This window comes from Citrus sinensis, chromosome 8, assembly GCF_022201045.2.
Source record: "Citrus sinensis cultivar Valencia sweet orange chromosome 8, DVS_A1.0, whole genome shotgun sequence".
NCBI lineage: Eukaryota > Viridiplantae > Streptophyta > Magnoliopsida > Sapindales > Rutaceae > Citrus > Citrus sinensis.
The window spans coordinates 24,514,586-24,577,752 of record NC_068563.1 but is presented as its reverse complement, the minus strand read 5'-3'; the positions used below and the strand labels follow the sequence as shown (position 1 = coordinate 24,577,752).

The following is a 63,167-nucleotide window of genomic DNA, read 5'->3' as shown; positions in this document are numbered from 1 at the left end:
CTTTAAGCATTCAGAATTCTTAGGGGCTAAGCTGGGATATCGGCCTTTATTTATTTGGAGAAGTATTTAATGGGGAAGATAGGTAATTCAAAAAGGTCTCAGGTGGAGAATTGGAAACGGAAAGAATGTGCCAATTTATAATACAAGATGGATTCCTAGACTTGTAACCTTTACGATAATATCTCAACTTACATTGCCTACAGAAGCTACAATATCCTTCTTAATCAATGAGGAGAAAAAATGGGACAAGAACATAATTAGATAACATTTTATGCCTGAGGATGTTGAAAGAATAATGCAGATCCCCCCCCCCCCCTTTGAGGTCCAGAACCTAATCAACTTGTGTGGGCTTATGACAAGCAAGGTTTATACTCTGTAAAGAGTGGCTATTAGGTGGCACTCAGTCTCAAAATTCCAAACTGTCTAAGCACCTCAAGAACCAGTCTAATAGAGTGGAACGTGATTTGGAAGCTTGAAATTCCAGTAAAGATAAAAATTTTCATGTGGAGAGTAACTCAAAATCTGTTGGCAACTACAGAGAATTTGTGGAACAAGAAAGTTGTTCAAGATCCATGGTGTAAAAACTGCGGCAGCAAAGGGGAAAATGTCTTTCATGCTCTAATAGAGTGCAAAGCTTCACAAAAAATGTGGAAGCTCAGCAAATTTAAGAAGGACTTTAACCACCTGGTCAATTAGGACATGTTGAGAGTGCTACATGGACTAACAGTTAGAAGAAATATAAGAGACATGGAGATGATTGTGGCTTTATGCTGGGCAAACTGACACTCCAAGAATCTTTTTGTCATGGAAAAGAAGGAAGTTGATGTTCAAATAGCAATAATGAAGTCTTATAGAAGAGTCAAAGCTCCCCAAAGGCAAGATGATCCACAGCAGGTGTCTTCTCTTTAGCCAAGTTGGAAACCTCCGCTTGAAGGATGGTTTAAAATGAATGTAGATGCAGCAATCAAGTCAAATGATCAATTCGTTGGGTTGTAAATTGTTTTAAGAAATCATAAAGTAGAATTTGTAGTTGTTGCTATTAAAAAATCAAGATTTTTTAGTTGTGTAGCTATTGCAGAAGCTAAAGCAACAAATTAGGGTATAGAAATTGCAGAAAATGCAGCTTGCAATCCACTAGTTGTTGAATCAGATTGTCAAGAAGTGGTGAATCTAATCACAAGTAAGAAGAGCAGCAAACTGGAGATTGGTTGGATCATTTTTTAGGCTCAACAAAGGATAAAAGGGCTAAAAAATGTTATAGTTTAGCACACACTTAGAAACTGTAACAACACTGCCCATAATTTAGCCTTAAATTTTGATAAATCAGAAATTTGGATTGGGATCTGCCCACCGAACTTTTGTATTTATTCTCTTAGTTTTTCAATGAAAGTTATACTTTCCTATAAAATAAAAAAAAGCATATGGTAAAACAAGACTGTCCACACAAATAACTGCACTACGAAAAAAGTGTGGCGCATCATGAATATGGACCAATCTAACCTCCATTCTAACCTCCATCATTTTCTCAACATGGTACCAATAAAGGGGCATCCCACTTTTATACACGAAAACTCGATCCGCATTATTTGAATAAGCCAACGGTCGACGCACTCCCTTCACAAAACAAGAAAAAAGTTTAGTCCAAGACTCCATCACCCCATATTCCTTCATTACCCAAATACTACCAGGTTGCTGATGATTGTAAATGATACAAGTTAGAGATAGAGATCCACTAAGAACATGAAAGTCAAAACATGTTTTATCTTTTATATCAGGCAAAAGCACTCGAAAAAATTTCTCGGTCTTTAGATCAAATGCAAGAATCAAACCGTAACCTTTTGCTGTGCTGGTGGTTTTGAACGTTACCCAATGCAAAGCCCCGGCGGCAAGAGCTCTAGTTCTTAGGGGGAAGAAAAACGAAAACGACAACTCTTTAATCTGTCGCCAAAAATTAGTTTTCAGGCTGTAAACAGTAACCTCGGTGTAATCAACTTTATTTTTACTGAATTGTATAATTCTGACCAACTTTTAGTCGTCGCTAACTGTGTCGTAACCAAATCCATCAGCAATGCAATCATAATATCTGAAATCATTCTAGAATTTTGGCAATGTCTTGTGTTTCTTGGTCGAGGGGTTCCACAAAGCTATACCTCTATGTTACGGGGTCTTAAATTTATTTATTTTTGAAAGTCTTATTATATTTTAAAATTATAACTTGAATTTGAGTTTAGTGAGTCAATGGTTGTTAAGTTAGACCTAGTCTTGTGGGAAGAATTAATTTTCCCTGTTTCTTTGGGATTTGGTCAATAAGTTAGTTTTGGTTGTACTTGATGGCTATTTAAGCCATGAAAGACATGAATAAAGAGGCAGTCAGTTATTCCAAGTTAAACAAACTTGTGTTGTTGAGGCCAAGGTTCCTCTATTAACCTTAAACTCTAGTTTTAAAATTTATTCATCATAGGTTCCAACAAAAATAAAAGAACCAATCCCTAGTACGTGCCACAGTGGTATCAGAGCAAGGGCATAGATTCACGAGTGGATAAGTTGGAGAATGATGTGAACTCTCTCACTGCAGGTCAGAAACAAATCTTAGAGAAACTTAATGAACTCTCCTTGCAACTTGCTACACGAACCAACACACAACATGATAAGGAATGAGAAAATTCCATGGCACAATTTCAGAATCCAGTAAGACGATCCAGCAATGCTAATGACACACACCAAAATGGCTCACAATATGCTCCCAGGCTTGTCAAAATTGACTTCCCTTACTTTAGTGGATAACAAGACACGACGAGTTAGTTTTGCAGAGTAGAGTAATTTTTCGACTTTAACCATATAACATAAGAAGATCGTGGGGCACTAGCATCATTTCATCTCGAATGTGACGCTCAATAATGGTATCAACTACTTAAGCAAGAAAAAAGAGTGATGACTTGGTAGGAATTTCGAGATGGCTTGAATATGGAGCTACAAATTTTCAAGATTTCTTTGGGGAGTTAATAAAGCTAAGACAAGTTGGGTCAGTCAAAGAATATCAAACTTAATTTGAGAGATTATTAGCAAAGGTTGAACACCTTCCTCAAAACCATCAAGTCAGTTGTTTTATTAGTGGGTTACATGATTCAATCAAGGCGGATGTATTAGCATGTTGTCTGACAACATTATCTTCAACCATCGGGTTAGCTCGCCTATATGAAGCTTGTAATCACTCTCAAGGGCTATTCAAATTTCTTGAAGTTCGAAACAGCTCCATTCCAATGCCCATAAGAAGGCTTAGCACAGAAGAGATAGATGAGAGAAGGAAGAAATGACTATGCTTCAAGTGTAATGAACAATTTAGTCTTGGACATCGTTGCAAAAAATTATTCATGATTCAAGCTTGTTTCAATGATAGCAATACTGATGAAGACATGGAAGTTATAAACCCTTCATAGTTCGCACTAGTATTTGAGTTATTGAAAATGAATTCCCTAGTTATACCCTTGAGGACAAGGCTATTTCTTAAGAGGGGAGAAATTGTTACAGGTCTTAAATTTATTTATTTTTCAAAGTCTTATTAAATTTTAAAATTATGACTTGAATTTGAGTTTAGTGAGTCAATGGTTGTTAAGTTGGACCTAGTCTTGTGGGAATAATTAATTTTCCATGTTTCTTTGGGATTTGGTCAATAAGTTAGTTTTGGTTGTACTTAATGGCTATTTAAGCCATGAAAGACATGAATAAAAAGGCAGTCAGTTATTCCAAGTCAAACAAACTTGTGTTGGAATAGCATTTAACGAATTGCCATGTCATTGGTTTGGTAGAGTGCAATTCAAAGACCCAAGACTTTTTCACCAATTCTCGAAGATAGTTGAAACAGTTTTATGAACAAATTACCAAATGCATAGGATACAAAAAAAATCCGTAAATGCTAAGATTTTAATTTAAAGCATAACATTCAACGAAACCGGCCGTTATATATTTTTAAATTCAGCATTATAAGTTTGTTGTTTACGAATTGCCATGTCAACTTGTTAATAACAAGAAGGCAGCACAACTTGAATTCTAATGATCTTGAGTATCGATTTTGACACTTTGTTAAAGCGGAGATTTCGAAGAGTTGAGAAGTAAAGAGCAATTCTATTATTAAGGGTAATTCATTGCAACAGCCAATAACTGAAGCATGATGTCCACTATATATGGGTGATCGATTTCTACAAAGTTATCAAGGGAATCCAAGCTTGTACAGACGAACTTTTTAGACAATTCTTGTTAAAAAAATGCGGCTGAGATTGGAATTGGTTCGAATGGAACGCTTGAGATATGGAGCTTTGTGAATTCTTAGCTGCCAACTAATGAATCAACTGCTTTCGGAAAACGGACCTGAAGCGCCAGAGAGACTTCACCGGTAGTCCACTCGGTATGTCTTTGATCAAATCTTGAAGAAATTGTAAAACTAAATAAAATGCTGCTGTTTGGCAGCTGAGAAAATGCAGAGGAAAAATTCTTTATTTCATTAATGAATTGATATTTTGTACATTAAACCAATCACGAAACGTGCAGCTATTTATACATGCTACACTTACTAACTAATTGCTTACTAACTGATTATTAATCACAAGCTCACTTAGCTAATCAATAACAGAATACAGAGTATGCATTGTGAAGTTAGTTAGGCTGGTAACTGCTGCTGACGTGGACCTTCTGACGTGGCACTAATGACAGCTGGTGACTTGACACGTTGACTCTTCTTCTTCACTTCTGCACAATGAGCTATCTTCATAGCCCCCCTCAAACTCAAAGGACATGAAAAGACATTGAGTTTGTCCCTTAAATAATTGAACTGAGGGGAAGATAAATGTTTGGTTAAGATATCTGCAATCTGATCTTCACTTGGCATATAACAGATTTTGAGATCACTAGATAACACTTTGTCTCGAATAAAATGAACATAAATCTCAATGTGTTTGGTTCTTGAATGGAACACATGATTCTTTGCTAGTTCTGTTGCACTTATATTATCACACCATATTGTTGGTCTCTCTACACAGCATACTTCCATTTCCAGAAACAATGACTTTAACCAAGCTATCTCTGAAGCAGCTGAAGCAAGTGCTCTATATTCACTCTCAACTGAAGACTTAGTGACTACTGTTTGCTTCTTTGAAGACCATGAAATCAGATTGTTTCCAAGATACACACAGTAGGCTCCAATCGACTTCTTATCATCCAAGTCACTTCCCCAATCTGCATCAGTGAATGCAGTAATTTTTAAATCACCATCCTTTACAAACTTTAAGCCATAATCTTGTGTCTCCTTCAGGTATTTAAGAACCCTTTTGCAAGCCATGAAATGTTGCATAGTTGGTGCAGAAACATATTGGCTCAACTTATGAACAGAATAAGCAATTTTTGGTCTTGTCAATATCAGATACTGGAGACCACCTACAATGCTTCTATAATGAGTTGCATCTTCAACATAGTAACCCAATTCTCCTTTAACTATCTTCTGCAACTTTGAGTCTTTGCCACTGCACATTGGCGTTGTCACTCCTTTACACTTAAGCATGTCTACTTTAGCAAGCAAATCTCTGATATACTTCTTTTGAGACAAATAAATGCAATCCTGACCATACAACACTTCTATACCAAGGAAATAGGACAATCTTCCTAGATCTTTCAATGCAAAAATAGTATTAATATGTCATCAACATATATCAATACCATAATGAGTGACACTTTAGTTTTTCTTAAGAATAAGGAAGAATCAGATTTTGAATTTCTGAAACCCCATTGAAGAAGACATCCCCTGAGCTTTTCCAACCAGACTCTAAGAGCTTGCTTAAGACCATATAAAGCTTTGTGTAATCTGCAAACAGAGTTAGATTTACTCTTATCAACAAAGTCTTCAGGTTGCTGCATAAACACTTCCTCTGACAACTCACCATTCAAGAATGCATTGTTGACATCCACCTGTCTAACTATCCATTGATTCATCACTATAAGACTAAGAACTACTCTCACTGTTGCTGGCTTTACCACTGGACTAAAGGTATCAAAATAATTCACACCTTCAATCTGTTGAAACCCTTTTGCCACCAATCGAGCTTTATACTTAGCTACACTGCCATCAGTGTTATACTTTATTATATATACCCACTTATTCCCAACAACTTTCTGATTTTCTGTTCTTGGTACTAGAGACCAAGTTCTGTTTTCAATTAGTGCATCATACTCATTTTTCATAGCTGTAAACCAATTTGTGTCTTGCAAAGCTTTACCAACTGAATCTGGCTCTTTGTGAACTAACACTGCAGTATACATTTTTGGCTTAAAAATACCTACTTTTCCTCTTGTGGTCATGGGGTGATTGTTTTGAACATGTTGAATATTGTTTGAGGTTATTTGGGACTGAGATGGTAATGGAATTTGAGTAGGATCTGTAGTGTTTGGTGAGTCTAGATCATGAACAGGTTCAAGAGCAGGATTGAGATTTAGTGTTTGACATTATGTAGCTTCATTTGCTTGTTGATGATCTGCTGATGAAAACAGTTCTGTGCTGCTGGAACATGCTGGAGAGTAGGATTCAAAACTGCTGTTATAATGATTTGACACAACAGGAAGATTGGATAAATGGAAAACTTGATGATGGGACATAGTAGAGCTGGATATTGATTGTGTTTTGTTCTCAGAATTGAAAGCAGGATCTGAAGAAAAAGGGAATGCATTTTCATCAAATATGACATGCCTTGCTATATATACACGACCAGAATGATGAAGGCATTTATATCCTTTGTGAACAGGGCTATAACCAATGAATATACATTTACTTGTGTGAAAATCAAATTTATGCTTATTGTAATCTCTCAAATATGGATAGCAAGCACAACCAAAACATTTCAGCATCTTATAATCAGCTTTATGTTTGAAAAGTTTTTCATATGGTGGCAACATTTTAAGAGCTGAAGTTGGTAACCTATTGATATGATAAACTGAAGCATGAAAAGAATCCCACCAAAAATGCAAATGAAGTTTGGCTTGAGCTAATAATGTAAGACCCAATTCTACCACTTGTCTGTGTTTTCTCTCAACTAAGCCATTCTGATAATGAGTATGAGGACAAGAGTGCCTAAATAAAATGCCACACTGATTTAAAAATTCAGTGAATGATCTGTGTTCTCCCCCCCAGTCAGATTGCAGTATCTTAATGGTTGTTTGGAATTAGTTTTCAACTTGTAACTTGTATAGCTTAAAAACCTCTAAAGCTTCTGATTTCAATTTCAATGGGTAGATCCAAGTATATCTAGTGAAATCATCAACAAAACTAATATAATATCTAAAACCTTCTCTTGAAATAACTGGTGAGGGACCCCAAAGATCAGTGTGTATGAGCTCAAGAGCTGATTTGGTTTTGATTTCTGTAACTGGGAAATGCAACTTGTGTATCTTACCCAACTGACATGCTTCACAGAAATATTGTGTTGCTTGTTTAACCATATTCAGAGAAAACGTATCAGCATGATGGAGTTTAAGTAAATGCAATAAGCTTTGAGAATTTGAGTGGCCAAATCTTCTGTGTAGAAGAGCTATTTTATTAGGCTTATCAGAACATACATCAAAACCATTTTGTAAACAATTGTTTGAATTATTTATGTACTTTACAGATGGCATATGAGAAGCAAGATGACAGAATGATAACATTGACAGAGGTTTATTAGCTTGACTATGAGACAGGGGAGAATTCTTGGTAGAAGACATAGGTTTGACCAGCAGTTTATACAACCCTTTTCTCAGCAATGCCCTGCATTAGAACTTGTCCCTTCAGCAAATCCTTAACAACACAAAACGATCCAAGAAATTCAACAGAAATGTTATTGTCAGTGGTAAGTTTTGAAATGCTTATTAGGTTCTTGGTGTTAGAGGGAACAAGCAAGATATCTTTAAGTGCAATATGTAAATCTACAGGTTGAGATTTTGAATTCTTGAATGAAAAATAAGAGTCACCAATATGAGTTATTGACAAACCTTCACCATTGCCAATAATGAGCTTATCATTACCTCTAAACTCATCTCTAATATTCAGATTTCTTATGTTGTTTGTCAGATGATGAGTGGCACCACTGTCCAGGTACCAACCTTCATCTGCAGGTCCTTCACAATATGCAGCAGAAGCAGTTCCAACCCAGGGCATACCAGAATTGTCAGATGCACAAGAATATCCAGACTGTGACATGTGTAATCCATTATTGTTGACAGGCCATGGATCATCATTTGTTGGATAGTAAGGTATGTATGCAGGTTCATAGTTAGCTATGTAGGCAGACTTTGAACATTTTCCTCTCTGAAATTGTCTTGGTGACTAAGGTATGTAATTCTCTTCAAATCTATGCCAGCATTCAACAGCTGTATGTCCTACTTTGAAGCAAATCTGACATGTATTCATAGAATCATCACTGTTGGATACTTGTGACTCAAAAGGGGGTAAATTCCAGTACCATTGAAACCAGTACTGCCAAAAGAGCCTCTTTCAGAAGAACCAAATCTATTGCTTCCCATCATCATTTGATTTCTTCCTTGATTACCAAAATGACCAGTTCCAGCAGGAAAACCCCTTGGATGAGAATTCAAAAACATTCATCTACCATTAAACATACCATTTCTACTGTTGTGCAAATTTTAATGTACTCGCAAGCGCACGAATCTATTGTAGTATAGACTAATGGTGACGAGTGTCGATCCCACGAGGAGGTGGATTTTAATTGTGTGTAGAATTAATTTTGTAAATGGGTGATTGGATTTGTGGTGGAAATGATTTGGAATATGCTAAAACTTAAATTAAAATGGCGAGAATAAATTCTAAAGTTGGAATTGAAATGACGAGAATAAATTGAAGAGAATTCTATTAAAATGACGTACTTGGGTATCTGGATCCGTATCAACATGCATCATGGGCTAAATAATCTTTATTAATGCCAATTAAATCATGAGGGGGGAATCCACACCTCATGAACCACGCTCTAATCAATATGGTGCTAAGGGCTTATCGTGCCAAATAATAATAACCTTATACTAGAGAGCCGGTGTAACCAAGACGGTATCTAGACAAGATTATTATTATTTGTCGACGAGAAGTCAAAACATCCACAAAAACTAGAGGGGAAGAGAAAATAAATTTACCAAATTAAGCCCATGACACATGTTGAGACTTCACTTTCAACCCAAGCTTGAAAGAAAATTAGCCACTCATAGTTGAACTAGGGGCAAAATGGAAATTTATTAAAATACGAAGAAAATACAAGATGGAGAAGGAATTACAGAAAATGGATCCCAAAAATGGATTCAGAGATATCTCCCCCCTTTTTATAGATACATGGAGTAAATCATGGCCATCGGATTAAAAACAGTTTGGACGCTCAGGATTGTGCCACGTCATCAGTCAACAGTCCACGGTTTGACCACGCGGATGAACAGTAACACGGTTTGACTCGGATGAACAGTAACGTGGTTTGACTCGGATGAATAGTAACACGGTTTGGTTGAAAATAATCCTGTGTGATGCAGGTACCGTACGCGAGATTTTTCATCCACTGATATACTGCCACGTCACCATCAACAGTACATAAGAATTTTAGCCCAACAGGATCATGACACCTCATCAGTCAATGCCACATCATCGGTCAATGCCACGTCATCGATCCGTCTATATGAACAGTGTTGTGAACAGTAACGTAGTTAGTACCGTACACGTGAATAGTACCGTACATATGAATAGTGCCATTTTCCTTTTATGCTCCTCCTAAGGTTTTCGACCGTCCTGAGTTCAAAAGTGATGTCCGTTTTGCCGTCTGATCTCTCCTTTATTGTGAAATGACTATAATGCCCCTAAAATACATAAAATACTTAATTAAAATAAAACACATGTAATTAAATCACAAGAAGGTTAAATACATAAAAGTAAGGGTTGTTAGTAAGACTTGAAATGTAAAATGACGATTTTCTCCTTTATAAATATGTATTTTCTAACACTCAACATCTACCACCTGAGTGACCATTATAATTACCCTGGACACCTCATGTATATCCTCCTCTTCTAGTATGACCTCTTATTTGAGCATAGTATGCATTCATCATACTATTATTATTCCAGTTAGACATATTAGCATAGTTTGCATTAATCATGTGCTTTTCACTTTGATTTTGTTCAAGCCTAGCCTCATGAGTAAGTAATAAGGCATAAGCATCATCATAATCCAATTTGCTTGCTGTGATAAAGGTAGCTAAATCCAAATAGCCAGCTCCTAGACCATTGAGAATTTGCTACAACATATCTCTATCTGATACAGGACTACCAGCACATGCTAATTTGTCTGTAATTTGTTTCATTTTTAAGCAATATTCTTCAATACTTAGTGAATCTTTTCTTAAGACACTCATCTCATACTTAAGTTGAAGAACTCTAGCCTCAGATTGTACACCAAACCTTTTCTCTAGTGTTTTCCATATATCGAATGAAGTAGTGCATGAGTGAACTAAACTGAGAATACCTTCAGTTATTGAGCTAAGAAGCCAGCTGAGTAATGTTTGATCTTGAGATCTCCAGATTGTGTATTCAGGATTCTCGATCTGTTGAGAAGAGCCAGCAGCTGTTTCAGCAAAGCTTGAAGATGCTATGAATCGGTTTGGTGCAATCTTTTCTCCATTAATGTATCCTTCAAGCCGATTTCCTCTAATGGAGGCCAGGACTTGATTTTTCCAGAGCATGTAATTAGATTTATCCAATTTGATTGGTGTGATGAAAGAAAAAGTTGTCTGATTCATAGCTACTGTATTTTGATTGTTTGTAATTGCCATGATTGGCTCTGATACTATGAAGAAATTGTAAAACTGAATAAAATGCTGCTGTTTGGCAGCTGAGAAAATGCAGAGGAAAAATTCTTTATTTCGTTAATGAATTGATATTTTATACATTAAACCAATCACAAAACGTGTAGCTATTTATACCATGCTACACTTACTAACTAATTGCTTACTAACTGATTATTAATCACAAGCTCACTCAGCTAATCAATAACAGAATACAGAGTATGCATTGTGAAGTTAGTTAGGCTGGTAACTGCTGCTGACGTGGACCTTCTGACGTGGCACTAATGACAGCTGGTGACTTGACACACTGACTCTTCTTCTTCACTTCTGCACAATGAGCTATCTTCACAAATCTTGAGGCGGCGTCGCAACTTGTTACTCGGTTGAGTAAACGACGTGTTGGATAAAATGTCTGAGAAGGCAAATGGGTGTGAACCAAAGCGTGGAGTTTTCTGTAAAATTGCTAAAAGAATGAAAATCAACATTTCATTATCTAATTGGGATTCACTATTTTAGTCATTCTGTCGATCACAAATTCACAATCTTGAATCTTGTTAAAACCAACCATAAAAATTATTATATACCTGTTTTTGAACTCAAGTTAGCAATTGAAATAACATGTTTACCCATTAACATCTCACCAAACATATAGTACTTGCATTACAAGTTTGACCAGTTGGTTTTTAAATAATTTTCTTTAACTAAGCACTTGGATTCAAATAATGGGAAAGTAGAAGGTTAAAAATTAATTTAGATTTTGCCTACGCTACTATCTTTAAGAAAACGTATAAATAAAATAAAAAAATTATCATATTTAACACCAAAATAAAATGTACTTTAATTAGTTTTTGTCTAAAAAAGTACAAAATTTATGTATAAAATTATGTCAATTGAACTTACCCCTTCTATCAAAATATTTTACCATAATTTACAACACAACATATTTTACATCCTTTGTCAAAATTAATTTAGCCGTATGATCTCATCTAAAAAAAGAAAAAAAGATTTTTTTTTGATAATAAATCTACATCATTTCAGATAATTTATAGTTATTTGTAAATATTTTTTTTTCTATCCTAATTGAATTCCTACTAGTTGTAATATGGCTAAATCTATCCATAATTTAATATAGTGGACTTTTCAGCAGAAGCATAAATAAACCTAGAGCCACCATTTAATTTTTAGGACAAAAATTCTCTCTTAATATTTTTTTTCTCTTATAATCTTTCTTAATTTAATGAGTACTCCTATAAATAAAGTGCAAGAAAAATTGGTTTGATAGTCAATGTCAAAGTTCAAAACTCAATCTTAACCACTCATTAAACTAGGAGAGAAAAAAATTTTAAGAGATAATCATTGTTCAAGAAAAGAATTAGGAGATGATCCTAATCCTTAATTTTAAACTTATTTTCCAGTTTTTCTCACTTCAGTGACTGATTAGGGACAACATTCATATTAGGAAGCAAACAAAATGTTCATGCATAACAATTTAAGAAATATTAAAGAGCCAAAAAATAAGGTCATCACAGCTAATCCAAATAATCAAAACCATATCTCAATCCATAAACAATGACACGAGATTACATAAAATTTGAGGAAAAAAGAAAAGTGCCACCAGATCAAGCACTGGAGAGTGGAGATTGAAATAGAAATTGAAAAGCGGAGACGCCAAATTAATTTGGCATCACTTCCAATTTATCCATCACCATGTAAGTCACCACCCATTAGCGGCAACTTTTATCACAAACATAACACTAAAAACAACACCTTTTTTTATTTACATATTAGATTTTATAAACAGAGCATACTATAAATATATAGTATCCAAAGTAGTTCAAATTAAATGTTAAAATGACAGAGCCTAAAAAAAGAGAAAACTTACAATTCTAAAATCTTAAGCTCCAGCGTTACCAAGGAGAACACTTGCCAAAAGATTCTTGCATTGCATCGATACCTTCAGTAGCTTTAAACCACAACCAGTAACCACCATTCAAAAATTAGGAGAAAAAAAAAAGATCCAGATTATTAAACATATGATCCTAAAGAATTATATCACTAAGAAAATAACTTAAAAATATTACCTCATCAAGGCCAAAATTGAAAACTTTCTCCTAAAGGTTACCCAGATCCATATCAAACTTTTCATACAAAGTGACACCAGAGGTCACATATTTTTTTTTTTTAAATGTCCACAGATTGTGAATATTGAAATAGAAGTTGAAGAGTGGAGACATGAAAAATCAGTGCAGAGTGGAGATTATAGAACGTTAAGCACTGATTAAAGAAAAAAAAATGGCAGCGAGAGTTGAGAGCAGAGAAAGAGAGAGAGGAAAATGAAGAATTTTGGTTAGAGCGGCTAGGGTTTCTCATGAAGTAAAATATGAAGTATATATACTTTTAATAAAAAATTAAAAATTTTCAATTTTATAGGTTAAAAATAAAGTATTGTTAAATATTCCATTTAGCGGGAGTTTTGCCCGCCTAAATGAAAAATTGTTCATTTCATTTTAATTTACTTATGTTAGTAAATTAATTTGATATAATTATACTTATTTTTATAATTTGTATTGTAAATGCTACTTATTTTTTATTGTTATATTTCAGTGACACTTGATTTATTACTAAGAAAATTGTAATTGTGTCGTGCTAAAAATATATAATGGTAAATATAATAAACACAACATTATTTAGTTGTATTCAAATTATAGTTTTTCTTGTGGGTGCCACCTGATTAAGGGTTGGAACTCTGCTCACATAGATGAGGAGGAAATTGATTGTTACTATACTAAGGAATAAGAAATAATTATTATCTATGTTACATAGTAATTACATTATGAATTTAGGTCATTACAATCATGGGGTATAATTATCTAAAAACATGTATATATAATCATTTATAAAAATTTGGCATATGTCCCAAGTTAAATCATGTGGAAGGTTCTTGTTAACAATTATATTTGGGCTCTCACATGCCCCACCTTTAAAATGATATTAATAGCTACATTATTAAAATTAAAATAATGTCATATATGTAGACTATAGACTATACACATTCTAATAATAAATGTCTAATACTAATAATAAATAATTAAATATCATAGTTGAGTTCATCTTCATCAATTTAATATTTGCTAACAAAGTACCAATGATGGTTACTAACAATATAAAAAAAAAGTAATGATGGTTACTAACAATATAAAAAAAAGTTTAATATTATAAATCATTAATTACAATATTACTAAAAGCAATAGATAAAAAATTACTATTACATTTAACATATAGAAGTGTCTATTATAAGTATTTAATAAAATGTTGTAACTTGAAAATAGTGAATAAATGTAATCATCAAAATGATGTAGCATAAAAAATTAATTAATTAATTAATTTCACATAAGTTTGTATGAATTAATTTGCTATATGTATTGTAAGATTGATTTTTTTCCAAATATTTGAAAATAAATCTTATTAATTATGGGTCTAGATATTCAGATTGCATTGCTTTATCAAAAAAATGAATAAAATAATATTGGTATTTTTATGTAAAATATCATTAAATTTATAATGTAATACAAAAATATTTAATAATTTATAATTATATTTAAATAATATTCTCATTAGTAAGAAGTCACATATTTTGAGGGGAAAAAATAGAAATCTTATTTTTTAAATGAATTTTAATGTAAAGTTGAGGGGGTATTCGGTTGTTTCATAATTTAAATTGATTATTTTATCATTTACTTAAAATGAGGGTAGCTATATGATATTTACCATTAATATTTTCCACTATAACCCATGAAAACAAGGGGCAACCGGTGGCCGGTTATAAAATCAATTAAAAAAATAATAAAAAGCGGCTGCACGAGATACAGCCGCGTACTACAAGCGAACCCATATTTTGTAATGGGTTTTCTAAATGTTTATAAAAGCAATTGATGAAACGTTTGAAGCAAAATCAAGTGAATGTGTTGTGTTTTGTGCGGGTACAGGGAATAAAAGAAAAAGTGAGAGTTGAAAAATAAAATGGGGGCGGTATTGTTTTGTGCAGGTGAATAGAATATTATTAAAAAAAAAAAGGGATGAAGGCGTAAGTGAGTGTTAGTGTTGTGTCTTGTGCATAAGGCGTGAAGGGAAAAAAAAAAAAAGAGTGAAGTGTGAGTGTGTGATCCGTAAGGGTGGAGAGAAGTATTGGGAATTGTAAAGAGTAATGTGTGCGTGAGTGTTATGTTTTGTGCCTAAGGTGTGGAAAAAAAAGAAGAAAAGAAAAGAAACAAATGAAGCGTGAGTGTTTATCCCTGAGGGTGGAGAGAAGTTTTTGGAATTGTAAAGGTGTGAGGGTAATGTGTGTATGAGTGGAATTGTGTGATATTTAATAAATAAAAAAATAAGAGGGACTAGGCTTGAGTGTGTGTATTAAAAAAAATTGAGTGATAAAAAAAACGTTGAGTGTGAGTATTTAAAAAAAAGAAAAAAAAAGTCAGACGAAGAATCCAACTAAGTGTTAGGAAATTGGTGGGTAGAGCAGACACGCAGCTAAAATAAAATTGGAAAAAAAATAAAGAACGAGCATAATAGAGGACACCAAAAATTACGTGGTTCGGCTTTTAGCCTACATCCACGGGCGAAGACAGAAGGAAATATTTTACTAGTGAAAAGGAGTTACAAGTATTGCAGTATTTTAGCTCACTTCCCAAAACCCCAATACACCCAAACCCTCTAAATCATTATAACAAGAACTTATAAATTCAAGCTCTCTAAACTCTCTCTCAACTGCCAAATTGCTCTCTGAATGGAATGTATAAGCTCTTCATTTGCACTTCTATTTATAGCAAAATGATGGCCAAGAAAGTCAAAACCGTGTTTCTCCTTTTCAAACCCATGTTCCTCATTTTCTTCTTCAAACATTTCTTTTTCCATTTTCCTCTTCAAGCATTTCGGCCTTTTCAATCTTCAAAGCCGTGTGCCACCAATCTTGTTTATTCAAAGCTTCTAAATGCAGCCAATTTTGACATTCTCCCACTTGGAGATTAAATTGAAAATCAATCAATCTCCACACCATCTTTTCTGCTTCGCCATAATCATGTTGCCTACGTTTCTGCTAGGCCACAAGAGGATCTACTCCAAACAAACTTATCAGTATTTATCGGCTTGGTCAAAACATCTGTTAGGTTCTCCTTCGTATGGATTTTCTGTAAATTCACATTTTCGTCTTCCACTACTTCTCAAACGAAGTGATACTGAACTCCTATGTGCTTTGTCCTGGAATTAAAGGCTGGATTCCTTGCAATATGCAAAGCACTCTGACTGTCACAAAACACAGAAATTTTCTCTTGTTTGTGCCCGAGCTCCTCCAATAACCTTTGTATCCAAATAGCTTCCTTGCAAGCTTGTGTAGCTGCCATGTACTCTACTTCTGTTGTAGATAAAGCCACAACGGTCTGCAATTTCAAAACCTAGCTTACAGTTGCTCCTGCAAGTGCAAACACATAACCAGTAGTGGATTTCCTTTTATCAAGATCTCCTGCAAAATCTGAATCCACATAGCCCCTGACAGTAAACTCTGATCCTCCATAACATAATGCAACATCTGAGGTTCCTTTGATGTATTTCAGAATCCTCTTCACAGCTATCCAATGCTCTCCACCAGGATTCGCCATGTATCGACTGACTACTCCCACTGCTTGTGCAATGTTTGGTCTAGTACATATCATAGCGAACATCAAACTTCCCATTGCTGATGCATACGGTACTCGAGACATTTCCTTCCTCTCCGCTTCATTGCTAGGACACATACTTGAGGATAATTTGAAATTAACATGAAGTGGGGTAGAAATTGACTTACAATCTTGCATGTTGAAGCGCCGCAAAATTTTCTTCAAGTAGTTCTTCTGCGAAAGCCAAATCTTCCTATTATTTCTGTCTCGATGAATTTGCATCCCTAGAATCTTGTTTGCTGGTCCCAAGTCCTTCATTTCAAACTCCCTAGCCAACTGTGCCTTCAATTCTTGGGCTCGATCTTTGTTGGGACCTGCTACCAACATGTCATCCACATACAACAGCAAAATGATGAAATCATTATCTTCAAACCTCTTGTAATATGCACAATGGTCTGAACTGAATCTGTTGTATCCAAGGCTCATAATGAATGAATCAAATCTCTTATGCCAACACCTCGGCGCCTGTTTGAGACCGTATAGAGATTTGTTCAGCCTGTAAACCAAGTTCTCTTTTCCTGTTTCTGCAAAACCTTCTGGTTGGAGCATATATATTTCTTCTTCAAGTTCTCCATGAAGAAATACAGTTTTCACATCTAACTGCTCAAGATGTAGGTCAAATGTGGCACACATTGCCAAGACTATTCTGACTGTTGTGAGTCGAACCACCGGCGAAAATATCTCGTTGAAGTCAATACCTTCTTTCTGAGCATATCCTTTCACCACCAATCTCGCATGATACCACTCCACTTGGTCATTGCCATCACGTTTGATCTTGTAGACCCATTTGTTTCCAATGACTTTTCTTCCGTGTGATAGTGGTACAAGTTCCTATGTCTTGTTCTTGTGTAGAGCTTCAATTTCTTCCTGCATTGCTGTCATCCACAAAGCAACATCTGAGCTATTTAAAGCTTCATGGAAAGTTGAAGGCTCTTCATCCTCTGTTAGAAGACAGTATGCAACATTAATCTCTGTGACATACTCCGAGTGCCACGCCGGCAATCGTCTCTCACGAGTTGACGGACGAACTTCTGGAGCCTCAGACTCAACTGGTTCTTGTTCCTCCTGCTCTAGTGCTGCTTCAGAAGAATCTGAATCTTCTGGATTATTTTCGACATATACCGGCACAGTCTCTGACTTTTCTTTTATAGTGCCATCATCTCCATCTTTCATTTGCAGTTGATCTTCTACAAAGATAACATCTCTGTTGATGACGATCTCATGGGCAGTGGGGTCCCACAGACGATACCCCTTTACTCCATCAGCATACCCTAAGAAGATACATCTTCTAGATTTTGGATCCAGTTTTGTTCTTTCTTGGGCATTGTACATCACGTACACAGGACATCCAAATGCATGTAGGTAGGAATAATCAGCTGGCTTTCTAGTCCACATCTTCATCGCCGTCTTCAACCCAATAGCTGTAGATGGCGACCGATTTACTATATAACAAGCAGTTTTGGCTGCTTCTGCCCAAAATGAATTGGGTAGACTAGTAGTCTTCAACATAGCTCTTATTCTTTCTGTAAGAGTTATGTTCATCCGCTCTGCCACTCCATTTTGTTGAGGAGTATATGCCACTGTGAACTGCCTCTGAATACCTTCTTGCTTACAGAAAGTAAGAAACTCGCCGTCTGTATACTCTCCACCATTATCCATCCTCAAGCACTTGATCTTTTTACCAGATTCAAGTTCCACCCGCGCTTTGTATTCTTTAAACACAGGAAATACATCTGACTTTTTCTTAATTGGATACACCCAACATCTTCTGGAATAATCATCAATGAAAGTCACCATGTACTTTGCACCTCCCATGGATATATCCGGTGATTCTCAAACATCAGAATGAATCAAGTCTAGAATGCATTTACTTCTAACAATAGATCTACTGAATTTTAATCTATGCTGCTTACTTGTAACACAATGCTCGCAAAATGGTAAACTTACTGATTTGAGCCCCGGAAGTAATTTTTCGCTCAGAGAGAATCTTCAAGCCTTGTTCTGATATGTGGCCAAGTTTGAGATGCCACATCATCATTGATTCTTCTCCATTTGACGCGACACACGCATCAGCCTCCTGTAGTGTTTCTCCTTTAAGCATGAATAAATTAGCACCGATCTTTTCTGCCTTCATAAATACAAGCACACCTTTAATGATTTTCATTATTCCATTCTCCACATGAGTTTTGTACCCATGACTATCCATTTGTCTCAAAGACAATAGATTTTTCTTCAGGCCGTTGACATGTCGTACCTCTCCAATTGTGCGAATTGTACCATCAAACATTTTTATTTTAATAGTACCAATACCAGCGATCTCCAAGGCATGATCATCTCCCATATATACAAATCCTCCTGAAATAGGTTCATATGTGTGGAACCATTCTCTCCGAGAGGTCATGTGCCAGGTAGCTCTTGAGTCTATAAGCCAGACATCAGATAGTCATTTTCTGCCTTCTGAAATAATTGTTGCCTCGCTGTAAAGAATTTCGCCATCATCCAAGGTACTTGCTACACACCCCTGAGCATTTGATGACTCAGGTTCTTTGCCCTCTTTTCTCTTCTAGTTACTCCAACACTCTTTCTTGGCGTGCCCTTTCTTGCCACAGTTGTAGCATTTAACATTCTTCTTACTACTGAATTTTGATCTACCATGATTTTGACTCCTACTGGGGCCACGTTTCGTTGATCTCCCTCTCGTCACCAATAGCGCCTCCGCTTGCTGCGAACTTGCTTGTCTGGTTTCTTTATTTTTCCGCCTGCTCTCCTTATTTAATATGGAGGCTGCAACATCGTCAAAAACTAGACTCTCCACTGGATTGTTGTTCGTCAGGTTGATGATGAGTTGATCATATGAATCTGGTAGACTTTGAAGTAGAAGCTCTGCATGTTCATTCTCCTCTATATTATGACCCAACGTTGTGAGTTGTGAAAATAGAGTCTTCAATGTGTTGATGTGGTCGGTCACCATTGTAGATTCCGCCAATCAAAGAGTATAGAGTTTTCTCTTCAAGAAGATTTTGTTGTGTAGTGACTTGGCCTCGTACAATTTTGTGAGAGTATCCCATATTTCCTTCGCTGTATTTTTCTCTACCATACTGGATAATACTCCATCTGCAAGTGCCAAGTGTAGATCAGAAATGGCGTTACCATCTATCTCGTTCCACTTGTTATCAGTTATCTCCATGGGCCTTTCTCCAATTGCTGCCAAGCAATTATTTTTCCTCAATACAGCTTTCATCTTCATTTTCCACAACGCAAAATTATTTCCATTAAACTTCTCAATTTCATACTTTGCTGTCATTTTGTTGATAAATACCGCACACAAGTTAGTGTACCACCTTGAATAGTTGTGAGTATGTGTGAGAATGCACACCAAGAAAGTTTCCAGAAAAGACTGGAGGGGTCACAATGGTCCCACTTAAAACCCAGACTCCTTAAGCTCTTATCGCCTTTGTAACAGAACTTTCCTAGACATGTACAAAACCACACAGTTGCTTTACTCACACTACTATTCCCTACTTTAAACCGCAAAATTCTTGGATCGCTTCCACCGTTTCACGTGAATAGTACCGTATACGTGAACAGTACCGTATACGTGAACAGTACCTTATACGTGAATAGTATCGTATACGTGTACAGTGCCGTATACGTGAATGTACCCCTTACGTGAATAGTTCCCGACTCTAAAAATACAACCAATAGCTCTAATACCACTGTTAGAAAATTGGTGGGTGGAACAGACACGCAGCTAAAATAAAATTGAAAAAAAATAAAGAACGAGCACAATAGAGGACACCAGAAATTATGTGGTTCGGCTTTTAGCCTACATCCACGGGCGAAGACAGAAAGAAATATTTTACTAGTGAAAAAGAGTTACAAGTATTGTAGTATTTTAGCTCACTTCCCAAAACCCCAATACACCCAAACTCTCTAAATCACTATAACAAGAGCTTATAAATACAAGCTCTCTAAACTCTCTCTCAACTGACAAATTGCTCTCTGAATGGAATGTATAAGCTCTTCATTTGCACTTCTATTTATAGCAAAATGATGGCCAAGAAAGTCAAAACCGTGTTCCTCCTTTTCAAACCCATGTTCCTCATTTTCTTCTTCAAACATTTCTTTTTCCATTTTCCTCTTCAAGCATTTCGGCCTTTTCAATCTTCAAAGCCCTGTGCCACCAATCTTGTTTATTCAAAGCTTCTAGATGCAGCCAATTTTGACACTAAGTTATCGGTACATTCACAACAAGAGAATCAGTGGATGCAATTGAGAGGAGATTACGAATTTGACTCAATGCTTCCTTGGCGGGCAAAACAACAATTTCCAACAACAAATGCGAGCTGAAGTTGGAGCGGAAAACAATACTCCAAGACAATCTAATATTCCCTCAAGGAATTTTCTGAATACATAGGAATCAACTTTTCAATGAAGATTTTAGTGAAGATGATGAAAGATCAGTGCCACTAGAAAAATAACCAAGGGTCTCGGCAGATTGACTACCGAATGAAAATCAAAATTCCACAATTTTATGGTCTATTCATGATCAAAGAATTTCTTGATTGGCTTGCTGAAGTTGAAAAGTTCTTTGACTATTGGGGGACTGAGGAGCACATGAAAATCAAATTGGTGGCCTATCGACTCAAAGGAGGCATGCTCGCTTGGTGGGATCAATTACAAGCAACACGAATTCCGTACGGAAAGCACGGAATATGAAAAAATTAAAAAATATGAAAAAAAAAAAAAACTGGAGTTCGAACACTCACACGGATCAAGCACTTAAGAAAGAAAATAGAAATTGATAAGATAAGCAAAATGATGAAGATTAACAGTTGATGTGACGAGAAAAGAAAACAATTATTATCAGAGCTGAATACACCATTATGAAATCAATTAAAACTCATTATCTTTGCTCAGATAAAAAAATTAAACCTTCGCACATAAATTTACCTAATCTAACCGGCTCTTTACTCTCCCTTGTCTGTCCGGTGTCCGCTATTCTCTAACAAAAAAAAAATTTCCTGTGAAAACTTTCTCCATAATAAGCATCAAGTGGGACAAGATTCTTCAAACAAAAATTTCATACCAAAAACAAAAAGATTGCGAAACGCCATGAATCCGAAAACTCTTTGTTTTTTTCTTCTCTAGGTTGTACCAGCAAAGATAATGCTCGGTTTGATGATTTAAAAACCTTATTCATGTTAGGAAAGGAACACAAACAAGCACTTGTAAGTTCTTTTTCTCTTTTAAGTGATTAAAAAATTATGTGCACCATAGACAAACAAATAGAAATTGAATATATACAATTCAAGTCAATAATCAAATCATAAGACATACATATCTTTAAGGTGAAAAATTCATATAAAAAAATTACATAACCATAGTCCCACATAACCATCTATTATATATAATAAATGATTACAGCATAATTTTTTTCTAAATAATACTAAAAGCTTATAACATCAAAAATCTTACTAATTTTAGTTCATTATAATAATTTACTATCTGTTGTTCTAACAAATAGGTATATTAAGCAATGAGAATTAAATCAAAATTAAAACTAATAAAAATATGAAGGATGATGTTTGTAACTTACTCTCTAAATTTATTATATAAAAAAAAAAGAATTAAATTGGCTTTTATTGTCAACTCAAAGATTGAGACCCTACCCCAAATCCGTAGTCGCGGCACTGTGTTCTTTCTACTCTCGGCTTCACTCTTGCAAAATTTGTTTACGGCCGCTTCCACTTCTCTTCACTTTTATCCCGTGATTCTACGAAGCCAATTTAACAGCTAATTTCATTCAAGTCTAAAACTTAGTAATAATTGTACATTTAGTATATTTTTTAGATTTTAGGCTTTTAGGCCATCCACATGAGATGAACCCACATATTATTTTTTAATTAATGTGATTTGTGAGATGTAATTAAACCATGTTGGTGAAGGTGCTAATTTGTGTACCAATGATGGATTTACGATTCTGATTTTGTATCTTTCACGAGCTCTCAGATGATGAATGAATGAACAAAGTAAAGATTGAGAGTTTATAATAAATAGACATGTAAAATATTCTTGTTTTTAAGTTAAAATAATTATGTCATTTTTAGTAATTTCATGAAAAGATATTTCTGTAATAAAAATATTTTTGATATAAAGAGTGTTCAAAGTAATTTTTTGAAGTACAAATAATCCCATCCATTTTTATTTTACTTACCGATAATACAATCCCCTCCCGCCCATGAGCTACCCCCATATGAAGAGAGTGGTTGTTAACTTGTTATATATGGTACATTGAAAAAGTCGTAGGTACATACCACGACAGCAGGATCACTACCTTTTTTAGCATTTTAATTCTATTCTTTGTTTCGAACGGCAAGTATATATAGCATCTTCAGCTCTGTAGCGTCTGCTTTTCTATCGTTGACATTAATTAATTAAAGACTTGAAATCTAAAGTCAATACATTGAATTTAATTAGTTGATCGTTTCAATAGAGTTTGACTTATATACTAATCGCCTTTCCATATATGTAAATGTAATCACGACATGTATTCCTATATACGTCCTTTTATTTGTATAATAATAAATAGACATCCTAAAAATTCATACCAAATTATGTGGTATTTTTGTACAAGTTCTGAATGAAATAATTTTATTATCTCATTAGTCAATTGACGAGCGCGACATCATTTGAAATGAGATTTTGGGATATGTAGCATACTGCATTAATTTTGTATGTGCCTCCATTTTTTGGTACAAAATATTAATTATTCATAATAAAAATAAGAAGATCAAAGATACAAAGTCAGCATAAACTACTTGGGTGCACGTATAATGGACGGTGAAATTGAACCTCTCTTGTAGAGAAGTAATGGTGCACACACATATTATTCAACTATGGAGCTTACTTTTTCAGTCTGGGTTGGCATTTATAACCAAGTCCCTGCAGCTTAACGCCTATAAATAGGCACAAATTAAAGACTGCTTCATTGCCATACCGAATTGCCAACAACTTTTCCAAAGAAGCTGATGATGTCGAGTTCAGCTGCATTAGTACTAGCCCTAGGGCTCATTCTTGTAAACTTTACAGGCCATTGCCATGGCGCACTTCAGGTGGGATTTTATAGAGGAAAGTGTCGCCTGCTTGTAGATGTTGAGTCTGTTGTTGCTACTGTTGTCAAGGCGAAGCTCATCATGGACCCAACTATCACACCCGCTCTCCTTCGTATGCAATTCCACGACTGCTTTGTCAATGTAAGTCCTTTAACTAATTAGGTTAATTGCACTACAATTTGCTCTTTTATGAACAAGCTGAAAGGCACCTTACGTAATGTTATGATATCAAAGGGATGTGACGCGTCGATTCTACTGGACGGGCGCGCCTCTGAGAAAACTGCACCTCCAAATTTAAGCGTGAGGGGTTATGATGTTATTGATGCTGCGAAGGCTGCATTGGAGAGTATCTGCCCTGGCGTCGTCTCTTGCGCCGATATCATTGCCATGGCAACCAGAGATGCTGTTTCGTTGGTAACAATAGTGTTTTGGTAGCAAGGAAAATGAATAACGGAACTTCAACTAGGATTTGGATTCAGTGCATGTTAATATCTGAGTTTTGTTGCTCACTAATAAGTTTTAATATTACTAATGTACTACTGGCACACAAAAAAAAAAAAAAATGAACTCATCTATTTAAGATCAGCACTAAATTCAAATTCGGAGTCAATGCAACTATGACACATGTTTCTTTCTTTCTTTTTTTTCTGGTTGATGCAGAGTGGAGGAGGGCGATACAATGTAGAAACAGGAAGAAAGGATGGGTTTGTATCTCTAGCAACAAACGTAAATCTGCCAGGTCCGGATATTCCAGTAGCTCAATCCGTTGCAACATTTGCTAAGAAAGGACTCAATGCCACAGACATGGTCTATCTTCTTGGTATATATACTCCGCATCTCCCTCCTCGATACATATTCAAACATTATTTCGACACGTGGTCTTGAATATCTCTCATTTTTTACCTTTTAAATTTCTAAAACTGTGTTTACATTTTCGACATGAAAAGTTGAAAACTACAACCAAAAAACAGGCTTTTTGAGTTCTATTGTTGTAAAAAGGTTTTGTATGTTAAAATTAAAACATTAGAATGTAATGTATAATATAAAAAATGAGAAATATTTATATATTGTTATTGGTGTGCCTAGGACTTTCAGATATCTAATATAAAAGACTAACCAATCGGGTGGAGGGACTCATTCTACTTATAAACCTAAGCAACTTTCCTTTATTAACAAATGTAGGATATAACTTGACAATACCCTCTTAGATGAAACCAAATGGACCACAGTCATCATCTGACACACCTGTGTTATTCTATCACCACATTCCGACTACTAGAATTTGACTTTTATACTAATTTGTTGCAAAACTAGATTTAAGATCTCCAGATATCCAACCCTAAAAAATTAATCTATCCTATTTTTAAACCTAAGTAACCCCTCTTTATTAACTAAAATGAGACATAACTCAACAAGTATCTAACTGTCATTCTCTGTTTCGATAATGTGACTAATAATGTGTTTTATTTTCTTGATAAATATGTTTATAGGAGGGCATACTGTGGGGATAGCACATTGTTCTTTCTTCCAGGATCGTCTTTACAATTACAAAAACACTGGAAAACCTGACCCTAACATGGATCCATCACTACTCGTCTCCTTGAGACGAATCTGTCCGATGAATTCAGCACGTGATAATACAGTTAATCTTGATCAGGATCCCGCAAGTTCATTGAGAGTTGACAACTCTTTCTACAAGCAAATTATGATGCGTAGAGGCATTCTGCAAATAGACCAAGATCTAGCAACGAATTCGCTAACCAAAGCCACCGTGGCTAAAATAGCGACTGGGGATGACTTTAATGCTAAATTTGGCGAGGCCATGGTCAAGATGGGACGAGTTCAAGTTCTTACCGGCAATCAAGGGGAGATAAGGAAATCATGCCGGGCCGTCAATAAACGCTGAATGTTAATTTGCTAAGAGCAATGCAATGCTACCTATTTCTTTTTCTTCGATTTTGTACTTTGATTTATTTGTTATGTCTCCAGTCCATGGCTGCCGATGAGACATGTCACTCCTGGCTTGCAAGCAAATTTATTTAAATGTTAAAAATTATTATATATATATATATGTTCAGTACACGTGTTGAGACAAATGTATCCTTTGCCTTTGGCTTCTTTGGCCTATTCGAATTGGGAACAGAATAAAAAACATCAAAAATGTATATTTCAAATATTAGTTTCTAAAGAGTTTTATTGGTCTTTCATCATGGAAAATCATCTTTGGGCCAGTTTAATATTGTGGTTAATATTGTGGTTGGGACTAGTAGCTTAAATCTTACAATTTTAAAATATTTGGTAAATACTTGTGATTCTGCGTTTGAAGTTAAACTAATTTTATCCCACACTCATTTGATGAACAACATATAATATCTCTACATTTTTTTTTTCAAAATTTTATGTAAAAGTGATATTTACCTCACACTATCAACTTTTATTTCACAATTAAAATGAGTTTTACAAATTCAAGATCACAAATTAAATAGCAAGAAAGCGAAACAAATAAAATCGTGAATGTTGAAATTTTATAATTAAAATGGAATGAAATTAAAAAAGATAAGTTTCTAGATTCTCTGAATTATAAAATCTAACCAATCATAGTGAATATAACTATAATAAACTTTAGTGTCCTTACCTCACAAGGTTCATATACCTAGTGGTTAGTCAAATAAGACTGCTTAAAAGTCACTAAACTAACGTCATAGGCCCAAAATGCAAAGAAAGTCGTGTTGATATCTTTTGATTTCTTCATTCAAGTTTGAAAGTGGGATTTTGCGTTGTCTTTATTGTAATTTGTGGAATCGGTTTCTTCCTAATTGATGGAACTGTAAATGTGAGAAGCTGTAATCTTGTATTTTCCGTTCTGGTAATTGTAGGATGGGCTTGATAAAAATGGGAATCCTATAAGAGAATTTGGTTTTAAAAAAAAAACATGTAGTAGAAAGAATCACATTTCATTCGAGTAATATATTCTGGAAAAAAATTAAAGGAAATGAATAAATGGTCAATTATTGCTGCCTTAGCTTTGGCTTTTGCACTTATCTCTGTGAACTTTTCAGCCCCCTGTGATGAAGCCATAGCGCGCAGCTGTGGAAAAGCTCTGCCCCTGGAGTTGTATCTAGAGCTGTTATCATTAAAATGGTTTATCTTCTTGGTACTTTATTTTCATCCCCTATCATTTGCAAATTTCATGATTGGGGGCGTTGTGACATAGCTGGTCACACTGTTGGGGTATCTCATTATATCTACAAGCACAAGAAGAAACCTCGCCCTTCAATTAAACCATCAGTTCTGGAAATGCTGAGACACCAATTGTCCTCGACTCACAGGCCAGAAACATATATTTTCTCCATGTATCTATCCAACTGATATAACAAGAAAGTATAGTAAACAGTAATTACTTTGACGAAATATCCTCAATTTGATTCTAAATTCATGTGGATCATTCGCTTAGTTTTTCTGACTCATTTTCCAAATCCAGCTGCACTTTTTGTCAATTGTCAAATGATCACTTGTACAAGGCAAATGAGCAAATGAGCAATTGAGCATCGTGGACAACAAAAACGCAAAGGCTAATAACGACTTCATTGGTCCTTTTTTTTTGTCGAATGTGCTTGGATGCCATCAATTCGTAAACTTTAATATTTTGTTATTTTCTTGCTCTAATTGTCCACTGAGGTTATCTTCAATATGCAGTTAAAACTTACTAATTAAGGAATCACTCCAACAGTAGCCTTAACATGCACAGCTAGTAAAATTAAGTGGAAGTTTTCAACTGACCAGACGGTATAAATAACGACAATTCTTCATCTGGGGCTTTGCCACTCCAAGTTTCAGTTCTTTAATAAACTTTCAACAATCTTGCACAACCCTTTTAAAATGAAAATCAAATAAGAAGTAAAAAATTAAACTTAAGGAACTAATATTACTAATACTCTTTTTACCTCCATGCCGGATAAATGAAAACAAAAATTACTTCGACCAGAACAAGAATGACTTTGTAAAAGCCACATCTGTCAATAGGCCGGCAGGATTACAATTTATAAACAATTCCTTCACATCCCGTACTCTATAAATACTACCCACCTTCCAATCCAAATTCATCATCTCCTCAGCAAATAATTAATCTCATTATCTCCTACAGATATCAAAGCACTTTGCCATGGCATCTCAAAAGCTCTTCTTCCTTCTGCTATCTTCACTTGCCATAGTCCAAATGGCATTGGCTGGAGACCCGGATATCATCTCCGACTTTATTGTCCCATCAAATTTAAGCATGGTTGATGGAAATTTCTTCACATTCACCGGCATGCGAGCCTTGATTGGTGCAGCGCCTCCTTCAGCTTTTAAAGTCCTGAAAGCAAGCATGGTTGAATTCCCAGCACTTAATGGCCAAAGTGTTTCCTATGCTATCCTTCAATTCCCCTCTGGCACTACTAACCCCCCTCACACTCATCCTCGCTCTGCTGAGCTCCTTTTCCTCATTGATGGCAGCCTTCAAGTTGGTTTCGTTGACACGACCAACAAGCTTTTCACTCAAACACTTCAAGCCGGTGACATGTTTATTTTCCCCAAGGGACTAGTTCACTTCCAGTACAACCCAGATGCACAGAATCCGGCTCTCGCAGTTTCAGCTTTCGGCAGTGCTAATGCAGGAACTGCGTCCCTTCCCAACACTCTGTTCACCACCGGTATTGATGATACCATCTTGGCTAAGGCATTCAAGACTGATGCTGCAACCATTGAAGCTCTCAAAGCCGGCCTTGCACCCAAGCCTTGAGGATAAAATTTAATGCTATTAACTGATTCAGTGTGTATCACTTTAAATTTGTTATTTCTTTTAATGTTTTGTGCTTCTTGTCGCACTTCCTTTGCCGATTCTGCGTTGAATAAATAACCATTCTTCTTGTAATGTCCGTTAACGGTTTTGCATTTCAGTATTCTGAAAATGGCTAATATTTCCAGTTAAAGTACTATTAAGAAGACCAGAGTCAGCAAAGCCTAAACTGAATTGCTTTATCTTAACGTTGTCCTTGTTCTAAAATAATGAAATTGAGAGGAAAGTGATTCTTCATTATTGAAGAAGCTGCGTGTATTACAAGGCTAGAGTGCCTGCAATTTATAGTGCAAGCTAATGATTCTGCAATTACATATATACATTGGAAATAATCAAGCTAACTAGGGAAACTAGATTAATCCACAATTGCAAGGCAAGGCAGGCTGTCTTTCCTTCACAAAGAACAAAGAGCATTGACCTTCTTGTCTTGTGCATGCAGGAAAATCTTCCCAATTAATTACTGAATTACACAGGTAAGATTTGTATCTTGGAGGATCTTGAGAATCCTTTACACTTAGTAAGGCACATTAAGCTCTCCAACTAATCCAATGTAACCACTCTCTCTAGCAAAAGGAGCTAGAAATAAGTGTAAGCCTCATTAGAACATGAGATGATACGAGTATTAATCGTGGACAATGACAGCCTTTGTAATGACTTGGCGTTTGAATTTAACAGGGAATATACGGAAACGAATCTATAGTAGTGAGCAGTGATATTCAGACCGGAAAAATATGATAGAATGCTGACATAAACAAAATAAAACCAACGATGGTTTTTTCACTTAATTGAAAACCAACCATCAGCTCTGTCAGCATTCTGTCCGTTAAGCAAGTTATGTCCAACAGCAACTCCTTTCAGTTTGATGATTAATGCTCTAAAATTAAAGTGCAAACAGGAAGAAGAGATGGCAAATGTTGATCTTCTACGCTAATATTTTAGTTTCCGAATCAATTGTAGAATTGGCTAAGAAAAACTTTAAATTTACAGACAGCTTATGTTCTTGGTACTTTAATCTCAGCATCTAATAATGTTGTATACTCAGTAGTTATGGCATATGTGGTCACACTCTTGGGTATTTCATTGTTACTCTCTTTATAACTATAACTATAAGCACACAAGGAAACCTGTACCCTTCAATTCAACCATCATTTCTAGAAACGCTGAGACACAGTTGACCTGAAAATTCACCTGGCAGAAACATCTTTGTTCTTGATCAATATCATCCAAGTTCTTTGATTATCAACAACTCTTACTACCACCACCAAATTCGCGACGGCAGTGATGTACTAATCTCTTAAAAAACACAAACAGGAATCCACAAAACAAATCTCAACGCTTCTAACAAACCAAAGTTCAGCAAATATGGATCCATCACACTGAGTATCAGATGCTACTGATATGATACCTTTGTGCAATGACTTAGCAATATTGGTGTACATAATGTATCGATATTAGTCAATCCTGCACAAGCTCTTTTAGTACAAGAACTTGAGACAAGAAAGTTAAATAAAAATAACAATTATTTTAGTAAAATATCCTCGGTTTGATTCTAAATTCATAAGAATCATTTGCTTAGTTTTTCCTAGTCATTTTCCAAATCCAGCTGCACTTTTGTCAATTATTATTTGATTTTCACAATGCCAATGAGCATATTATCATATGATTCACATACATGCATGTAGCAAAGGAAAAAAAAAATTATACATAGGGAAAAAATAATATTACTATCACTCCCTTACCTCCTTGCCGGGTAAATGACACCAAAACCCTTCGACCAAAACAAGAATGACTTTGTAAATATCCCATCTGTCAATAGGCCTGCAGGATTACAATTTACAAACAATTCCGTCACATCTCATACTCTATAAATACTACCCACCTTCCAATCCAAATTCATCATCTCCTTAGCAAATAACTAATCTCATTATCTTCTACAGATATCAAAGCAGTTTGTCATGGCATCTCAAAAGCTCTTCTTCCTTCTGCTATCTTCACTTGCCATAGTCCAAATGGCATTGGCTGGAGACCCGGATATCATCTCCGACTTTATTGTCCCATCAAATTTAAGCATAGTCGATGGAAATTTCTTCACATTCACCGGCATGCGAGCCTTGATTGGTGCAGCGCCTCCTCCAGCTTTTAAAGTCCTGAAAGCAAGCATGGTTGAATTCCCAGCACTTAATGGCCAAAGTGTTTCCTATGCTATCCTTCAATTCCCCTCTGGCACTACTAACCCGCCTCACACTCATCCTCGCTCTGCTGAGCTCCTTTTCCTCATTGATGGCAGCCTTCAAGTTGGTTTCGTTGACACGACCAACAAGCTTTTCACTCAAACACTTCAAGCCGGTGACATGTTTATTTTCCCCAGGGGACTAGTTCACTTCCAGTACAACCCAGATGCACAGAATCCGGCTCTCGCAGTTTCAGCTTTCGGCAGTGCCAATGCAGGAACTGTGTCCCTTCCCAACACTCTGTTCACCACCGGCATTGATGACACCATACTGGCTAAGGCATTCAAGACTGATGCTGCAACCATTGAAGCTCTCAAGGCCGGTCTTGCACCCAAGCCCTGAAGACATACAACATAATTGGTCCAGAAACGGATTACTTAATTAACTTATCTTTTTCATTGCTATGTGTTTGTGCTTCTTTTGACATTCCCTTTATCGATATATTTGCATTGCATTAATAAGCAGCATTCTTCTTGTTTCCTCTCAGCAAAATAGCTTTTTTTTTTTTGGGTTAAATTTATCTTTTATTAATAACTTGTCTTACTGTTCTTTATAAACTATATTATAGTAAATGTAAACGGACTTGGACAACTTGCATCTATCTGAAACATCTTGTGCAGCAAGCATGGTGGCATATGGTGAAGGTTCATCTCTGTCAGCTTTCACCTTCACACCACCTGCATTCAAATACAGACTTTCAATTTTTCGAATGACGGCAATTCTAGCCATAAAAATGTATTGAATTCCCACTAGTGCTAGAGGTCGTGAGTTTAGTTATTAACCGATTCTCTACTCCTGAGATACCGAGGAACAATGAGAAATTATATTTTAATAATATGACAATTGTTTTTTATTTTTAAAAATTAATTTAAAAACATAGTCTGGAAATAAATTTAAATAATCCCAAAAACAAGAAAATTAAGGTGAACAATACCTTAGCTAGGCTGTCTCATTTTGGAAAGTGTGCTGAAGAAAAAGAGCGCCGCTAAATATCAAAAACAACGAGAAAATAACGCGGGAATTGCCTCTTCCGCGACACGTAGTTTCCGGCCATTCAAATATGAGATGAGCAAAAAGTTTCCTGCCATTCAAATAGAACGCAAAAGATTCCGCGACACGTAGGTCCCACAAAATTCCCAGAAGAGGATCACGCTTTCCTCCCTCAGTCTCGGGCTGTCCCACGTTTTAATATTTATTCTTATGTCATCAATTTATCCTCAAAAAATTTTCACCTTCCACGTCACTCCAGGCCCTTTGCCGCACGCCCAGCACATCCTCTCATCAACGCAACCCGCATCCGCATGGACATTCACGGCCCGACCCGCTTCGGCCCTCGGAAGTCACCTCCCCCCAACCGCTTGCTCAGCGCGTATCCTCACGCGTCACAACCCTCAGGATCCACCGCCGCCTCCTTCGACGAGCTCAACGAAGACGATATCTTCACCACGGATATCTCTGAACCAGCCGACCCCCACCGCCACCACCATGATAATCACCTCTATAACAACAGCAACAATAAAATAGCAAACTTCTCCGAAAACTTTGGAATCCTGGCCGCGCTTCCGGAATCTCCGACACACTGTTGCCACAAAGCCTCGGTCTCGACTTCACGCGCGATTCCTGGAATTCCGAAGCCTCCGCAGCAGCAGCAGCGAGAGCGGTCGCCGTTCGGGAAGTTGAAGTACCAGAGCGCGCCGGTGAACGTGCCGGTGCTGGCGAAGGCCATGAGGAATAGAAGATATTTTGACGACGTGGACGAAGACGACGAGGGGGACAACGAGATGGTGCTGCCGCCGCACGAGATAGTGGCGCGTGCGAACACGCCCGTTGTGTCCTGTTCGGTGCTCGAAGGCGTTGGACGCACGCTCAAAGGCAGGGATCTGAGGCAGGTCAGAAACGCCGTGTTTCGACAAACAGGTTTTCTTGATTAAGGTTCTTTTTTTATTTTTTTTAATAGAAAGAAATTATTTGTGGAATTAAAGCATTACTCGCTTTAATTTATTGCGATTTGTTTTAGAGAAAATTGAGTATATAGACTAGTGTACGGGGATAAACATTTTGAATAAGAGTTAAGGAAAATTTTTTGAATTCGTTTTTTGCTTTGAGGAGACATTGGGTTTGGTTAGCAGTCACTTTCTATTAATAATAATAATAACAATAATAATTCAAAAATCATAAGAGTTACATGAAAATGAAAAATGAAAGGTGCTTTCAATGCTACTGAATGAATCATTGCTTGCATTTAGTTGGTACTTTGCTTAATTTTTGGAATAAGATTTGCATGGAAGTCAGATGCTCTGCAAAAGATGTTGCAGCTAGAAGGACAAATAAATGGTGATAATATTCCCATTTCTATGGCCTACAAGCTACCATGGGTGTGCTTGTTGGCATTAGTAACTTCAGAAGTTTCAGCAAGCATTTAAAGTGCTTACATTTAAGGTGCTTAATATCTTGTTGCTACCCAAAAAATTTTATTTTCCAGCAATGCCCATCTACCATCTGTTGCATATAGTGGTACCACGGCAGGCCACCTTAACTTTTATCGTTGAGTGTCTTATCTTTTGGATTGCGAACAAGCTGCATGCGACTGTTGAATTTCGCTTGTCACTGATCACAGATAGTACTGCATGTTTAAACTCTGAAAACAAACCTCATGGATTCTTGGGGATTAAAATATTTTTTTAAAATTTGGTTAATATTTTGTTGATTTTCAGGAGCTCCGACATTCTCAATTCTAATGGTTTTTCATAATGATTGGTGTAACTTTTGGCATGGACAAGGGGCATGGCTGTCTGATTTTAAAGTTGAAATTGGTCAGGCTTTGTTTGGATGGTGCATATATTCTGAGTGGATCAGGAAAACAGATATATAATAAGGATCCTATCTGGTAAATTTTCAAGTTTTAGTTTCATCTGTTCTTGCCTGCTAATGTTGAAGATAAGTTGGCATAACTGCCATGTCTTAGGCATATTGGTTGATTTCATTTGGATTTGGGGGAAGATTAAAATTTGTGGGATATGATGTTCATCCTCTTATATCATTCTTCTGTGTATAGGCAATTTTTTTTTTAAGGAACAGTAGTTTTAACAAGGTAGGTAGAGGTGTAGGGTGCCCTTGAAGTGCTAGATCCCACAGTTGCCCAAGGATTGGGGTACATTAAATGTTGGCCTGAGTGAAGAGAATCGCTGTAGGCCAAACTGATATTTATAAATTACCCTTTGATTATTAAAATACTCGTAATTATTATGAAAAACACTGAAAACTTGATCTGCATCCAGAGCCTCATATTGACAGTCAACATTTTCTACTGTGATTAAGTCAACTGTATTTTCAAAGCGAGAATTCATGGCAGGGAAGTCTTTCAACTTTGAAGACCTTTATGATTAATAATTAATGGATTTCCTTTGTTGTACTAAGGCAAAATATCATTTATGAAATGCCTTATGTTTATGAGCAAAGTCCTACCTAATTGGAGACTATCCAAGTATATTTTGGTGCATTTATTAATTGGTAATTGAAAATTACTAGAATGGGCATAGAAAATGGGAATAAAAATAAATTGTCTACTTTACCTATAGGAATCCGGATCTATTATTTTAAGTTATTAAAATGACTTTAGTTGATTATTTTCATTATTTACTATAATAGTAGTGATTATGATTATTATTATTATCATTATTATTATTCAAAATAATTATTGTTAATAATAATAACAATATAAAATTATTTTTTTATTAAAAATAAAATTAATAAATTTTGAATAATATTATTATTAATATAATAATAATGACATTAATAAATAACAATAATTATAATTATAATTATAATTATATTATTATATAATTGCTAATAATAAATAATGAAGGACCTATTTGCAAATATTACAAAACTTCTATGGGGACTAAAATCAAAGTGACAAAACTTAATTGAGAGCAATTTGGGAATTATGAAAATTCAATGGGGTAAAATGGAGAGTATAAGGAATCAAGTTCCCATTCTTTAATTCTAAAAACATGTGTGCCCCTCATAGTTCATTCTCATTCCTCCTTCTACTTTAACAAGTAAACACCATCGATCATTCTTATTTCGAATTTCAATTTTTTAATCATACAAGTAAACACACCCTTTATATAAAAGGTGCTGCCTTGGTGCCTCACATCAGTACTGAAGGTTGGCTGAGGTCACCCTCGTCTTAAAGATTTTAAGATGCTTTTCCATTTCCCAATGCCTTGCAATGTTGCACTTTTACAATCATGCTGGTGATCTTATTTTAGAATTACACCTGACATTGCTATGGCTAAACTCAAAATAATATATTACATCTGTTTCAAAGGCTTAAAAACTCTTATTTGCTGGAATATGCACTGCTCTATTTACTTTATAAACACTCGGGGAAAGTGAACAGCATTATGTTAGAAACTTTCTTAGTGCATGTTTAGCGAAAAGTTCACACCAATGGATTTACATTGGAAAACCATGTGATTGAAAGTTGTCCTTAGAAATTTAGAAATTGTTAACACTTAAACCAATGCAGGCAAAGATCATTTCTCTCTATTAAGTTTATTGTCTCTATCATTGCTGGCTTCTGTCTCCTAGTTGCAAGTTTATCAACTTTGACTGCTGGCAAAGTCTTCCTCAGCTTGCCCTAGATCGACGGTCAATGGATTGCCTTCCGTTCTTCGGAAGGGTCAGTGGTTCCAATTTATGATACTGTTTTTAGCTGGTATTAGAATTCATTAATATTGATTTGTTAATGTCTTGAGCCAGCATGTAACAAATTTCTCAGATGCAAAATTAGATTAGTGTGCTGCATTTTTGTTCAGAAGAGTGTAACTGTTTCAAGTGCATATAATGTGTCTGGGATTCCCATTTCTCTATTCCTTATCAATGTTTCCGTACTTTTCTGTCATAAGCCATCCACAACTTTAGCTATATGCTATATAATTAGGGTCCACGGGGACCTGTTGCCAGCATTTTGAATGGACAATTACGCTGGGGTCTGTGTTGGTTTGGGCCTGGCCAGCTACCAACACGGCAGGTATAAAAGATTTGCTTATCATACAAAACTCTGAGTTGTCAATTAATAAAAGTGATTCAACATGTGACACAGTTGGTTCCAACATTTCAATTGAGTTTCTTGAGACATTCAAAACCACAACAGAAAATGGTAAGAGATATTCTATGGGATATGCTGTATTGTAGGCAATCAGCCCCACTCTATTCATCATATAGGCGTACCTAGCACATTTGCCATGCAACCCAATAGGATTTCCTCACTGAACTGAGTCCCTTACGGTAGGAGGGATGGGTAAGATACTGTTGGTGGGTTCATGAGGGCGGGGGGTTAAACGTGAGGGGCATAACATGACTGAATGAGGGACAATATCTTGATCCCATGTATGATAATATATATAGCATAAATGGTAGACAGCACGAGTTCACCACGTAACATAATATGTTCCTCATTAGGCTTGGTGTCAAACTTAGTCTTGTATTTGTAGATTATATGTTCTCCATGGAAGCCATATATTTGGAACCACTGTAATTGCCATAAAGTGCATTAATTAGGTGTTTTTATTTTTTGTTTTAGTTTTAAAATGTTGAGTCTCCCTCTGCAAAAAGAAGCAATGGCCTGAAAATACTGGTCGAGGTTGATACTGATTGCCGATGCAAGTTGATAGTTATTTAATAAGATGTGAGAAGAATCAGACTGTTCTTAAGCACTATTTAGTTTTTACTCCGACTTTTGATTCTGCAAATATTACTCTTATCAATGTGGAATGGAACAAGCTTTGGAACCCAGCCGTCTTTACTCCTGTTTTAGGTGCCCAAGCATGTCTTATCCAGAAATTCGAACGCAAAGTAGCTATCTTAGGAGTATTGATAGGGAATTCCTTCTGGTTGATTCGATTGGATAAGCAATGTAGCCGCAACAAGAAAAGAATGCATTTCTTAATTGCTTGTATGCTAACCTTGCGGCGACATTGAATGGTGTTCACATTGTTGTTTGTTTTTAGAGAATCAATGTCACAATCAACACTGAATCATAGGATGGAGGAACTTTTGTTTTCCCCAAGTGGTTTCTGAATATTGTTGTTTGTTGATTGTTGATTGTTGACTTTTTCATCAATCAATTTTTGTTAATTCACTTCTGCTGAAGGACACAAACTACCAAAGATTCACAGAAGATCACTTCTTCATTATTCGTACATAATAGTTTCTTTTTTTTCTTTTTTTTTTTGTTTTTTTCTTGTTCATGAATTTTGCAAATGGAGAATGGAGCACTTGCTAATGAAATTAGGAGATTGCGAACTTTAACAATGGAAATACATAATCTAATCAATGAGTAACCGTAGAAGATGTCACGCCAGTGTGGATACAAATTAAAATTATATATATTCTAATTGAGTAAGTATAGCGTTACTCCCAAAGAAATCCAAAGATTACAGTTAAAAGAAATGAGATGCATCTTTTGCCAATGGCCAAAAAGACCCAACATAAATAGTTCACATGAAGTGAGCCAAGTGACATTCTTTACCTGCCTTATTATTAACTTCTTAAGGAATTATGCTCCTTTTTCTAGCTCCGTCTTGCTGCAAAAGCCAAAAAGCGTTATATCCATTAATGCAGTGACATCGAAATGCCATGGATTCCCCGGAAGCATTGAAGGAAATATCGTATCTGCAAATCGTGCTGTATGGGGACTCATTGCTTGTGGAACAGAACACACCCAGTTGGAACTTTAATCAACCACATTTCAGCAAAAATTAATTCATCTTTGAATGGTCCTTCTTTAATATAATGTGTCACTTGGTAATAGAACCTACCAAACTTTTGTACAGCCTCTTAAATGTGCTGAAAATTATGCTCTTTTACTTTCAAGCTTTTTTTAGTTGATGCTTGCAGCTTACTACCAATTTTAATGGAATCTTTTGACTATTGGGTTGTGAAAAAGGAAACAGATCTGGTGCTCAGCTATCAATGACCAGCAATTGCCTTATATGGGCCCCAAGCAATTACTGGCCATTGATCTGGTACTCAGCACAAGATCAATGGCCAAAGAAAAAACTTATCGTGTAGGTTTGGTTGAAATTTATTGCTCGTCTATTTAAAGAAATTTTTTTTAAAGAATAATGCTGGAAAAAATTGAAGCAATCGCATATTATAAATGAAAATAGAGTTTGCCTATCTTACGTTTAACGTAAGGTACAACCCTCTCTCACAGCTGAGAAGTGGGTTCTAATAAGACCCATTGCTGTAGAGAGGGTTGTACCTTACGTTAAACGTAAGGTAGCAGCTCCCACAAAAATAAGAGGGATTTGGTCTCGTTATGTTTCTATCAATGTTCTGGCTTTATTTATTTATTTATTTATTTATTATGTCTTTATCTGAATATCCGTACTTTTATTTAAAATTATAAGATAATGTTCATCTCTTATTATTTTTACATTATTTTTCTTTAAAGCACATGTTAAAAAAGCATATATTTTAAATCGGACTTGCATGTATATTCTTTAAATTAATAACAATCACAGTAAATCATTAGCTAACGACTGATACCTCCGGCCAAGAGATTTTTTTAGATTGGACTTTAGATGAATTGCATAGTAAATTTATCTCACTACAATATTAAATTAGATTAGGGTGGGGTTATTTCAACTTAAATTTTTTAATTAAAACATTAACATAAATTTTGAGTCATTAATTTCAAGCAATCTTAATAATAAATATTGAAAATTAAAATAATATTTTTATAGTGGCAACTAATCAATTTTTAAAAAACAATGACTTAAGATTTGTATCCAAATTTTATGTTAAAAATTTAAATTAGAATAATCTAACTTAAATTTAATTAGTGTAGAGACTACTTCTCCTGCTGCTTGTCATTAGAACTGTGGGGAACTAAAATTAACTGCACCTCATGAATCCCAACTACTTCGTCTGTAATGGGGCCCCCTTGCATTAAAAACAGTACACTCGTCCTTCTATATAACAAGTTGCATTATTACAATTTATATCATCCTATTTTCACACTCAATTCTCTTCAGGGTTTCATCAATGGCGCTGTCTCCTCTCATAACAGCTCTCCTCTTTGCATTAGCTCTCTCTGCAAGTTTCGAGCTTTCGACATGCCACGAAGTCCTCAAGGGGAAGGTCTCTTGCTCTGACTGCAGCAATGACTATGATCTCTCAGGTTTAAATGACTTGACTTAGCCATTATCTTGCTCCATTTCACATGCACTTATTTTATATTTTAGTTATGGCACAATCATAATAACCTTCACTTAAGAGCGTAGTAATTAGCTATTAACATTTCATTATCAAGTAGGCGAATTTGGCCTACTATACACCTATAACTACTTAATTAGTTGGTTAAACTGGTAAGATAAAACTGTGGAGTTGAAAAGAAAAAAAAAAAAAGATAAAATAAGAATTCTAATTGAAATTTAGTCCTTTTCAAAGATTTTTTGTTTTTAATAATCTTCTTATATAGTATTCAAGTCTTAATTTCGTCTTTCTTAAGTTTATAGTTTCTTTATTTTTACTACGCTGGACCAAAATCCTGGTTTCGCCGCTACTTGAGATGATATTAACGTATACCCTGAGAAACACAATCTTCGTATTTCAGGCGTTAAGGTTCTAGTGAAGTGCAACCATGTCAAGAAGTTGGCTATGGCGACAACACTGGTTTCAGGCTCCTTCAAGGTTAACCTTCCATCGGATGCTGCCATGAAAACTCCATCTCCTTTGCACTGCCATGCAAAGCTATTCGGAGGTCCAGTCCAGCTCTATGCTTCCAAGAAGAACATGGTGTCCAAAGTCATGAAGCCCAAGAACTCCAACTCATACAAGATCTCAACGCCTCTTGCATTCTCAATTTCATGTCCATCAAACGTGAAAGATTCAAAATGTGGGGCAGCAAATAAGTTTGGTTCATCAAAGACTGTTGATCTGCCTTTGCCTCCAGAGTGGGGCCTTGCACCGTCAAGCTATTATGTTCCTTTCGTCCCTATCATTGGAATTCCCTAGCTAGTTGCTCACTATTTCTGCGTGTTATATTTTATATATAACATAGTGAGTTTGATTTTCTTGAATATGTTATCATATAGTGAGTTTTATTTTGTTGAATGTGTTATTATATAAATGCTATGTGGCTATATTTTTTTCCGTGTTTGAGGACTGTATTAAGCGAATTATGTGTAATTATTGTAGCTGAAGCAAATATTATACGTTATGTTGTTTAATTAGTAGTAATGGAGGCTTGAATATATATTTGTGTTATTTTGAAATTTGAATTTCACTTTTAATATTCTTCTTTGCTAGGTCTAGGACCTAGGACTTGTATTAGAGATTTAATTTTATGTGACTTGAAAAAAAAAATCCAATAGAATCAGGATTCTCTCCTGATCTGATCATATCTTGAGTAAATAATTCAATTGTTGATTGGTTGTTAATAAATAAAAAAATAAAAAAAAAAGTTAAATCTTACTCATACACTACTACTAAAAGATTCATGATAGAAAATCTTTAAAAGCTTAGTAGAGCTCAGATCAGGAGAAGATCTTATCCTAATCCAATAAGGTAAGCTTTGGAAGTTGTGGTGTTATGAGTTAAAAGCGCAATTGATATGAAATTGAAGTTCTAATTTTGAAATAAAAAGTTGATATTAATTGATAAATATTACTAAAATAGGTTTTTAAAGGCTGCATATGATTGAGGTTGAAACGTCTAAATTAGAGTCTTTATAAGATGTTTTTCTAATTTAGCACATCAACTTTTTAAAATTTAGTAGAGATTAACTTTTTAAAAGCAACTCATAAAAAAAAAAAAGCCACCACACACTTTTTAAAGTTCCTATTATATAACTGTATTATTTTATCAATAATTATGTCTATTTTTCCATTATAAATCATAACCTTAAAGTATTAAAATGTCACAAGAAATAAAAAAAAATTAAAATTTTTATTGCAACAAGATAATGTTGGTAAATATAATTTTTTTTTATCAAAAGACTATGACAAACTATAGTTACCAAAATTTTATAGTTGTAACTTAAAAGTTATGTCAATTACATGAAACTTTTGTTCAATCTAAAACTATGCACTAGCTGAAGATAAACCTCCCACAAACGTCAAAAGAGGATCAAATATGATAGGATTAGGAGCAGATATGACCAATTCCAAATTATATATATATAGAGAGTTATTATAATCGACTACTCTTAGAATTGTAGATTATCAAACTACTACACAGGATATTTGTTTACGTCATTTTATTAATACATCTTTGGAAAATCTTGTATTTTACATTATTTTTGTTAACATAGTCCAACACTAATGCCATGCTATCATTAAAGGGGTAAAAGTGCCTATCATATTCAAAACCAAGATAAAATTGTACATAATTTAAAATTATAATGGTAATATTAGTATTATTGGTTAAGAAAGAGGGGGAAGAAAAGAAAATGTGTGAATACCATATATCTAGCGTCATCATTATAATCTTCTTCTTTTTCAACTTTTTTTTCTCAGACAGTTGTCCACCATCTTTGAAAAATTGTTGGCACTTTTGAATCGGTACTTGCCATGCATTGGCATTGATGGGTCTCATCTGAAAGAAGAATTAGATGACTTGATAGCAGCCACGGGTATGGGATTTTTTTTTTTTATTAACTTATCTCTAGGAATATCTGTTCAATTTGAAAAAAGGATTTTACATAATATCACTTTGAGATTTACTTCGTAATTGATCAGTTTGATATGAATATGGAATTAATAATGGTTTTATTATTACTAGTTTGAAGGATTCTGACGAAATAGAATTTATGATTGATAGAAAGCATAGTGATCTTTAAGCTTTAATGGCAGTTTCAATTTGCTGTCTTCAAGCTTTAATGGTGGCTTCAATTTGATATCTTGATGAGAGCAAGATTAGCAGCCTAGCACAAAAGGAAGATATTTAATCAAAAGCATAAGAAGCTTTGGCAGCCAAGAGACGCGTTCTTCAGCCGTGTTTGGTTTTTTTATTTTGTTTTCTTAGTTTTTTAATTAAAATTTTAATTATTTTTTAAAGTAAGGGCATAACTAATTGTCAACTAATAGTGTAAATAAAAACATAATAAAATGAAAAAAAATTACAAAGATAAAGCAATAAGACACAAATACTTCTTATAATCATTTGATATTTTATAATTTATAAATAATATAGACAAATGATAGTTACATATACATACATATATATGTGTGTGTGTGTGATTTCCAATTATTCCTTTACTAAAATTAATATAGATCATTTACTCTCTACTATTTTCATAATATCCAAAAACCCACATGGCACAAAAAATTTAAAGAAAAAGAAGAATAAATGAGTCATTTGCTTGATAATTTATCTTAGGAATAAAAAATACATATTTACTAAAAAAATATTTGAAAACGACAAGAGTTACAAAAAAAATTTATTATTAAATTTTCATGTCAAAACAAATATTTCTTATTTTAGTATTTAATTTTTATTTTATGATTTACTTAGTTTATAACAAATATAAATAAAGTGCATTTGAAAACAAGAGTAAATACTATAAAATTATACTGGGAGAGGCGTTATTAACCATTATAAAAAAAATAAAAGAGGCAAGCGACATAAATTTATTTCAGTAAAGAAAAATTGGTAACCTCACACACACATGAGAGTTGATTAAGGAACGCAGATTCCTTATTGCAAATCATTAAGTTTCAAAGAGGTAGGTCTGATCGGTTGCTCGAGCCATTTATTGTTTAATCTACCAACGTCAAAGTCAATGTAACGTATTAAGTGATACAACATGTAACAACCAACATGGCAACACAGAGCAGGCCCTCATAGATTTGTATGTTTATTTGCACTTGGTATCTTCTGATGGAGTGGGTGTGGCCACCACCAATTGCCTCTGGGGGCCATTCTAGTCTATATTTACAGCACGAGAAATAGATAGGTTTCTCAAGATTTTACAGCCGCTCTAGATTTCCAAAATCTGATCAAAATCTGGATCAGCCTGGCTTAGCACACAAAGGCAACGAGTGGTGCTTGAAAATTATTCACGAAATGGGAGGAAACTACCCAATGAAAGAGAATTTACTTTTTTACTCACAAATTGTCATTAGTGCGAATGCAACACATTTTCTTGAAATTTAATAAAGAAGTGAAAATCATCCGACCAAAGATGACTCCCAATCCAATCATCAACTAATGTGAATTGTGAAAGCCGAAAGGTGATATAGTTTAATTTATTATTTCTGATCAGTCTTCATTAAAATAATTAATGTATATTGATGCCACTTCATATTTGTACCATCATTACTCCTCGGACCTTTTTTTTTTATTTTTTTACTTGCTCTCTCTTTTTACTTTGATATGAGTCTTAAAGGAACACCCATCTCTCGGATTATTAATTAGTAATTACTTTTTGTTGTTTGTTATTGAACCACTTTCTTTAATTTGTACGCGGACCACTAATTCATTAAACTACTAAAGCAAAATAAAATCATGTTTCGCGTGTTCAAAATAGTTTCTACATGTGTTATTTCTCATATTCTAGGAAGGTAATTAAGAACCTTTTTAATTAAGAGAAGCTACCCAGAAAGCAACACCAATAACCATTATATTATCTCTGATCTCTGATGAGAGAGAATTTGTAATAGTAAAATTACTACACTACTTTTATATTCATGACCTTTTCTTTTCATCATCAGTTGTTTATATATAAGAGCATCGCCAAAAAACTATTCATATAAGATTTTATTAGTTATTTGAAGAGCCACATCAATATTTAAGACTCTAAAAAATACTCTAATTAAGATTCTTCAAATAAGAAATGATCATCTTTCTTTAAATGTGGAGAGTTGCTTTCTCCCTCTTCGATTTATATTTTATTACTTTTTGTTGGAGAAAAAAAGAGAGGTACTTTAATTACTATTGATTTTTCCTTAAAAAAAAGTTATTTAATTAATAATAATAATAATTTATTTCTATTTGAAGAATTTTTTGGAGAATAATATATTTTTTTCACTTTTTTATTTGCCACATAGTTAAGCAAATAGATATTTGAAGAGTAAAATTTATAAAGTCTTTTGGAGCATCTCAAAAAAACTCTCCAAATAAAATTTTATTATTTATTTAAAACGCCACATCAGCATTTAAAATTTCAAAAGACACTTCAATTGAGTTTTTTCAAATAAGAAATAATTCTCTTTCTTCAATTTTGTAGAGTTTCTCTCTCCCTCTTCAATTTATATTTTATTAGTTTTTATTAGAAGAGAGAGAAAGATAAGTGCTTTAATTACCATTTGTTTTTCCTTTGAAAAAATATTTATTTGATTAAAATAATATTAACTAATTTCTATTTGAAAAATCTTTTTGAGAATAATATATTTTTTTCACTTTTCTTCTTACCATATAGGTAAGCAAATAAATATTTGAAGAGTAATATTAATAGAGTCTTTTAAAGATGCTCTAAAAAAAAAAATCCCTATAAACACAAAAAATTTTTTACTAATAACAATAAGCTTCGAGAAAGGTACTTTGATAATCTTATGTATAATCGTCAAACTAGAAAACGACATAAAAACTATTTCATTATGGGTGTTGCACTCCGGTAGCTAGGGGACATGAAGTCTACGATGTATATATGTCACTGGGTAGGGTTGCTAAAAACCCTCGAGGAAATTGGAGTCCTAAACCAGTAGTTTCCAGAATCAAAGATGAAAAATATTATAGAGTAACTTTGGAAATGAGTAAGGAGATTGTTCTCATAATATCCATTTTTATTTGTAATCCCATTCCTGAAGGATTTTAATTTCTTTACATGTCCTTTTTTTGAAAGGATATATTATGTGATTAAAATTAAATTTGGACTAATAAATGTAAATTTTTAATTTTTATTACAACCGGTTATTTAAGCATTGGGTGCCCACAAGCAAGGATAGAGCTAACATAGAACAGCTGGAACCAACCCATGTTTTGATAGAATATTTTAAGAAGATGACACGAATGGAGAGAGTACTGAGTCTTGGTTGGAGAATCATATCTTAATTATAGCGAAAATGACAGCTACGCCTCCCTAGTTTGGAAAAATGATTACAAAAACTCTAATGTTTTCAATAAGGGACACCATTATCTCTTTTGATCATAATACCCTTTGACTTTATAAATTTAAAAAATTTAATTTTAAAATTTTATAATATATAAAAATATGGAATTAAAATAAATATAATAATATATACATTTTAAAATAATTTTAATATTTAAAAAATATTTTATATTGTACAATCTTTTAGACCTATTTTTTATAATTAAAGTAATTTTTAATAATAAATAGAAACATAATATTAAAATTAATTAATTTAAATTTAAATTATTTTTTAATAATATGTAAAAAAATAATTTAATATTATTAGTCTACTAGATAGATTACATTATTTATATTAAATTTGTAATAATTAAAAATAGTCTAAAGTTAATTTTCTAATTACTAAATTCAAAGGGTATTATAATCAAAAGGAGGTATTTGTGTCCCTTTTTGAAAACTTAGGAACCTTTGTGATCATTTTTCTAAAATTTAGAAGTATAGACATCCATTTCCCTAACTATAGTCATACTAGGTTTTCCTACCTGACAAAAATGATTTTGGAGAATGTGGTACAACATTCTTAAATTACATTTGTTAGTTACCTCTGGGTGATAGATATTTGACAAACTTCAAAAAGACGTCACATTTTTTAAAAATACTCGAGCATGTGACGATCTGTTAACTTTAACGGGAACAGTAAATTAAAGATAAAATGACATTTTTACTCCTATAATTAATTAAACATAACGTTTCTACCCCTATAATAGCTACATAATGACATTTCTATCCTTAAAATTAGTTAAAAAATATATTTTTGCCCTTACTCAATTATTTTTTATTTTTTAAATAGAAAAAATTATAAATAATGACATCTAAGTGCAATTAACGGGCTTTTTTTTTGTTAAATCATACAATATTGTAAATAAAAATTTGCCGTTAAAATTTATAAAAAAAATTTGCTTGATTCAACAAGATTTTTTTTATAAAAAATTTGTATGATTTAACAAAAAAATCATGTTAATTGCACTTAGATGTAATTTTTTTTATAATTTTTCTATTTAAAAAATAAAAAATAATTGAGTAGGGGCAAAAATATATTTTGTAACTAATTTTAGGGATAGAAATGTCATTTTGTAGTTATTATAGGGGTGTAAATATCATTTTGTAATTAATTCTAGGGTCAAAAATGTCATCTTATAATTAATTTATTGTTCCCGTTAAATTACGATAAAGTTAACGGATTGTCACTTGCTAAAGTATTTTTTAAAAATGTATTACTTGTTTATAATTTATCAAAAGATCTGTCACTCAGAGTAATTAACCCAAATTTTACATTTACTATTTAAGTTAAATTACAATTGCTATTTAAACCCCTGTACTCCTGTGAATTTGTCAATATGTCCCATAAATTGAAGTTGTGAGACCCTTGAATTACACTAATTCTTGATTCTTGAATTGACTCCGTAAACTGGATCAACATCGCTCTCCTCTGACGATCTCGATCGGCAGCGATGACGTCACAAGATGTATAAAAGTTTAATAGCCAAACGTAATTTTTGCTTTCAAGTGGGGCCTCACTTGCAAAGAAAATTGACGTGTAACTTTTACGCGGATATGAAAAGAAAAGGTAAGCAGATTATTTTTATTTTTCATGTGAATAAGATTCACACTCATGCTGCAAAACAAGTGACATCACAGCTCCGCGTTCCTGGATCAGATTCCGGATTTGAGAAAGACATCACTGAAGCGATCAAATGGCCCCCCCCCTTCGCGTCCGATCACGCGACCGAGTCGCCTTTTTCTTTCGTTAGCCCTTATCGAGGGAAATTGAATTACGTGTTATTCATCGCAATAACCTTTTTAACCCTCCCTCTCTCTCATAATAGATAATTAAAAATAATAATAACCCACTACTTAAAATATTTTTTATTTTAAAAAATATAATTAATTCTTTCATTTTATATAATAATAGTAGAACGAATATTTTCAGTAATAAAATTCATGAAGAATCATTTTTAGAATTGGATGAGATAAGTGATAGTTTGGTTGTTTATATAGGAAACAATAAATTTAATAATATTGATAATGAGTCTATTACATAACATTTTTAAAATATAAAATATGTAGAGACTAATTATAAATGTATTAACAAATATTTTATATATTCAAAATTTTAATTTTTTATATTTTACTATTATCTAATTTAATCCCCAATAAATTATTTTTATAAATCCACCATTGCATCTACTCATCCTTCAATAATCATAATTTACTACTTGAATTTGGTGATCTTAGTATTTACTAGCACTCATCTTATACATTAAAAAAAAAAAAAGGATACAATAAATTGTTTTGAAAACTTTTGAAGGATTATCTACCACTCATAGGGTGCCACCTTGTTAGTGACGAATCTTTTAAGATACAATCTTACATTACACTTAAAATTAAAAAAAAAAAACCATTAAAACCCCCCGCGTAGCCGTAAAGCGGAGGCCAGCAGTTGCACGTGTCTTGACAAATATCCCCATTAACCACCACTTAATTCCCTGTAGCCGGATGTATGATTCCTAGTTTCCAATATATCCAATATATCCGATCAATTCATATCGAGCGCGGCATTTTATCGGCGCTGCTTTTTCACGTCACTTTCGTCAAACAATCTTTGAAGGCAAAAAGTTGATAGAAGAAATTCGATTGGCGAGACAAGAAGGTGCATGAAAAGAAACCCTGGGTTGGCAACACAGGGGACCAAAAAAATTAAAAGGTCGGGGCAGAGGCAGAGCTGACTGGTTCAATAAGGGGATTATTTTTTTTTAACATAAAATGGAGTTTTAATTTCACGACAACAACAAGAAGCATTATCGCACTTTTTGTTTTCGATAACCGCGTGGAAGTTTCCCACCAATAGCACGCCTCAAAAGGCAAAAATTTTCTCGTTTTACTCGGCAAACTTTCACTCGCATTTCTTTTCCTTAGATCCTATATATATAACAATGAACTCAAACAAGCAAAGCACAAGAAGAAGAGATATAAGAACAAAGGGAAAAAAAAAAAAAAAACACTAAAATACAAGACAATGGAGGAACTCCCACCTGGTTATCGTTTCTTTCCAACAGAAGAGGAGTTGGTTTCCTTCTATTTAATCAACAAGCTTGAAGGTAAGAGGCAAGAGCTGCATCGCGTCATCCCCGTCATTCGACTCTACGAGATAGAGCCGTGGCACCTCCCAAGTACTGCATTAATTCTTTTACTTTACCTGCTCATTTTCCATATATGAATGCATGTAAAATTACATGGCTTACATATATAACAAGCATTCAAGTTGCATGGATTGTGGATAGAATATATGTATATATAGCAAGTTGTTTTACCTTTTTTGTACGTGCTGCATGCAGAGCTATGCGGAGAGAAATGTCAAGGAGACACCGAGCAATGGTTTTTCTTCACGCCGAGACAAGAGAGGGAAGAACGGGGCGGGAGACCGAGCAGAACCACTGCTTCTGGGTATTGGAAGGCCACAGGCTCACCGAGCTATGTATATTCATCCGATAACCGGGTGATCGGGGTAAAGAAGACGATGGTTTTCTATAAGGGTAAGGCTCCGACTGGGAGAAAAACCAAATGGAAGATGCATGAGTATAGAGCCATTGAAGGAGCATCCAATCCATCCAGAGCTGTCATTCCTAAGGTAATTAAAATATGAATTTTATAGTAACATCAAATTTTTATTCACAATTCAGAAATGGTGGCGTACCTTCCATTTTCTAACTCTTGCTTCTTTCACCCCATTCTTGAATGTAGTTGAGGCATGAATTCAGCCTGTGCCGAATCTATGTGAAATCCGAAAGCTTTCGAGCATTTGATAGACGCCCGCTGGAAGCAGCACCGAGAGAGGAACAACCTCATGGTGGTGGGGCTACAACATCTGCACCAAACAACATAATGGTTTGTGGTAATGGATCCAACACATCTTTTCAAGACGCCATAATGTTTGATGGTGATGTGGCTACAACATCTGCTCAGAACAACATAATGGGGCCAAGAGCAAGCTCGCCCGAAACTTCATACTCCGGAGAAGACCACTCTGATTACCCAGAGACTAACTTAGACAACAACTGGAACATTGTTGCTGATCCTCAGCCACCTCTATGGGATTGGGAGCAGCTGAATTGGCCGTGAGTGAAGCCATGGCCTGCGGCTCCACCATGCAGCCTCATTACATGAAGTCTAATGCTTGTCCCAAGTGAAAAGGGACATGTATGACAGTGTTTTACCTTCAAAAGTAGCATAGATAATTTTTTCTCATCAAGAGGTCATGAATGTAATAAAGCCATAAGTAAAATATTTAATGGCATGTAAAATAGAATTGTTAATTAAGAAACGTAAACTAGGAGCTGGTTCTACAAAAGTCAATGAAGAGACCAAATAGGGGATTGGTCATACTAAGTTGTGGACGTCAATTTGCCACATTGATGTAATCAATTTCCAGATGACAGATTAATTTAGAGAATTTTACTTAATTAATTCAGCTTTGAGGTATCACCTTCACCGAATTTCCAACCCTTTGAATATTTGTCTTTGTAGAATTCAATAGCTAAGGTTGAAAATCGGAAATTAAGGACAATGCAAAGATGAACAAGTAAATAATTAAAAAGAATATCCTGTGCCAATATGAAATAGTTACAATGGGAATAGCAAATAGTACGAAGAAAAATATAAGTTCTGCACATCCAAAATGAAAAAAATAGCTAAGAAATTTATTCACTTCATCTCTAGAATAGAGCAATGTAAACGAAAGCCCAACCTCCCACCGGCATAAAAAAAATAAAAATCTACAAGAGAAGACTACAAACTGAAAAATTAAAATGAGAAAAAAAATGCTTTGGTCAATTTCAATCATAGTAAGAAGGTTGATAAATAGTTGAAAAGAATTTGGACTAATTTCCAAATTGAATTCTTGACTATGTTAAGAGTTAACCCTTTATGATCAAGGCCAGTGGTCAGAGGCATGACAAATGAACCTTAATAGTTTCTGTATATGCAAAATCATCAAAATCATCTTAAAAGCTGCAGGATTAGAAAAGCAAGATTCTCTGGCTTGTACAATGGTGAGAGACTGGTAAATGAAAGTAAGTTAAAGCCTGTGCCAAGCATGGTCAAGGGAACCTGATAAAAGATCATGATACATACCCATCAAGAAACAAGCAAAATAGCTGTTCAATGGGTGTTATGCCAAAGGAACTTTGTAGCTGTCGTTGAGCCATTTTGTTACAGAAAAATGGCCGGGAAAAAAGGGGAAAAAATGCCAAATTATATTAACTTGGTTTACTCAGCATCTTTCATCTGACGTTAGAGTCTATATACATGCAAAAAAGATCTTCTTCATCTTGGTTGAGAGGGCACAACTCTGTCTTAGTTTGATGGGTACAGGTTGTATAGTCACGGATATCACTAGATAGAGTCTTACAAGTGTGCAAAGTGAGAATGGTTGATGCAAGAAAGTAGCTTATTTTCGAAAGTAGCATAGACAATTTTTTTGCAGGGGTGGGGTCACGACTAGCAATAAACCAGATTTGAGATATTGATGGTATGTTAAATAGAGTTGTTTGTTAAGAAATTTGATATTCATTTTAAAGAAATAACGAAAGGAACCTACTGAGAGAGTAGCTAAATGAAGAACATCATTTTTCCATATTGATATGATCAGTTTCAAGATGACCTATTGAGAAAATTTGACTTGATTTCAGCGTGGAGATGTCACCTTATTTCCAGCATGTTGACCTCCACTTTTAGAATTCAGAAGCTGAAGTTGAAAACCTGGAAATTAAGGGAAAAAGAAATAAAAAAGAGACAAAAGAAGACATATTCGACAATATAAAATGCTACAACGAGGAAAATAATGAAGTATTGAGAAAAATGTAAGTTACAAAAATCCAAAACAAGCCAATTTAAATATTAAAAAATAAAAAATAAAACAAGGGAGTTGGGTGAAGAAGAACAGGACTGGGAAACAGAAAGCACAGTAGTCAAACTATGTGCAGTTGACATGTTATAAAGAGTGTTTGATGAAGAATATGGGTTAATTTCCAAATTGCATTTTTGACTTCAAAGATTATTAAGAATTTAAACTTCAAGATTGTTTTACAATCATCACAATCTTTGTTAAGCCTCTTACAACTGACAACCAGGACAATAGTCAAAAGTACAACAGATGAACTTTAGTTGTTTTTTTGTATTTGCTAAATCAGCATCCGTTGTCTAAGAAGCTGCATGGCCCGAATAACAAGATATTTTAGCTTCTACAACTTTGAGAGGATTGGCGATGAAAATGAGTTAAGCTTGTGCTAAGCATAGTCAAAAGAAGCTGATTAATGATCATGATTCAACCGTACCAATAAAGAAGAGCTCCCTATAACAATATAGTTGTTCAATACACTATAAAATGTACCTGGTGTTTTGTCATTATCATCAAAAGAAATGAATCCAGAAAGAGAACAAGATTTCCAAATTATAGCATGGCTGATGCAGTGCATGTAGCTTAAGATACAGATCATCTGACATTGAAGTCCTAAAATAATAGGGTTCAAGCAGGACACCCAAAAGGAAGTCTCAATCGTGGTTGAGAAGGGCATGACTCAGTTTAATAGGTGCATAGCGTTCAGTTACCTATATTAGAGTCTTGCTAGTGGACACAGCAAAGTAGCTAAGCAGCCAATATAAAAATGTTAAGAAGAAATCTATAACCCCTCCAACCAAATAATCTTATTTCAGATGAACTAGACAGGCCACTGTCAGAATTTGAATTATTTTCTTCACAACTTGAGGGTAGAAAACAGATATTTCTGAGCTATTAATTATTAGCTCATAGTTGTGCCTGCATACACATGAAGTTGTTAATTATGATCTAACAAGCTACAAAAGTCCGCATCAGAGCTTTAAAAGCTCAAATGTAGGAGATCCAACAACACTAGTGGCCGAACAGTCCTCAAAAGTAGTTGAACTGATAATAAAATGCAAGCAGTAACCAAATTTGCTTACAGAGAATGATGAACAGAATCAATTATGTTCACAGAGTATAGTGTGAAAGAATCAATTATAGAGTAATTAAGTTATGTGATGAAAGGATTGCATGATCTGGGTGCATCTTATGATGTAAGGCATCAATGCCTTACTGAGATCAAAGATAGCCAGAAAAGGGGAAAAAAATTCCAGATAAATGGCATAATTTAGACAAGTGGCAGAATATGGTTTAATTATGACATACATTACCTTGGATTAGCTTTATCAATCTATTTCCACGCACCTGTTCGTGGAGGAACAATAGAAGTAGAATGAAATTTAGAGGACAGCTATTTGTGTTAAAACCATATTAAAACCAAATGCAGACAATTCAGCCTATGTCTATGAGTACATTAGTAGTTGCTCCATACTATATTGTGACTGGTCAACTTTTATGATCAATGCCAGCAATGAAGCTACAAACATGGTGAGGAAGAGATTGGTTTGAACCAGATAAAAAATGCAACAACCACCTATCTCTCTCTCTCTGGAATCCTTTTTTTTTTGTCTTATTCTGAGTGCTTGGACTCATTTTGAACAAATAAAGTGCTGTAGATAAATAGCTTTCTCATGCTAGAATTAAGCATCAGTACATTAGTTCCGCACAATATATATTAAAATCTTTTACAGTTATGGTTAAGCATTTAAACCTTCATACTGGAAGCACACCAGTATCTCCATGCTAAGGTCCAGCCGCAGTTTCTAAACTATCACATCTGAGTACATATTCCAGTTGCGCTAGCATTACCTCAATCTTGCAAATGAATCTTGTGAGAGCCAAGATTGACATTTTTTGGCTCAGTCATTGGACGCTGAACCCCTCCAATGGGCTTTTCTATGTTTCTTAGGCTGAGTGCACAGAACCAATACCAACAGCTTCTTCCATAAGGATTCCATTAACTCCGAAGTGTCCTAAGATGCAGTTTGTGACAGAGTCTATACACATAAATATTTTGCAAACCGAATGCCAACTGTGTGCCTGAAAATTATACTACATGCACTGGTAGCGTAGCCCTGAATTTTATATGAAACAGTCATTGAGCTTATGAAGCTTTTACAGAGTCATTGGCTTGTACCGAATCTGTTTAGGATGCCAAGAGAAAACTGAAGGCAAAACCTTCGTAAGGATTACACATATTCTAAAACAGATGACAGATTTCTCAACTCTAAAATAAAAATACAAAGCTATATAAACTAGGCAAAGGAAATGACGGAAGCATTCTATGCAATTCACTTCCTGGCAATACCGTTAGTCTGCTATATCCTATTACTTGTTTGTGGTCAAATAGCATCCATAAATACATTCATTTCCCAACCACCTCTCGTTCAAAGGTCATTTCCCTTTCTCGTCCATAAGTATTTCCGTGAATTGAAGACATCACTTAATTAATTACATGTCTTTATGATTATGATCATGGAAAAGCAAACCACAGGTTACATCCATTTCTAAAGCAGATTACCCAAAAAATTCGTATCGTTTTGAAAAAAGTTCTTAATTCATTAGTCTCTACACATGACTAGCCAACAGGCCATAGAAGACTAAACTCTACGGTACCTGAAAAGCAAAGAAGTTAAAGCAAGTCAACGTCGGCCAAATCCCACTACCAGCTTACCAATTCAACGCCGGTCCCCAGCTTTCAGTTACATTGCACTATAATTCAACTATAATTATGTCCATTTTCAGCTCAAATCAATTAACAACCAAAAAAGACAAAATAACAGAAAATAATTATAAAAAAAAAAGCAATTATGCAGAATCTGCCATTCATTTCTCTCATCATTTCTATGGACCATTCCGTACAAAAACAAATGAACTGAGTTAGATATATATTCACTGAGCGAGAAGAAATAAATCGACAACGATGCAGATTTTATTTTGATTTTAAGAAATAAAACAAGTAAATTGCTAAATGCGAGTAAAAAAAAAAAAAAGTACCTTTCTGCTTTTAACTGTTGCGTTGACTCTGTGTCAATGGGAAGAATACAAATACAAATACAAATAGGAAACAAAGAGAGTGGAGTGAGCCCCGACGACTTAACGAACTGGCAAAAGTGATGACTGTGCACTCGCGCCTTAACAGAATTTCATGTGACAACACAGTTGAATGTGGACACGTGTTTTCTTGTTATAGGTTAGACCAAATGTGGAAATTGTGTATTTGTTTGATTTATTATTATACTGAAACATTATATGTATACTCATTTTAGTTTTTTAATATCTATATTAAGTAAGAATAACATTATTGAAAATAAAAATTCATTGTATAATAAACCAAAAGAAAAGAATACACAAGAAAAAAAAAGTAAAGAAAAAAATATTACACTGTATTAAAATTTAATTTTTTTTGGCACAATGACTTTTCAGATAAGCATGTTTCACCTGTGATACGTTTCACCTTTAATCTTAATTACAAAATTATTGTCATGTATTTATTATGTATTGATTATATAGAATAAAAATATTATCATATATTTATTATTTTGTTAATTTATAGACTAACAAAGAAAAAGCGTTCAAACCTAATGGCAGAATATTTTCATCGTCACCTATGTAAATGGGATTCGAACACAAGACTTTTTATGTTTAGGAAATTATCCACTGTCCATCCATTTTTTCATCATTTTTCAAAAATACAAAAATCTTTTTTTTTTTACAGCACTCCACCGAAAGTTAATATTTTTTTATTAGTCCACTCTTGTTATAATCCCGTTAGAACTTTGCTGGCATTATAAGGGTAAAATTATCATTTCACAACGACATAGTAGTGGAAAGGTGCAAAACAATATAACTTCAAGTAGAATTCAGCTAAAAAAAATTTGGAATTTTGTATTTTTGAAAAAAAAAAGTGGTCAGTGGATAATTTATCTTTTACATTTGAGGGTAAAAAAATTATTTATATAATATTCTGTTAGTTTTCTTAACGGTTTCCAAACAGAAGTAAAAAAGTAAAAAGAAATATAATTTCATGTAGATTCTAGTAAAAAAAAAAATTTGTATGGCAAATAGATACTCTATACTGTACGTGTCGTTTAGGCATTACAAATTACAAATTGATTACAAACATGCTTTTGAGTACACTTCCTATTTTTAGCATGCAGTATCCAAACATGCTTTTGAGTTTTGAGACAATCGACCGTCGCTCTAATTTTTAAATCACAAAATACTTTTCCCGCTTTTGATCTCGAGTTACCTTTTTTTCAAAAAAGAACAAAATTGGGAAAGAAATAAATCAAATTTGACGGCGATGAAAAGAGTATCTTGTTCCTCAAAAGGGGTAATCTTATCCTTGCTTAAAGCTTATTTGGCCGTCCGTCAGTATTAAAAAAGATTATTTTTTAACGCAGAATCCTTTTGTGATAAGATTCCGTTTTAATAATAAATTAATAATGATAGATAACTTGAAAATAGTTTGAAATGCCGATTCAACTCTAATGTATTTGGTATAGGCCGTATTTGAAAGATTATGATTGAAATGTTATAAACATTTTATTTTTTAAATTTTGATAAAAATAACGATCGAAAAGTTTTAAAAAAAATTATGTATTTCATAAGTTTTTTTATTATAGGAGTAGAGTCTAAAAATAGACAGGGAGTTCTTTTTATGAATAAGCTTATCAAATAAGCTGTGTACATTTTTTTAAATTCTTATTATAATCTTAGATAACTTTTTTTTTAATCTAAAATTAGATTGTATCTAAAATACAAAAATTTGATGATACATTTATTTTTTTCTAATATTTGAATAAAGTGATATTTTATTTAGTTATAAATAAAAATACTTTTAAAATGGTTATTTGATATTTATGTCCTTGTAAATAAAAAGATTACATCTTATAGTTTAGAAAATAGGTATATTTAATAAAGATATTTTAAAATATAATCTTTATTTTCATTCAAACTTTTTTTATTCAAATAAAAATCACAAAAGTTTATTTTTTATATTTAGATGTAAACATTTGAAAATCAAAGATAAGTTAAAAAAATCTTAAATTAATAAAATTTCAGAGTTCAGATGTTTAACAAACAAACTCTTTAATATTTTCAAAAAAAAATAATCATATCTTGTTTTTCAAGGACTTTAATAAATATTAAAAGATAATTTAAGCTTATGTTTGTCTCGATCATTACATAACAAAATAATATTTTAATAATAAAACTTACTAACTGCAACTACAACAACACACTTTATCAAATTATAAATTAATTTTTTAATTAACAACTCATTTTGATCGTACTTAAAAATAATATATTTCACTTCCTACTGTAATCCAAATTATCCTTAATTAATTTTATTATTAATCATTGACATATAATTACGATTCATTTGATTGACGTATAAGATGTTTTGTCGACCAGCAAATTTCCCCCCCCAAAAAAAACTACTTGTAGCATTACATTTTTTATACTTCATTAAAAGGTCAAAGAAACTGGAAAGCTGACAGAACCAACTCGTACAAGACAAGGCTGCCAGCATGTCACCAAGTGGAAAACCGGAAATATAACAAATTAACTAATCACGAGAGGGGTTAAGCAGTAAAATAATGGATTTTTTTTTTTTCACAATATTGGTTTATTGATTTGTTATATGACGTTACACTATAATAAACTACTATTCATTCGTATAATTATTTATTTACGATTTGTCTTTCAGACGATAATTTACCCCCAAGTCATGTTTACATTACTTTAAATAAGATATAATTACATTACTTTTAAATAAGATATAATCCTGTGTGAATATAATATTATCCTTCAAATATTTTATTTATTAATTCGTTGTTACTAGAACCAGCTATCATAAAGTTAGTAGGGCTAGATTGACTGAAGTCAATTATAATATAGTTTAACTATCTGTGTCTAAGAAGAATAAATATATTACTCTCGAATCGAGAATACATTATTGAGGTGAGAACCATGCAATTAAAGATTTATTTTCTTATGATGTATTTTTCAGTTAAACAAATATCGCTCGAATATTAGGGAAGCTAAAAAATTTAAATCGTACTTTATAAATTTAATAGATTTAATGTAAATTAATCACAATAATTATCTTATTTGTAAATTTTAGTAATCTTTTAATTGTATTATCGGTAAAAAAAAAATATTCTTTATGATATAATTTTAGAAATTTAAAGAATATATATATTCGAAATAAACGTTTACCTTTATATTGCGTTTACATTTTGGATTGGAGTGAAAATCCTGAGGAGTGGGAATCCTGAGATTATGAGTGTGAAGTGAGAGTGGGAGTATGTTGTTTACTTACACTGGAATGAGAGCATAGAATTGAGAGTAAATGATTTTAAATTATAGTTTTATCTTTATTTAAATAATTATAGTTTTTAATTACAAAATTAATAAAAAATAGATTTGAAAAATAAAATTTTTTATTTTATTATATTTGTAAATTAATAATAATTATTAATATGCTTAATTATATAAATATTTTTTATTAAATTTAATTTTAATTATGTAAATAAAAAATTATTATTAAGAGCAACACAAATGAAACATTATTATTAATAATATAATACAAAATTAATATTTTCTCATAATAAAATATTTATTATTATTAATTACTAATATTAAATAAATATAATACTATTATTTTTAAATAAATATAATAATATTATATTTTCAAATAAAAAGACTATATAGTAATATTATTAATTCTCTATGAGTATAATAATATTATTTTTAAGTAATTTTAACTTAGAATCAATATAAATTATTATTTTTAATAAGTATAATTTATAAAATAATATAATAATATTATTTAAATAAATATGATATTATTTTATTTTATTAAATATTATTTATTTTATTTGATTAAATATAAGGATAAAAATAGAAGAGGGGGGAGTGGATTCCCACTCCCACCTCCCCCAATGGGAGTGGGAATTCCACTCCCCACTCCATAAAAAGGTGAGTCCCACGGAGTGAAATTCCCACTCTCCCTTTAAAATTAATAAGTAAACATTGGAGTGGAAGGAATCCAGACTTCTCACTTCTCACTCTCACTCTAATAAGTAAACACTACCTTAATGGTAAGTAACAACCTTATTAAGAATTAGTAGTAAGTTTAAATTTTAATGGATAAAGATTAGTATGTTATATTTATGAGTGAGGTGACACTAGTATGTTATGTATATGAGTGAGGTCACATCACTTTTTCCTATCTTTAAATTCCTTTAATATGGATTGGTATTGTTCAATATTATATATAAAAATTCCTCCAACCTCTTAAAAGTAAAGGTAACAAATTTTTTAATTTGAAGAGATAAAACATTCCTTTCACAAAAAAACAAAAAAAGGAAAAAGAAAAAGAAGAAAGATAAAACATTTAAAATAATTTTAGACTCAACAATATCTGGCGGAGATTCCAAATTTACCCCAACGGCAGTAGGCGGGAACACACGTGCACGACACTTATAGTCCGAGAGTCAGGCAAGTAGGTAACATAAACAAAGTAACAAGTGCCAATCCTTTTTTTTTTTAAAAGTCAAAAAAAAAAAAAAAGTGCCAATCCTTTTTAGAGGGGGAAAAAGAAAAAAAAAGAAGGAAAAAAATCAAAAGCACGGCGGAACGTGTTCAACATGTAAACCCAATCCACGTCACCATAAAATAATTTTTTTTTTAAAAAAAGTTAACGTAATCCGAAATCCACAGCCGCCTCTGCCTCTTTATTTGAAAAAATATATATATATTAATTGATAATTAAATTAAATATAATCATATTTATTAAGTTGTATATAATACCGCAAATCCACGCAAAACCTTAAAAGATATCAAAAAAGAAAAAGAAAAAGAAAAAGAAAAAGAAATGATTCATAACAAGATTGATTACTTGTACTCGGCGTCGACCTCGTCGTCGTGGACGCGCGAGGAAGACAAGCTGTTCGAGAGAGCGCTGGTGACGTTCCCCGAGGAAACGCCGGGGAGGTGGGAAAGAATCGCGAGGCAGGTTCCGGGAAAGAGTTCGGTGGATGTGCAGAGACGGTACGACGATTTGGTTCTGGATTTGAGGAAGATTGAGGCGGGGCTGGTTGAGTTGCCGGGTTACGAGGACGAGATGGACTCGCCGGGTCGGGTGGCTGAGTCCGGAGCGAGTTTGGGGAGTAATAGTAATAGGAGTAGAGAGAGGGAGACCGAGCGGAGGAAGGGCGTTCCTTGGACTGCAGAGGAGCACAGGTCAGTAGAAAATAAAAATTTATAGATTATTATTTACTTTTTTGTGCTTGGTTTTTTTAGTTTTGAAAAGTTGTTAATTTATAATTTTTTGTTTTTTTAATTTCTATTTTCTTAATAATTGAGGCACACTGCACACAATATATATAATATAATTGGTTGTAGTGATTAATCATTTTTTGAGAGTAATTTTGCGATGAAAAAAATCAAAATTATTTTTTCTTCAAAAAAAAGAAACTCCTTTAGTATAAAGTTTGAAGGTTAATTTTTTTTTTTCCGGTAATCTGTCCAGACCTGGTTGATTTTGTTTTAATGAATTAAGAAAAAAGAAAATAAATGAGTTGGCAATTATGAAAAATTAACTCGAAAAAGAAAGTGGGAATCACGCAATCTGTTGGGTTGGTTCTAAATTCTACTTGTCGATGAACTTTATGAAAAAAGTGATTTTAAAAATTTTCAAATAAAAATGATTAATAAATATATTTTCAATTGCTTCCTAAATTCTTTCACAAATACAAGAAAAACATGCTGCCTTAACAAATTTGTTACTTATATTTTTGTTTCAGGCTGTTTCTAATTGGACTAGAAAAATACGGGAAAGGAGATTGGAGGAGTATTTCAAGGAACGCCGTCGTTTCGAGGACACCAACTCAGGTGGCCAGCCATGCACAGAAATACTTTCTACGCATGAACTCTGTGAGGAAAGATAAGAAGAGGTCCAGCATCCATGATATTACGACCGTGGATGCCGGCTCATCGAGTCAATCCTATGACCCGAGTTGGGTTGGGCCATTGACGGATCAGCTTGAGACCCATCAATTGGGCTCACCCAGTGACTTCAACGATCAAGGAAGATCCATAGGAGGATTCCACAGTTTTGGATTTCCCATGTAGTAATATAATAAAAAAAAAAAAAAGCAATTATTTTTATGTTTTGTAAATAAAGTCAATTGTATGATTAATCTGCGTACGTCTCTGTATCACGGACAATTTGGAGTTTGAGAAAGTGAAGTTTGTGAATGGCTGAATTATGTATATGAGAAGCTGGGGGAATTAAGCATCTTAGCATTTTTTTTCATGAATTATTCTAATAACTTTGGGACTACTTTAGGACCCATCGAATTTTAATTTAAAATTAAAAGTAAAAAAAAAATCTCATTGGATAGGCCTTGCCACATCAGCTGCTGAGGTGGCAGGCCCATCCTATGCAAGCAAGTAGGCGGGCCTGCGCTATGCTAATCTTTCTCAACCAAAACAGCCTTGGTTTCGTGGACTTACCGCTACCGGCCAGAGACAGTGCAGCTGGCCTCTTCAATAAATTCACTCCAACTAAAACATTTAATAAACTAAACATCATTCGAATCAAAATGCTACAGGCTAGTTTTTTTGACATAAGCAATTCGTATATATGTTAAAAAATAAAAACAAATCTTTATTAATTATAGCAACAACGATAATAATTTAAATAATCAGATATGGCGATACTCTACGCGCTGGTGGCGCGAGGTACGGTGGTACTGGCGGAATTCAGCGCCGTGACGGGGAACACAGGGGCGGTTGCCAGACGGATTATTGAGAAACTGCCGGCGGAGTCCGACTCCAGGGTGTGTTTCTCGCAGGATCGCTACATATTTCACATACTCAGATCCGATGGCCTCACCTTCCTCTGTATGGCCAACGACACCTTCGGCAGTATGTTTTTTTTTTCTTTTTTCTTTTTAAATAAAAAATTTCTTCGTCCCATCGTTGTTTTTACTGCTAATTATGTTTATGGCTGCATCACGAGCTTAAAGTTTTAAATTTGAGTTGAAAATTTTTACTATTTATTTCTTAAATGTTTATGCAATTGAGTGGTGACTTGTAATTGCTCCAGTAGAAAGAAATACAGGATTATGCAACTTTTTATTCGAATCACCATTCGCCGGAAGATTTGAATTGTGTTTCCGTACACCTTTAACCATACAGGATTCAGGAAGTTGTGGCTGAAAGCACTGAGTTCTAATACCTTGGAATTCAGTTCGATAGAGGATGAAGTTTTTAATTCATTCTCTATATTGATCTGAAATAAGGTGGAATTCAGTTGTATGAGATTACATTGTTATTGTATGTATGGGTTATGGGATTATCCTTGAAGCCGTCAAATTGTAAACTTTACCAGGTCTTATGGCTGCCCTCAGTTCTCAATAATTATAGAAAGTTTGAAAGCATGTGTACTTCGTTGGCACTGCCAGTGTGTGAGGCCTTGGAGGTTGAAGCTATGAAGATTTTTAATGTTCTCAGAACTTCTTACTCTTTGTTACTGGGAATACTCCTGGTATTGAATCCCTTAACCTAGAACGGTACCATGGGAGTGCTATGCAAAATCTTTTCATGCTGTAGGTTTCTGGTTTTGTTTCCTTAAGTTATGTCTTATTGGTTGTTAAGTTCTTAGTTCATCTGATCAACCTGATGGATGGCAATTCTAAATAATTTCAGTTGAGTGATTCTTCTATTCATTCCAGTCTTTACTTTCAACAACACCACTCTTATCTACAGTTCAAAATGATATATTACATTATCATTGATTTTAGAAACTCTGTGTTTCTTCTAGAACTTAAAATTATCATTATGTTCAATGTCATTTATCTGGCTTCTTAGTTTGTGATTCTTTGTTATCTTACACATATCTCTTTATATATTATAAATGTAGATGATGAGTTCTTTGTCGAAGTTTAGTTCTCTTAACCATATTTCTTAAATTTGTTAAGTCTCCTGTACTGCTTTTTGAACATAAGTAAGCTTTGAAGATGTAAACTATATTTTGAATCCTAATTTCTGAACTGTTAGTTTTTTCATTTGAAACTGCTATACCTAAGTGTTTCTGCAGACACAATCTCCTTGCTGGATCCATTCATCTTACATGCATGCTATATAGATTGACATATGGGTATACCCATGAACAATCACGCTCATATTAATTGTTGTTATGAATTATAATACTTGTGTTTTCCCTTGTTCCAGGAAGAATTCCATTTTCATATTTGGAGGATATTCAAATGAGGTTCATGAAAAACTATGGCAGAGTAGCCCACTATGCACCTGCCTATGCTATGAATGATGAGTTTTCAAGGGTATTGCATCAGCAGATGGAATTTTTCTCCAGCAATCCTAGTGCAGATACTCTCAATCGTGTGAGAGGGGAAGTTAGTGAGGCAAGTATCTTCTCATCTGCTTGAATATTTATCTTGGACTGATGTTTTTGGTTCACTTTTAATTTATTTCACGTTTTCCATCATGCATTGATATATTCATAATCATGTATTTTTCCTTTTGGTTTTTGGCTAAGGTTTTAGCGTTTAAAACATGTAAAGAAATTTAGGCTTTTTTTTTTCTTTTTAAACTTGTTTCAGTACAATGAAGTTTTATCAGATTTGATTTTGCTCACAAGCATTGCAATTTTCAGATACGCACCATCATGGTGGAGAATATTGAAAAAATATTGGAGAGAGGTGATAGGATTGAGCTTCTTGTTGACAAAACTGCAACAATGCAAGACGGCGCATTTCACTTTAGGAAACAGTCTAAGCGCCTTCGTAGAGCGCTTTGGATGAAAAATGCTAAGCTATTGTAAGTCCTTTGGAGTTCCTTCTATTATTTAGATTTCTTGGGAAACTTATCAAAACATGCTCAAGGAACATTCTTTAATCTTGGAACCATACGATTATTTCCCCATTCTAAATCCATAAAACAGAAATTTCAATCTTTAACTTGAGTTTCCTACATCACTTTTTGTTATTTCTCTTTATATTAATGGAAAAGATTACATTATATCAGTAGATTTCTAGCATGTCACACATTTTTATGATAATGGAGGCTTATCATTTGATTAAAACTTACGGTTGCTATATGATATAAAAACTGGTTGAAGCCTGCTTTTCGCAACTGCAAACACGGCAATAATTTTTGAATTCTTCCTAAACTTGTGGAAATATTCTGAAAAGAACGATTAACAAAATTTTCATCCCCTGGAATGCTAAGTACGATTATGGTTGTAATTGAGCCATCAATGCTAAAGATCTATTGGATAAAAGGACAAT

At 33.9% G+C, this 63,167-nt stretch overlaps 8 protein-coding genes and 2 long non-coding RNA genes across 10 annotated transcripts in view; 8 read left to right on the top strand and 2 right to left on the bottom strand.

The window, feature by feature from the left end:
• Positions 1–20,418: 20,418 nt before the first annotated feature.
• On the bottom strand, positions 20,419–22,388 carry LOC127899439 (uncharacterized). Its single transcript, XR_008051297.1, has 3 exons — positions 22,229–22,388; positions 21,510–21,561; positions 20,419–20,731 (listed from the first exon to the last, which is right to left on the bottom strand). It is a non-coding gene; the product is annotated as an uncharacterized LOC127899439 (long non-coding RNA).
• A 1,183-nt stretch (positions 22,389–23,571) lies between these two features.
• Positions 23,572–25,705, top strand: LOC102606807 (peroxidase 60). The gene is made up of 4 exons (XM_006487868.4): positions 23,572–23,812; positions 23,906–24,085; positions 24,332–24,491; positions 25,162–25,705. Exons 1-4 carry the CDS (start codon positions 23,588–23,590, stop codon positions 25,575–25,577), a joined length of 981 nt encoding a protein of 326 aa, XP_006487931.3. The 5' UTR covers positions 23,572–23,587; the 3' UTR covers positions 25,578–25,705.
• Positions 25,706–27,833: 2,128 nt separating this feature from the next.
• LOC127899410 (germin-like protein 9-3) lies at positions 27,834–28,779 on the top strand. The gene has a single exon (XM_052432787.1). It carries the CDS (start codon positions 27,834–27,836, stop codon positions 28,449–28,451), a length of 618 nt encoding a protein of 205 aa, XP_052288747.1. The 3' UTR covers positions 28,452–28,779.
• A 1,684-nt stretch (positions 28,780–30,463) lies between these two features.
• LOC102607098 (germin-like protein 9-3) lies at positions 30,464–31,118 on the top strand. Its single transcript, XM_006487869.3, has one exon. It carries the CDS (start codon positions 30,464–30,466, stop codon positions 31,079–31,081), a length of 618 nt encoding a protein of 205 aa, XP_006487932.1. The 3' UTR covers positions 31,082–31,118.
• Positions 31,119–31,801: 683 nt separating this feature from the next.
• Positions 31,802–33,650, top strand: LOC102622906 (uncharacterized). The gene is made up of 2 exons (XM_015533242.3): positions 31,802–32,656; positions 33,454–33,650. The coding sequence occupies exons 1-2, from the start codon at positions 32,041–32,043 to the stop codon at positions 33,609–33,611; spliced, it is 774 nt and encodes a 257-aa protein (XP_015388728.1). The 5' UTR covers positions 31,802–32,040; the 3' UTR covers positions 33,612–33,650.
• A 5,096-nt stretch (positions 33,651–38,746) lies between these two features.
• Positions 38,747–40,029, top strand: LOC102623586 (uncharacterized). The gene is made up of 2 exons (XM_006487844.4): positions 38,747–38,933; positions 39,369–40,029. Exons 1-2 carry the CDS (start codon positions 38,798–38,800, stop codon positions 39,767–39,769), a joined length of 537 nt encoding a protein of 178 aa, XP_006487907.1. The 5' UTR covers positions 38,747–38,797; the 3' UTR covers positions 39,770–40,029.
• Positions 40,030–47,776: 7,747 nt separating this feature from the next.
• On the top strand, positions 47,777–49,371 carry LOC102623878 (NAC domain-containing protein 90). The gene is made up of 3 exons (XM_015533259.3): positions 47,777–48,001; positions 48,239–48,531; positions 48,645–49,371. The coding sequence occupies exons 1-3, from the start codon at positions 47,920–47,922 to the stop codon at positions 49,020–49,022; spliced, it is 753 nt and encodes a 250-aa protein (XP_015388745.1). The 5' UTR covers positions 47,777–47,919; the 3' UTR covers positions 49,023–49,371.
• Positions 49,372–50,602: 1,231 nt separating this feature from the next.
• Positions 50,603–53,935, bottom strand: LOC127899213 (uncharacterized). Its single transcript, XR_008051172.1, has 3 exons — positions 53,839–53,935; positions 52,113–52,146; positions 50,603–50,660 (listed from the first exon to the last, which is right to left on the bottom strand). It is a non-coding gene; the product is annotated as an uncharacterized LOC127899213 (long non-coding RNA).
• A 4,722-nt stretch (positions 53,936–58,657) lies between these two features.
• LOC102624360 (transcription factor SRM1-like) lies at positions 58,658–60,151 on the top strand. The gene is made up of 2 exons (XM_006487846.3): positions 58,658–59,094; positions 59,658–60,151. The coding sequence occupies exons 1-2, from the start codon at positions 58,727–58,729 to the stop codon at positions 59,983–59,985; spliced, it is 696 nt and encodes a 231-aa protein (XP_006487909.1). The 5' UTR covers positions 58,658–58,726; the 3' UTR covers positions 59,986–60,151.
• Positions 60,152–60,435: 284 nt separating this feature from the next.
• The window catches only part of LOC102624644 (vesicle-associated membrane protein 714), a 3,799-nt gene continuing 1,067 nt past the window's right edge, over positions 60,436–63,167 (top strand). Inside the window, exons 1-3 of the mRNA XM_006487847.4 lie at positions 60,436–60,783; positions 62,092–62,282; positions 62,534–62,697. Of these exons, the coding sequence (XP_006487910.1) occupies positions 60,567–60,783; positions 62,092–62,282; positions 62,534–62,697 (572 nt within the window). The 5' untranslated portion in view covers positions 60,436–60,566. The remainder of the gene's footprint in view (positions 60,784–62,091; positions 62,283–62,533; positions 62,698–63,167) is intronic.

Excerpts from the sequence above, each read along its gene's own strand:
- LOC102606807 (XM_006487868.4), top strand. The coding sequence starts at position 23,588 with ATGATGTCGAGTTCAGCTGCATTAGTACTAGCCCTAGGGCTCATTCTT. Across the intron at positions 23,813-23,905 it reads TCCACGACTGCTTTGTCAAT|GGATGTGACGCGTCGATTCT; the intron begins GTAAGTCCTTTA and ends ATGATATCAAAG. Across the intron at positions 24,492-25,161 it reads AGACATGGTCTATCTTCTTG|GAGGGCATACTGTGGGGATA; the intron begins GTATATATACTC and ends ATATGTTTATAG.
- LOC127899410 (XM_052432787.1), top strand. The coding sequence starts at position 27,834 with ATGGCATCTCAAAAGCTCTTCTTCCTTCTGCTATCTTCACTTGCCATA.
- LOC102607098 (XM_006487869.3), top strand. The coding sequence starts at position 30,464 with ATGGCATCTCAAAAGCTCTTCTTCCTTCTGCTATCTTCACTTGCCATA.
- LOC102622906 (XM_015533242.3), top strand. The coding sequence starts at position 32,041 with ATGGACATTCACGGCCCGACCCGCTTCGGCCCTCGGAAGTCACCTCCC. Across the intron at positions 32,657-33,453 it reads CGCCGTGTTTCGACAAACAG|GAGCTCCGACATTCTCAATT; the intron begins GTTTTCTTGATT and ends GTTGATTTTCAG.
- LOC102623586 (XM_006487844.4), top strand. The coding sequence starts at position 38,798 with ATGGCGCTGTCTCCTCTCATAACAGCTCTCCTCTTTGCATTAGCTCTC. Across the intron at positions 38,934-39,368 it reads CAATGACTATGATCTCTCAG|GCGTTAAGGTTCTAGTGAAG; the intron begins GTTTAAATGACT and ends TTCGTATTTCAG.
- LOC102623878 (XM_015533259.3), top strand. The coding sequence starts at position 47,920 with ATGGAGGAACTCCCACCTGGTTATCGTTTCTTTCCAACAGAAGAGGAG. Across the intron at positions 48,002-48,238 it reads TTTAATCAACAAGCTTGAAG|AGCTATGCGGAGAGAAATGT; the intron begins GTAAGAGGCAAG and ends TGCTGCATGCAG. Across the intron at positions 48,532-48,644 it reads CCAGAGCTGTCATTCCTAAG|TTGAGGCATGAATTCAGCCT; the intron begins GTAATTAAAATA and ends TCTTGAATGTAG.
- LOC102624360 (XM_006487846.3), top strand. The coding sequence starts at position 58,727 with ATGATTCATAACAAGATTGATTACTTGTACTCGGCGTCGACCTCGTCG. Across the intron at positions 59,095-59,657 it reads TGGACTGCAGAGGAGCACAG|GCTGTTTCTAATTGGACTAG; the intron begins GTCAGTAGAAAA and ends TTTTTGTTTCAG.